This window comes from Hordeum vulgare, chromosome 3H (assembly GCF_904849725.1).
Source record: "Hordeum vulgare subsp. vulgare chromosome 3H, MorexV3_pseudomolecules_assembly, whole genome shotgun sequence".
NCBI lineage: Eukaryota > Viridiplantae > Streptophyta > Magnoliopsida > Poales > Poaceae > Hordeum > Hordeum vulgare.
Genome location: NC_058520.1, coordinates 259,922,082 through 259,994,170, shown reverse-complemented (window position 1 = coordinate 259,994,170; position 72,089 = coordinate 259,922,082).

The window sequence follows — 72,089 nt, the reverse complement described above, 5'->3', positions numbered from 1 at the left end:
ATGGACTCTGAGCACTACTGGAATCCAGAAATTTGCCGTCAGCCAGTTCTTTACCGTCTGCTGGCTGACGGCAAAGAACCTCTTTGCCATCAGTTGACACAATACAGACGGCAAAGAACTGACACATGGCAAAAATACTATTTGCCATGTGTGGGTCCTTTGCCGTCTCCCAGCAGACGACAAAGAGCCCCAGGGCAGACGGCAAAGGGGACGCGTGGGTCCCATGCCTGCCGTGTCCGAAATCCGGGGCCTTTGCCGTCCGCGGGCCTTTTCCGTCTGCCATACGGCCCTTTGCCGTCTGCCATACGACCCTTTGCCATCGGGGGGCGGACGGCCCTATAACGGCCGTTACCCCCCCCCCTCGCTCACTGTCTCTCTCTCTCTCACCCCGACCACTCTCTCTCTCCACGGCGGCGACCCCCTCCCCGCGAGATCCCCTCCCCGCGGCGAGCCCACCCCCCCCCCGGCGAGCCCACCCCCCCGGCGACCCCCTCCCCGTGGGATCCCCTCCCCGAGAGGGCACCTCCCCTGCGGCGCGCCCCCTGCCGCCGCCGCCCCCTGCCGCCGCCCCCTGCCGCCGCCGCCCTCTGCCGCGCGCCCGCGCCACCTGCATTGCGCCCCCTGCCGTCGCCGCCCCCTGCTGCGCGCCACCTGCATTGCGCCCCCTGCCGTCGCCGCCCCCTGCCGCCGACGCCCCTGCGGCGAGCCCCCAGCCGCGCGCCCCCTGCCGCCGCCGCCCCCTGCCGCCGCCCCCTGCCGGTGAGTTTTTCCTGTTTTTCTTTTTAAAAAAGTTAATTACTTTAGTTAGTTTATTAGGTTAGTTTTTTAATTATATATAGGGTAATTTAGTTAGTTTATTTGGTTAGATTATTAGGCTAATTAGGTTAGTTAGTTAGGTTAGAAGAAAAAAAGCAGAAGGAAAAAAAGCAGGAGAAGAAGAAGAAGAAGAAGAAGAAGAAGAGGAGGAGGAGGAGGAGAAAAAAGAAGAAGAAGAAGAAGAAGAAGAAGAAGAAGAAGAAGAAGAAGAAGAAGAAGAAGAAGAAGAAGAAGAAGAGAAGAGGAGGAGGAGGAGAAAGAAGAAGAAGAAGAAGAAGAAGAAGAAGAAGAAGAAGAAGAAGAAAAAGAATAGAAGGAGAAAAAGAGGAGGGGGAGTAGGAGGAGAAAAAAGAAGAAGAAGAAGAAGAAGAAGAAGAAGAAGAAAAAGAGGAGAGAGGAGAAGAAGAAAGAAGAGGAAAAGGGAACCCCGGCACCCCGAAACTGACCCTCGACCCCCGACCCCTGACGCCCGACGCCACTGACCCCCGACCATCGACCTCCGACGCCACTGACCCCCGACCCCCGACCCCCGACGCCACTAACCCTCGACCCCCGACGCCACTGCCCCCGACCCAGACCCTCGGCCCACGACTCCTGACCCCCGACGCTCGACACCACCAACCCCCGACCCCCGACGCCACTGACACCCGACGTCACTGACCTTGGACCCCCGACGCCACTGACCCTGGACCCCCGACGCCACTGACCCCCCACAACCGACGCCACTAACCCCCCGACCCCCGATGCCACCGACCCTCGACGGCACTGACTCCCGACGCCACTAAGCCCCGACCCCCGACACCTCTTCTGCCTTCTTTTGAACGAGAAGGTGCTTTTCGGCCTTCCAGAGGCCCACGGGGTCATAGTTTTGTAAATTATGAGTTAGGTCACATATTTTCCGATCATGTTAATTATAAAAACATCGTATTTGTGTTGATCGGGTGAATTTCAATGTGCAGTTGTTCGACGACCTCCACGTGCGTTGGACGAGCTCCGCCCTTGCGTTTGTTGGTGAGCACAAATGACTTCTCCTCCTACCCCCTTAATTTGCTCTGTCCCGGTCTTCGTGCCGATGAAACTTGCTAGCTATAGGTTTCTTCAATTAGGTGTATGCGTGACCAGTATGCGTCTCCCGTTCGAAAGGGCGACATCTATAAATATGCATTTCTTTGCATATTTATAACCGCCATCCTTTCGAATTGTCCAACATTATCCATGGACAGCCCGAGTATGTGTAGATTGGGTTTGTTTTCCCGTATGCTGTGCTCCGGATCCGATGTGGAATTTCGTCAGTGCCTCCCCTGTTGTTCTCCGGGTACACATCCTCTCTGCTTATTGCCGAGACGTGTATCAGGAGAACAGCGGGGAGGTGCTGCCGAAATTCTGCGTCGCATCTGGAGCAGAGCATGGGAAAACGAACCCAGTCTACACATACTCGGGTGGGATTAGGACCTATCTTTACCTATTAGCGTGTAGGTTGCCTGGACGTAATAAAACTGACAAACTTGATTAGCGTACGAATATAGATGATGAATTATGTATTTATTTCTTGTGCCCCAATAGGTAGCTAGGCAACATGAGTGATCGTGCTTGGATGTACACTGGTCACCCTAGTCAGAAAGACATGACCCATGAATGGTTAACAAAAACCAGGGGGTTTGTGAGAGCCGCATTTGCAAATGGCCAGCAAAAAACATGGTGCCCCTGTCCCAACTGCGACAACTGGAAAAAGCAGACAGAGTTTGAAATGGGTAAACACTTGCAGAAGTGGGGTTTTACGCCTAATTATACGGTGTGGACTTTTCATGGTGAGTCTGACCAACGTGCCAGAGCTGAGGTGATTCGTCGTCGCACCGACGAGCATGGTACCGGGATTGAAGACATGGTGCAAGACTTTGATGATGCTCGGGATTCGGACGATGAGATGGAGGAATCTGCAAAGGCCTTCTATGAAATGCTGGAGTCTTCAAAACGTCCTCTCCACGAGCAGACTGAGCTTTGTCAGCTGGATGCCATCGCGCAAGTAATGGCTCTGAAGGCTCAATTCAACCTAGGCAGAGAATGCTACGACGCGATGATGACGATATTTGGACGCTTTCTACCCAAAGGCCATGTACTGCCTGCAAACCTGTACCAGTCAGAGAAAATCCTCCGTGTACTTAAGATGCCCTATGAGAAGATACATGCCTGTGAGAATGGATGTGCCTTATTTAGGCTTGAGTATGCGGCCTTGAACTATTGCCCCATTTGCAATTCTTCCAGGTATATTGTGGTAGACAACGGCATGGGTGAGAAGAATCAGACCAAAATCCCCATTAGTGTTCTTCGATATCTGCCAATCGTACCAAGACTTCAACGTCTTTTCATGGTCGAAGAGATGGCCAGACAGATGACATGGCACAAATTGGGCAAAAGAACCGAACTAGATGCGGATGGGAACAAGATGCTGGTACACACTTCAGATGGTTTTGCGTGGAGGCACTTCGATGCATTACATAAGGATAAATCGGAAGATCCAAGGCAACCTAGAGTTGCCATCAGCACGGATGGGTTCAATGTGTATGGTATGACGGCAGCACAATACAGTTGTTGGCCTGTATTTGTCATTCCACTAAATTTGCCACCCGGAGAGATTATGAAAAGAAAGAACATTTTCTTGACGTTGATAATTCCAGGGCCCAACTATCCGGGGAAGAATATGAATGTGTACATGCAGCCGCTTAAGGATGAGTTGCAAGAAGCCTGGGATAATGGGATTAAGACCTACGACGCGGCTACCAAAACAAATTTCAAAATGCATGTGTGGTACATGTACTCGACGCATGATTATCCGGCGTTTGCGCTATTCGCTGGCTGGTGTGTGCATGGAAGGTTCCCGTGCACCACATGCAAGGCAGCTCTTCAGTTCCGTTGGCTGCAGGCTGGTCGCAAGTATTCTTGCTTCGACATAATTAGCTTAGTTAGCTCCAAAATGGCCTATTTAATAAAAAATGACCTATACTTAGCTAATTATCCTCGAAATGACATAATTAGCTCCATAAAGGCATTCTTAGCCAATTTAGCCCGAAGAAGGGGACAAGAAGAGAAAAAGAGGAAAAATGAAAGGAGGGAAGAGGAAAAATGAGGAGAAGAAGGAGGAGAGGGAGGAGGAGAAGAAGAAGGAGAAGAAGGAGAAGAAGGAGGAGAAGGAGAAGGAGCTCCTCCTACTCCTTCTTCTTCCTCCTTCTCCTTCTCCTTCTTCTTCTCCTTCTCCTTCTTCTTTTCTTCTTCTTCTCCTCTTCCTTCTTCTTCTCCTCCTCCTCCTCCTCCTCCTTATTTTACTTCTTCTTCTCTATCTCTTCTTCTACGTAGCTTAGACTCATCCAAGAAAGGCTAAATTAGCCAATTGTCCTACGAAATGACATAATTAGCTTAGTTAGCTCCAAAATTTCCTATTTAATAAAAAATGACCTATACTTAGCTAATTATCCTCGAAATTACATAATTAGCTCCAAAAAGGCATTCTTAGCCAATTTAGCCCGAAGAAGGGGACCAGAAGAGAAAAAGAGGAAAAATGAAAGGAAGGAAGAGGAAAAATGAGGAGAAGAAGGAGGAGAGGGAGGAGGAGAAGAAGAAGGAGAAGAAGGAGGAGAAGAAGGAGGAGAAGGAGAAGGAGCTCCTCCTTCCCCTTCTTCTTCCTCCTTCCTCCTTCTCCTTCTCCTTCTTCTTCTCCTTCTCCTTCTTCTTTTCTTCTTCTTCTCCTCTTCCTTCTTCTTCTCCTCCTCCTCCTCCTTATTTTACTTCTTCTTCTCTATCTCTTCTTCTACGTAGCTTAGACTTATCCAAGAAAGGCTAAATTGGCTAATTATCCTACGAAATGACATAATTAGCTTAGTTAGCTCCAAAATGGCCTATTTAATAAAAAATGACCTATACTTAGCTAATTATCCTCGAAATGACATAATTAGCTCCAAAAAGGCATTCTTAGCCAATTTAGCCCGAAGAAGGGGACCAGAAGAGAAAAAGAGGAAAATGAAAGGAAGGAAGAGGAAAAAGGAGAAGGAGGAGAGGGAGGAGGAGAAGAAGAAGGAGAAGAAGGAGGAGAAGGAGAAGGACCTCCTCCTTCCCCTTCTTCTTCCTCCTTCCTCCTTCTCCTTCTCCTTCTTCTTCTCCTTCTCCTTCTTCTTTTCTTCTTCTTCTCCTCTTCCTTCTTCTTCTCCTCCTCCTCCTCCTCCTCCTCCTTATTTTACTTCTTCTTCTCTATCTCCTCTTCTAAGTAGCTTAGACTTATCCAAGAAAGGCTAAATTGGCTAATTATCCTACGAAATGACATAATTAGCTTAGTTAGCTCCAAAATGTCCTATTTAACAAAAAAATGACCTATACTTAGCTAATTATCCTCGAAATGACATAATTAGCTCCAAAAAGGCATACTTAGCCAATTTAGCCCGAAGAAGGGGACAAGAAGAGAAAAAGAGGAAAATGAAAGGAAGGAAGAGGAAAAAGGAGAAGAAGAAGGAGGAGAGGGAGGAGGAGAAGAAGAAGGAGAAGAAGCAGGAGAAGGAGAAGGAGCTCCTCCTTCCCCTTCTTCTTCCTCCTTCTTCCTCCTTCTCCTTCTCCTTCTTCTTCTCCTTCTCCTTCTTCTTCTCCTTCTCCTTCTTCTTCTCCTTCTCCTTCTTCTTTTCTTCTTCTTCTCCTCTTCCTTCTTCTTCTCCTCCTCCTCATCCTCCTTATTTTACTTCTTCTTCTCTATCTCTTCTTCTACGTAGCTTAGACTTATCCAAGAAAGGCTAAATTGGCTAATTATCCTACGAAATGACATAATTAGCTTAGTTAGCTCCAAAATGTCCTATTTAATAAAAAATGACCTATACTTAGCTAATTATCCTCGAAATGACATAATTAGCTCCAAAAAGGCATTCTTAGCCAATTTAGCCCGAAGAAGGGGACAAGAAGAGAAAAAGAGGAAAATGAAAGGAAGGAAGAGGAAAAAGGAGAAGAAGAAGGAGGAGAGGGAGGAGGAGAAGAAGAAGGAGAAGAAGGAGGAGAAGGAGAAGGAGCTCCTCCTTCCCCTTCTTCTTCCTCCTTCTTCCTCCTTCTCCTTCTCCTTCTTCTTCTCCTTCTCCTTCTTCTTTTCTTCTTCTTCTCCTCTTCCTTCTTCTTCTTCTCCTCCTCCTCCTCCTCCTCCTCCTCCTTATTTTACTTCTTCTTCTCTATCTCTTCTTCTACGTAGCTTAGACTTATCCAAGAAAGGCTAAATTGGCTAATTATCCTACGAAATGACATAATTAGCTTAGTTAGCTCCAAAATGTCCTATTTAATAAAAAATGACCTATACTGAGCTAATTATCCTCGAAATGATATAATTAGCTCCAAAAAGGCATTCTTAGCCAATTTAGCCCGAAGAAGGGGACAAGAAGAGAAAAAGAGGAAAATGAAAGGAAGGAAGAGGAAAAAGGAGAAGAAGAAGGAGGAGAGGGAGGAGGAGAAGAAGAAGGAGAAGAAGGAGGAGAAGGAGAAGGAGCTCCTCCTTCCCCTTCTTCTTCCTCCTTCTTCCTCCTTCTCCTTCTCCTTCTCCTTCTTCTTCTCCTTCTTCTTTTCTTCTTCTTCTCCTCTTCCTTCTTCTTCTCCTCCTCCTCCTCCTCCTCCTCCTCCTTATTTTACATCTTCTTGTCTATCTCTTCTTGTACGTAGCTTAGACTTATCCAAGAAAGGCTAAATTGGCTAATTATACTACGAAATGACATAATTAGCTTAGTTAGCTCCAAAATGTCCTATTTAATAAAAAATGACCTATACTTAGCTAATTATCCTCGAAATGACATAACTAGCTCCAAAAAGGCATTCTTAGCCAATTTAGCCCGAAGAAGGGGACAAGAAGAGAAAAAGAGGAAAATGAAAGGAAGGAAGAGGAAAAAGGAGAAGAAGAAGCAGGAGAGGGAGGAGGAGAAGAAGAAGGAGAAGAAGGAGGAGAAGGAGAAGGAGCTCCTCCTTCCCCTTCTTCTTCCTCCTTCTTCCTCCTTCTCCTTCTCCTTCTTCTTCTCCTTCTCCTTCTTCTTTTCTTCTTCTTCTCCTCTTCCTTCTTCTCCTCCTCCTCCTCCTTCTTCTCCTCCTCCTCCTCCTCCTCCTCCTTATTTTACTTCTTCTTCTCTATCTCTTCTTGTACGTAGCTTAGACTTATCCAAGAAAGGCTAAATTGGCTAATTATCCTACGAAATGACATAATTAGCTTAGTTAGCTCCAAAATGGCCTATTTAATAAAAAATGACCTATACTTAGCTAATTATCCTCGAAATGAAATAATTAGCTCCAAAAAGGCATTCTTAGCCAATTTAGCCCGAAGAAGGGGACCAGAAGAGAAAAAGAGGAAGATGAAAGGAAGGAAGAGGAAAAAGGAGAAGAAGAAGGAGGAGAGGGAGGAGGAGAAGAAGAATGAGAAGAAGGAGGAGAAGGAGAAGGAGCTCCTCCTTCCCCTTCTTCTTCCTCCTTCTTCCTCCTTCTCCTTCTCCTTCTTCTTCTCCTTCTCCTTCTTCTTTTCTTCTTCTTCTCCTCTTCCTTCTTCTTCTCCTCCTCCTCCTCCTTATTTTACTTCTTCTTCTCTATCTCTTCTTCTACGTAGCTTAGACTTATCCAAGAAAGGCTAAATTGGCTAATTATCCTACGAAATGACATAATTAGCTTAGTTAGGTCCAAAATGTCCTATTTAATAAAAAATGACCTATACTTAGCTAATTATCCTCGAAATGACATAATTAGCTCCAAAAAGGCATTCTTAGCCAATTTAGCCCGAAGAAGGGGACAAGAAGAGAAAAAGAGGAAAATGAAAGGAAGGAAGAGGAAAAAGGAGAAGAAGAAGGAGGAGAGGGAGGAGCAGAAGAAGAAGGAGAAGAAGGAGGAGAAGGAGAAGGAGCTCCTCCTTCCCCTTCTTCTTCCTCCTTCTTCCTCCTTCTCCTTCTCCTTCTTCTTCTCCCTCCTTCTCCTTCTCCTTCTTCTTCTCCTTCTCCTTCTTCTTCTCCTTCTCCTTCTTCTTTTCTTCTTCTTCTCCTCTTCCTTCTTCTTCTCCTCCTCCTCCTCCTCCTCCTCCTTATTTTACTTCTTCTTCTCTATCTCTTCTTCTACGTAGCTTAGACTTATCCAAGAAAGGCTAAATTGGCTAATTATCCTACGAAATGACATAATTAGCTTAGTTAGCTCCAAAATGTCCTATTTAATAAAAAATGACCTATACTTAGCTAATTATCCTCGAAATGACATAATTAGCTCCAAAAAGGCATTCTTAGCCAATTTAGCCCGAAGAAGGGGACAAGAAGAGAAAAAGAGGAAAATGAAAGGAAGGAAGAGGAAAAAGGAGAAGAAGAAGGAGGAGAGGGAGGAGGAGAAGAAGAAGGAGAAGAAGGAGGAGAAGGAGAAGGAGCTCCTCCTTCCCCTTCTTCTTCCTCCTTCTTCCTCCTTCTCCTTCTCCTTCTTCTTCCCCTTCTCCTTCTTCTTCTCCTTCTCCTTCTTCTTTTCTTCTTCTTCTCCTCTTCCTTCTTCTTCTCCTCCTCCTCCTCCTCCTCCTCCTTATTTTACTTCTTCTTCTCTATCTCTTCTTCTACGTAGCTTAGACTTATCCAAGAAAGGCTAAATTGGCTAATTATCCTACGAAATGACATAATTAGCTTAGTTAGCTCCAAAATGTCCTATTTAATAAAAAATGACCTATACTTAGCTAACTATCCTCGAAATGACATAATTAGCTCCAAAAAGGCATTCTTAGCCAATTTAGCCCGAAGAAGGGGACAAGAAGAGAAAAAGAGGAAAATGAAAGGAAGGAAGAGGAAAAAGGAGAAGAAGAAGGAGGAGAGGGAGGAGGAGAAGAAGAAGGAGAAGAAGGAGGAGAAGGAGAAGGAGCTCCTCCTTCCCCTTCTTCTTCATCCTTCTTCCTCCTTCTCCTTCTCCTTCTTCTTCTCCTTCTCCTTCTTCTTTTCTTCTTCTTCTCCTCTTCCTTCTTCTTCTCCTCCTCCTCCTCCTCCTCCTCCTTATTTTACTTATTCTTCTCTATCTCTTATTGTACGTAGCTTAGACTTATCCAAGAAAGGCTAAATTGGCTAATTATCCTTCGAAATGACATAATTAGCTTAGTTAGCTCCAAAATGGCCTATTTAATAAAAAATGACCTATACTTAGCTAATTATCCTCGAAATGACATAATTAGCTCCAAAAAGGCATTCTTAGCCAATTTAGCCCGAAGAAGGGGACCAGAAGAGAAAAAGAGGAAAATGAAAGGAAGGAAGAGGAAAAAGGAGAAGAAGAAGGAGGAGAGGGAGGAGGAGAAGAAGAAGGAGAAGGAGCTCCTCCTTCCCCTTCTTCTTCCTCCTTCTTCCTCCTTCTCCTTCTCCTTCTTCTTCTCCTTCTCCTTCTTCTTTTCTTCTTCTTCTCCTCTTCCTTCTTCTTCTCCTCCTCCTCCTCCTCCTCCTCCTTATTTTACTTCTTCTTCTCTATCTCTTCTTGTACGTAGCTTAGACTTATCCAAGAAAGGCTAAATTGGCTAATTATCCTACGAAATGACATAATTAGCTTAGTTAGCTCCAAAATGGCCTATTTAATAAAAAATGACCTATACTTAGCTAATTATCCTCGAAATGAAATAAATTAGCTCCAAAAAGGCATTCTTAGCAAATTTAGCCCGAAGAAGGGGACCAGAAGAGAAAAAGAGGAAAATGAAAGGAAGGAAGAGGAAAAAGGAGAAGAAGAAGGAGGAGAGGGAGGAGGAGAAGAAGAAGGAGAAGAAGGAGGAGAAGGAGTAGGAGCTCCTCCTTCCCCTTCTTCTTCCTCCTTCTTCCTCCTTCTCCTTCTCCTTCTTCTTCTCCTTCTCCTTCTTCTTTTATTCTTCTTCTCCTCTTCCTTCTTCTTCTCCTCCTCCTCCTCCTCCTCCTCCTTATTTTACTTCTTCTTCTCTATCTCTTCTTCTACGTAGCTTAGACTTATCCAAGAAAGGCTAAATTGGCTAATTATCCTACGAAATGACATAATTAGCTTAGTTAGCTCCAAAATGTCCTATTTAATAAAAAATGACCTATACTTAGCTAATTATCCTCGAAATGACATAATTAGCTCCAAAAAGGCATTCTTAGCCAATTTAGCCCGAAGAAGGGGACAAGAAGAGAAAAAGAGGAAAATGAAAGGAAGGAAGAGGAAAAAGGAGAAGAAGGAGGAGAGGGAGGAGGAGAAGAAGAAGGAGAAGAAGGAGGAGAAGGAGAAGGAGCTCCTCCTTCCCCTTCTTCTTCCTCCTTCTTCCTCCTTCTCCTTCTCCTTCTCCTTCTTCTTCTCCTTCTTCTTTTCTTCTTCTTCTCCTCTTCCTTCTTCTTCTCCTCCTCCTCCTCCTCCTCCTCCTTATTTTACTTCTTCTTGTCTATCTCTTCTTGTACGTAGCTTAGACTTATCCAAGAAAGGCTAAATTGGCTAATTATCCTACGAAATGACATAATTAGCTTAGTTAGCTCCAAAATGGCCTATTTAATAAAAAATGACCTATACTTAGCTAATTATCCTCGAAATGACATAATTAGCTCCAAAAAGGCATTCTTAGCCAATTTAGCCCGAAGAAGGGGACCAGAAGAGAAAAAGAGGAAAATGAAAGGAAGGAAGAGGAAAAAGGAGAAGAAGGAGGAGAGGGAGGAGGAGAAGAAGAAGGAGAAGGAGCTCCTCCTTCCCCTTCTTCTTCCTCCTTCTTCCTCCTTCTCCTTCTCCTTCTTCTTCTCCTTCTCCTGCTTCTTTTCTTCTTCTTCTCCTCTTCCTTCTTCTTCTCCTCCTCCTCCTCCTCCTCCTCCTTATTTTACTTCTTCTTCTCTATCTCTTCTTGGACGTAGCTTAGACTTATCCAAGAAAGGCTAAATTGGCTAATTATCCTACGAAATGACATAATTAGCTTAGTTAGCTCCAAAATGGCCTATTTAATAAAAAATGACCTATACTTAGCTAATTATCCTCGAAATGAAATAATTAGCTCCAAAAAGGCATTCTTAGCCAATTTAGCCCGAAGAAGGGGACCAGAAGAGAAAAAGAGGAAAATGATAGGAAGGAAGAGGAAAAAGGAGAAGAAGAAGGAGGAGAGGGAGGAGGAGAAGAAGAATGAGAAGAAGGAGGAGAAGGAGAAGGAGCTCCTCCTTCCCCTTCTTCTTCCTCCTTCTTCCTCCTTCTCCTTCTCCTTCTTATTCTCCTTCTCCTTCTTATTTTCTTCTTCTTCTCCTCTTCCTTCTTCTTCTCCTCCTCCTCCTCCTCCTCCTTATTTTACTTCTTCTTCTCTATCTCTTCTTCTACGTAGCTTAGACTTATCCAAGAAAGGCTAAATTGGCTAATTATCCTACGAAATGACATAATTAGCTTAGTTAGCTCCAAAATGTCCTATTTAATAAAAAATGACCTATACTTAGCTAATTATCCTCGAAATGACATAATTAGCTCCAAAAAGGCATTCTTAGCCAATTTAGCCCGAAGAAGGGGACAAGAAGAGAAAAAGAGGAAAATGAAAGGAAGGAAGAGGAAAAAGGAGAAGAAGAAGGAGGAGAGGGAGGAGGAGAAGAAGAAGGAGAAGAAGGAGGAGAAGGAGAAGGAGCTCCTCCTTCCCCTTCTTCTTCCTCCTTCTTCCTCCTTCTCCTTCTCCTTCTTCTTCTCCTTCTCCTTCTTCTTTTCTTCTTCTTCTCCTCTTCCTTATTCTTCTCTTCCTCCTCCTCCTCCTCCTCCTCCTTATTTTACTTATTCTTCTCTATCTCTTCTTGTACGTAGCTTAGACTTATCCAAGAAAGGCTAAATTGGCTAATTATCCTACGAAATGACATAATTAGCTTAGTTAGCTCCAAAATGGCCTATTTAATAAAAAATGACCTATACTTAGCTAATTATCCTCGAAATGACATAATGAGCTCCAAAAAGGCATTCTTAGCCAATTTAGCCCGAAGAAGGGGACCAGAAGAGAAAAAGAGGAAAATGAAAGGAAGGAAGAGGAAAAAGGAGAAGAAGAAGGAGGAGAGGGAGGAGGAGAAGAAGAAGGAGAAGGAGCTCCTCCTTCCCCTTCTTCTTCCTCCTTCTTCCTCCTTCTCCTTCTCCTTCTTCTTCTCCTTCTCCTTCTTCTTTTCTTCTTCTTCTCCTCTTCCTTCTTCTTCTCCTCCTCCTCCTCCTCCTCCTCCTTATTTTACTTCTTCTTCTCTATCTCTTCTTGTACGTAGCTTAGACTTATCCAAGAAAGGCTAAATTGGCTAATTATCCTACGAAATGACATAATTAGCTTAGTTAGCTCCAAAATGGCCTATTTAATAAAAAATGACCTATACTTACCTAATTATCCTCGAAATGAAATAATTAGCTCCAAAAAGGCATTCTTAGCCAATTTAGCCCGAAGAAGGGGACCAGAAGAGAAAAAGAGGAAAATGAAAGGAAGGAAGATGAAAAAGGAGAAGAAGAAGGAGGAGTGGGAGGAGGAGAAGAAGAAGGAGAAGAAGGAGGAGAAGGAGAAGGAGCTCCTCCTTCCCCTTCTTCTTCCTCCTTCCTCCTTCTCCTTCTCCTTCTTCTTCTCCTTCTCCTTCTTCTTTTCTTCTTCTTCTCCTCTTCCTTCTTCTTCTCCTCCTCCTCCTCCTCCTCCTTATTTTACTTCTTCTTCTCTACCTCTTCTTCTACGTAGCTTAGACTTATCCAAGAAAGGCTAAATTGGCTAATTATCCTACAAAATGACATAATTAGCTTAGTTAGCTCCAAAATGGCCTATTTAATAAAAAATGACCTATACTTAGCTAATTATCCTCGAAATGACATAATTAGCTCCAAAAAGGCATTCTTAGCCGATTTAGCCCGAAGAAGGGGACCAGAAGAGAAAAAGAGGAAAATGAAAGGAAGGAAGAGGAAAAAGGAGAAGAAGAAGGAGGAGAGGGAGGAGGAGAAGAACAAGGAGAAGAAGGAGAAGGAGAAGGAGCTCCTCCTTCCCCTTCTTCTTCCTCCTTCTTCCTCCTTCTCCTTCTCCTTCTTCTTCTCCTTCTCCTTCTTCTTTTCTTCTTCTTCTCCTCTTCCTTCTTCTTCTCCTCCTCCTCCTCCTCCTCCTCCTTATTTTACTTCTTCTTCTCTATCTCTTCTTCTACGTAGCTTAGACTTATCCAAGAAATGCTAAATTGGCTAATTATCCTACGAAATGACATAATTAGCTTAGTTAGCTCCAAAATGGCCTATTTAATAAAAAATGACCTATACTTAGCTAATTATCCTCGAAATGACATAATTAGCTCCAAAAAGGCATTCTTAGCCAATTTAGCCCGAAGAAGGGGACCAGAAGAGAAAAACAGGAAAATGAAAGGAAGGAAGAGGAAAAAGGAGAAGAACAAGGAGGAGAGGGAGGAGGAGAAGAAGAAGGAGAAGAAGGAGGAGAAGGAGAAGGAGCTCCTCCTTCCCCTTCTTCTTCCTCCTTCTTCCTCCTTCTCCTTCTCCTTCTTCTTCTCCTTCTCCTTCTTCTTTTCTTCTTCTTCTCCTCTTCCTTCTTCTTCTCCTCCTCCTCCTCCTCCTCCTCCTTATTTTACTTCTTCTTCTCTATCTCTTCTTCTACGTAGCTTAGACTTATCCAAGAAAGGCTAAATTGGCTAATTATCCTACGAAATGACATAATTAGCTTAGTTAGCTCCAAAATGTCCTATTTAATAAAAAATGACCTATACTTAGCTAATTATCCTCGAAATGACATAATTAGCTCCAAAAAGGCATTCTTAGCCAATTTAGCCCGAAGAAGGGGACAAGAAGAGAAAAAGAGGAAAATGAAAGGAAGGAAGAGGAAAAAGGAGAAGAAGAAGGAGGAGAGGGAGGAGGAGAAGAAGAAGGAGAAGAAGGAGGAGAAGGAGAAGGAGCTCCTCCTTCCCCTTCTTCTTCATCCTTCTTCCTCCTTCTCCTTCTCCTTCTTCTTCTCCTTCTCCTTCTTCTTTTCTTCTTCTTCTCCTCTTCCTTCTTCTTCTCCTCCTCCTCCTCCTCCTCTTTATTTTACTTCTTCTTCTCTATCTCTTCTTCTACGTAGCTTAGACTTATCCAAGAAAGGCTAAATTGGCTAATTATCCTACGAAATGACATAATTAGCTTAGTTAGCTCCAAAATGGCCTATTTAATAAAAAATGACCTATACTTAGCTAATTATCCTCGAAATGACATAATTAGCTCCAAAAAGGCATTCTTAGCCAATTTAGCCCGAAGAAGGGGACCAGAAGAGAAAAAGAAGAAAATGAAAGGAAGGAAGAGGAAAAAGGAGAAGAAGAAGGAGGAGAGGGAGGAGGAGAAGAAGAAGGAGAAGAAGGAGGAGAAGGAGAAGGAGCTCCTCCTTCCCCTTCTTCTTCCTCCTTCTTCCTCCTTCTCCTTCTCCTTCTTCGTCTCCTTCTCCTTCTTCTTTTCTTCTTCTTCTCCTCTTCCTTCTTCTTCTCCTCCTCCTCCTCCTCCTCCTCCTTATTTTACTTCTTCTTCTCCATCTCTTCTTCTACGTAGCTTAGACTTATCCAAGAGAGGCTAAATTGGCTAATTATCCTACGAAATGACATAATTAGCTTAGTTAGCTCCAAAATGTCCTATTTAATAAAAAATGACCTATACTTAGCTAATTATCCTCGAAATGACATAATTAGCTCCAAAAAGGCATTCTTAGCCAATTTAGCCCGAAGAAGGGGACCAGAAGAGAAAAAGAGGAAAATGAAAGGAAGGAAGAGGAAAAAGGAGAAGAACAAGGAGGAGAGGGAGGAGGAGAAGAAGAAGGAGAAGAAGGAGGAGAAGGAGAAGGAGCTCCTCCTTCCCCTTCTTCTTCCTCCTTCTTCCTCCTTCTCCTTCTCCTTCTTCTTCTCCTTCTCCTTCTTCTTTTCTTCTTCTTCTCCTCTTCCTTCTTCTTCTCCTCCTCCTCCTCCTCCTCCTCCTTATTTTACTTCTTCTTCTCTATCTCTTCTTGGACGTAGCTTAGACTTATCCAAGAAAGGCTAAATTGGCTAATTATCCTACGAAATGACATAATTAGCTTAGTTAGCTCCAAAATGGCCTATTTAATAAAAAATGACCTATACTTAGCTAATTATCCTCGAAATGAAATAATTAGCTCCAAAAAGGCATTCTTAGCCAATTTAGCCCGAAGAAGGGGACCAGAAGAGAAAAAGAGGAAAATGATAGGAAGGAAGAGGAAAAAGGAGAAGAAGAAGGAGGAGAGGGAGGAGGAGAAGAAGAATGAGAAGAAGGAGGAGAAGGAGAAGGAGCTCCTCCTTCCCCTTCTTCTTCCTCCTTCTTCCTCCTTCTCCTTCTCCTTCTTCTTCTCCTTCTCCTTCTTATTTTCTTCTTCTTCTCCTCTTCCTTCTTCTTCTCCTCCTCCTCCTCCTCCTCCTCCTTATTTTACTTCTTCTTCTCTATCTCTTCTTCTACGTAGCTTAGACTTATCCAAGAAAGGCTAAATTGGCTAATTATCCTACGAAATGACATAATTAGCTTAGTTAGCTCCAAAATGTCCTATTTAATAAAAAATGACCTATACTTAGCTAATTATCCTCGAAATGACATAATTAGCTCCAAAAAGGCATTCTTAGCCAATTTAGCCCGAAGAAGGGGACAAGAAGAGAAAAAGAGGAAAATGAAAGGAAGGAAGAGGAAAAAGGAGAAGAAGAAGGAGGAGAGGGAGGAGGAGAAGAAGAAGGAGAAGAAGGAGGAGAAGGAGAAGGAGCTCCTCCTTCCCCTTCTTCTTCCTCCTTCTTCCTCCTTCTCCTTCTCCTTCTTCTTCTCCTTCTCCTTCTTCTTTTCTTCTTCTTCTCCTCTTCCTTCTTCTTCTCCTCCTCCTCCTCCTCCTCCTCCTCCTTATTTTACTTATTCTTCTCTATCTCTTCTTGTACGTAGCTTAGACTTATCCAAGAAAGGCTAAATTGGCTAATTATCCTACGAAATGACATAATTAGCTTAGTTAGCTCCAAAATGGCCTATTTAATAAAAAATGACCTATACTTAGCTAATTATCCTCGAAATGACATAATGAGCTCCAAAAAGGCATTCTTAGCCAATTTAGCCCGAAGAAGGGGACCAGAAGAGAAAAAGAGGAAAATGAAAGGAAGGAAGAGGAAAAAGGAGAAGAAGAAGGAGGAGAGGGAGGAGGAGAAGAAGAAGGAGAAGGAGCTCCTCCTTCCCCTTCTTCTTCCTCCTTCTTCCTCCTTCTCCTTCTCCTTCTTCTTCTCCTTCTCCTTCTTCTTTTCTTCTTCTTCTCCTCTTCCTTCTTCTTCTCCTCCTCCTCCTCCTCCTTATTTTACTTCTTCTTCTCTATCTCTTCTTGTACGTAGCTTAGACTTATCCAAGAAAGGCTAAATTGGCTAATTATCCTACGAAATGACATAATTAGCTTAGTTAGCTCCAAAATGGCCTATTTAATAAAAAATGACCTATACTTACCTAATTATCCTCGAAATGAAATAATTAGCTCCAAAAAGGCATTCTTAGCCAATTTAGCCCGAAGAAGGGGACCAGAAGAGAAAAAGAGGAAAATGAAAGGAAGGAAGATGAAAAAGGAGAAGAAGAAGGAGGAGTGGGAGGAGGAGAAGAAGAAGGAGAAGAAGGAGGAGAAGGAGAAGGAGCTCCTCCTTCCCCTTCTTCTTCCTCCTTCCTCCTTCTCCTTCTCCTTCTTCTTCTCCTTCTCCTTCTTCTTTTCTTCTTCTTCTCCTCTTCCTTCTTCTTCTCCTCCTCCTCCTCCTCCTCCTTATTTTACTTCTTCTTCTCTACCTCTTCTTCGACGTAGCTTAGACTTATCCAAGAAAGGCTAAATTGGCTAATTATCCTACGAAATGACATAATTAGCTTAGTTAGCTCCAAAATGGCCTATTTAATAAAAAATGACCTATACTTAGCTAATTATCCTCAAAATGACATAATTAGCTCCAAAAAGGCATTCTTAGCCGATTTAGCCCGAAGAAGGGGACCAGAAGAGAAAAAGAGGAAAATGAAAGGAAGGAAGAGGAAAAAGGAGAAGAAGAAGGAGGAGAGGGAGGAGGAGAAGAACAAGGAGAAGAAGAAGGAGAAGGAGCTCCTCCTTCCCCTTCTTCTTCCTCCTTCCTCCTTCTCCTTCTCCTTCTTCTTCTCCTTCTCCTTCTTCTTTTCTTCTTCTTCTCCTCTTCCTTCTTCTTCTCCTCCTCCTCCTCCTCCTCCTTATTTTACTTCTTCTTCTCTACCTCTTCTTCTACGTAGCTTAGACTTATCCAAGAAAGGCTAAATTGGCTAATTATCCTACGAAATGACATAATTAGCTTAGTTAGCTCCAAAATGGCCTATTTAATAAAAAATGACCTATACTTAGCTAATTATCCTCGAAATGACATAATTAGCTCCAAAAAGGCATTCTTAGCCGATTTAGCCCGAAGAAGGGGACCAGAAGAGAAAAAGAGGAAAATGAAAGGAAGGAAGAGGAAAAAGGAGAAGAAGAAGGAGGAGAGGGAGGAGGAGAAGAACAAGGAGAAGAAGGAGAAGGAGAAGGAGCTCCTCCTTCCCCTTCTTCTTCCTCCTTCTACCTCCTTCTCCTTCTCCTTCTTCTTCTCCTTCTCCTTCTTCTTTTCTTCTTCTTCTCCTCTTCCTTCTTCTTCTCCTCCTCCTCCTCCTCCTCCTCCTTATTTTACTTCTTCTTCTCTATCTCTTCTTCTACGTAGCTTAGACTTATCCAAGAAATGCTAAATTGGCTAATTATCCTACGAAATGACATAATTAGCTTAGTTAGCTCCAAAATGGCCTATTTAATAAAAACTGACCTATACTTAGCTAATTATCCTCGAAATGACATAATTAGCTCCAAAAAGGCATTCTTAGCCAATTTAGCCCGAAGAAGGGGACCAGAAGAGAAAAAGAGGAAAATGATAGGAAGGAAGAGGAAAAAGGAGAAGAAGAAGGAGGAGTGGGAGGAGGAGAAGAAGAAGGAGAAGAAGGAGGAGAAGGAGAAGGAGCTCCTCCTTCCCCTTCTTCTTCCTCCTTCCTCCTTCTCCTTCTCCTTCTTCTTCTCCTTCTCCTTCTTCTTTTCTTCTTCTTCTCCTCTTCCTTCTTCTTCTCCTCCTCCTCCTCCTCCTCCTTATTTTACTTCTTCTTCTCTACCTCTTCTTCTACGTAGCTTAGACTTATCCAAGAAAGGCTAAATTGGCTAATTATCCTACGAAATGACATAATTAGCTTAGTTAGCTCCAAAATGGCCTATTTAATAAAAAATGACCTATACTTAGCTAATTATCCTCGAAATGACATAATTAGCTCCAAAAAGGCATTCTTAGCCGATTTAGCCCGAAGAAGGGGACCAGAAGAGAAAAAGAGGAAAATGAAAGGAAGGAAGAGGAAAAAGGAGAAGAAGAAGGAGGAGAGGGAGGAGGAGAAGAAGAAGGAGAAGAAGGAGGAGAAGGAGAAGGAGCTCCTCCTTCCCCTTCTTCTTCCTCCTTCTTCCTCCTTCTCCTTCTCCTTCTTCTTCTCCTTCTCCTTCTTCTTTTCTTCTTCTTCTCCTCTTCCTTCTTCTTCTCCTCCTCCTCCTCCTCCTCCTCCTTATTTTACTTATTCTTCTCTATCTCTTCTTGTACGTAGCTTAGACTTATCCAAGAAAGGCTAAATTGGCTAATTATCCTATGAAATGACATAATTAGCTTAGTTAGCTCCAAAATGGCCTATTTAATAAAAAATGACCTATACTTAGCTAATTATCCTCGAAATGACATAATGAGCTCCAAAAAGGCATTCTTAGCCAATTTAGCCCGAAGAAGGGGACCAGAAGAGAAAAAGAGGAAAATGAAAGGAAGGAAGAGGAAAAAGGAGAAGAAGAAGGAGGAGAGGGAGGAGGAGAAGAAGAAGGAGAAGGAGCTCCTCCTTCCCCTTCTTCTTCCTCCTTCTTCCTCCTTCTCCTTCTCCTTCTTCTTCTCCTTCTCCTTCTTCTTTTCTTCTTCTTCTCCTCTTCCTTCTTCTTCTCCTCCTCCTCCTCCTCCTTATTTTACTTCTTCTTCTCTCTCTCTTCTTGTACGTAGCTTAGACTTATCCAAGAAAGGCTAAATTGGCTAATTATCCTACGAAATGACATAATTAGCTTAGTTAGCTCCAAAATGGCCTATTTAATAAAAAATGACCTATACTTACCTAATTATCCTCGAAATGAAATAATTAGCTCCAAAAAGGCATTCTTAGCCAATTTAGCCCGAAGAAGGGGACCAGAAGAGAAAAAGAGGAAAATGAAAGGAAGGAAGATGAAAAAGGAGAAGAAGAAGGAGGAGTGGGAGGAGGAGAAGAAGAAGGAGAAGAAGGAGGAGAAGGAGAAGGAGCTCCTCCTTCCCCTTCTTCTTCCTCCTTCCTCCTTCTCCTTCTCCTTCTTCTTCTCCTTCTCCTTCTTCTTTTCTTCTTCTTCTCCTCTTCCTTCTTCTTCTCCTCCTCCTCCTCCTCCTCCTTATTTTACTTCTTCTTCTCTACCTCTTCTTCTACGTAGCTTAGACTTATCCAAGAAAGGCTAAATTGGCTAATTATCCTACGAAATGACATAATTAGCTTAGTTAGCTCCAAAATGGCCTATTTAATAAAAAATGACCTATACTTAGCTAACTATCCTCGAAATGACATAATTAGCTCCAAAAAGGCATTCTTAGCCGATTTAGCCCGAAGAAGGGGACCAGAAGAGAAAAAGAGGAAAATGAAAGGAAGGAAGAGGAAAAAGGAGAAGAAGAAGGAGGAGAGGGAGGAGGAGAAGAACAAGGAGAAGAAGAAGGAGAAGGAGCTCCTCCTTCCCCTTCTTCTTCCTCCTTCTTCCTCCTTCTCCTTCTCCTTCTTCTTCTCCTTCTCCTTCTTCTTTTCTTCTTCTTCTCCTCTTCCTTCTTCTTCTCCTCCTCCTCCTCCTCCTCCTCCTTATTTTACTTCTTCTTCTCTATCTCTTCTTCTACGTAGCTTAGACTTATCCAAGAAATGCTAAATTGGCTAATTATCCTACGAAATGACATAATTAGCTTAGTTAGCTCCAAAATGGCCTATTTAATAAAAAATGACCTATACTTAGCTAATTATCCTCGAAATGACATAATGAGCTCCAAAAAGGCATTCTTAGCCAATTTAGCCCGAAGAAGGGGACCAGAAGAGAAAAAGAGGAAAATGAAAGGAAGGAAGAGGAAAAAGGAGAAGAAGAAGGAGGAGAGGGAGGAGGAGAAGAAGAAGGAGAAGGAGCTCCTCCTTCCCCTTCTTCTTCCTCCTTCTTCCTCCTTCTCCTTCTCCTTCTTCTTCTCCTTCTCCTTCTTCTTTTCTTCTTCTTCTCCTCTTCCTTCTTCTTCTCCTCCTCCTCCTCCTCCTTATTTTACTTCTTCTTCTCTCTCTCTTCTTGTACGTAGCTTAGACTTATCCAAGAAAGGCTAAATTGGCTAATTATCCTACGAAATGACATAATTAGCTTAGTTAGCTCCAAAATGGCCTATTTAATAAAAAATGACCTATACTTACCTAATTATCCTCGAAATGAAATAATTAGCTCCAAAAAGGCATTCTTAGCCAATTTAGCCCGAAGAAGGGGACCAGAAGAGAAAAAGAGGAAAATGAAAGGAAGGAAGATGAAAAAGGAGAAGAAGAAGGAGGAGTGGGAGGAGGAGAAGAAGAAGGAGAAGAAGGAGGAGAAGGAGAAGGAGCTCCTCCTTCCCCTTCTTCTTCCTCCTTCCTCCTTCTCCTTCTCCTTCTTCTTCTCCTTCTCCTTCTTCTTTTCTTCTTCTTCTCCTCTTCCTTCTTCTTCTCCTCCTCCTCCTCCTCCTCCTTATTTTACTTCTTCTTCTCTACCTCTTCTTCTACGTAGCTTAGACTTATCCAAGAAAGGCTAAATTGGCTAATTATCCTACGAAATGACATAATTAGCTTAGTTAGCTCCAAAATGGCCTATTTAATAAAAAATGACCTATACTTAGCTAATTATCCTCGAAATGACATAATTAGCTCCAAAAAGGCATTCTTAGCCGATTTAGCCCGAAGAAGGGGACCAGAAGAGAAAAAGAGGAAAATGAAAGGAAGGAAGAGGAAAAAGGAGAAGAAGAAGGAGGAGAGGGAGGAGGAGAAGAACAAGGAGAAGAAGAAGGAGAAGGAGCTCCTCCTTCCCCTTCTTCTTCCTCCTTCTTCCTCCTTCTCCTTCTCCTTCTTCTTCTCCTTCTCCTTCTTCTTTTCTTCTTCTTCTCCTCTTCCTTCTTCTTCTCCTCCTCCTCCTCCTTATTTTACTTCTTCTTCTCTATCTCTTCTTCTACGTAGCTTAGACTTATCCAAGAAATGCTAAATTGGCTAATTATCCTACGAAATGACATAATTAGCTTAGTTAGCTCCAAAATGGCCTATTTAATAAAAAATGACCTATACTTAGCTAATTATCCTCGAAATGACATAATTAGCTCCAAAAAGGCATTCTTAGCCAATTTAGCCCGAAGAAGGGGACCAGAAGAGAAAAAGAGGAAAATGAAAGGAAGGAAGAGGAAAAAGGAGAAGAACAAGGAGGAGAGGGAGGAGGAGAAGAAGAAGGAGAAAAGGAGGAGAAGGAGAAGGAGCTCCTCCTTCCCCTTCTTCTTCCTCCTTCTTCCTCCTTCTCCTTCTCCTTCTTCTTCTCCTTCTCCTTCTTCTTTTCTTCTTCTTCTCCTCTTCCTTCTTATTCTCCTCCTCCTCCTCCTCCTCCTTATTTTACTTCTTCTTCTCTATCTCTTCTTCTACGTAGCTTAGACTTATCCAAGAAAGGCTAAATTGGCTAATTATCCTACGAAATGACATAATTAGCTTAGTTAGCTCCAAAATGTCCTATTTAATAAAAAATGACCTATACTTAGCTAATTATCCTCGAAATGACATAATTAGCTCCAAAAAGGCATTCTTAGCCAATTTAGCCCGAAGAAGGGGACAAGAAGAGAAAAAGAGGAAAATGAAAGGAAGGAAGAGGAAAAAGGAGAAGAAGAAGGAGGAGAGGGAGGAGGAGAAGAAGAAGGAGAAGGAGGAGGAGAAGGAGAAGGAGCTCCTCCTTCCCCTTCTTCTTCCTCCTTCTTCCTCCTTCTCCTTCTCCTTCTTCTTCTCCTTCTCCTTCTTCTTTTCTTCTTCTTCTCCTCTTCCTTCTTCTTCTCCTCCTCCTCCTCCTCCTCCTCTTTATTTTACTTCTTCTTCTCTATCTCTTCTTCTACGTAGCTTAGACTTATCCAAGAAAGGCTAAATTGGCTAATTATCCTACAAAATGACATAATTAGCTTAGTTAGCTCCAAAATGGCCTATTTAATAAAAAATGACCTATACTTAGCTAATTATCCTCGAAATGACATAATTAGCTCCAAAAAGGCATTCTTAGCCAATTTAGCCCGAAGAAGGGGACCAGAAGAGAAAAAGAGGAAAATGAAAGGAAGGAAGAGGAAAAAGGAGAAGAAGAAGGAGGAGAGGGAGGAGGAGAAGAAGAAGGAGAAGAAGGAGGAGAAGGAGAAGGAGCTCCTCCTTCCCCTTCTTCTTCCTCCTTCTTCCTCCTTCTCCTTCTCCTTCTTCTTCTCCTTCTCCTTCTTCTTTTCTTCTTCTTCTCCTCTTCCTTCTTCTTCTCCTCCTCCTCCTCCTCCTCCTCCTTATTTTACTTCTTCTTCTCCATCTCTTCTTCTATGTAGCTTAGACTTATCCAAGAGAGGCTAAATTGGCTAATTATCCTACGAAATGACATAATTAGCTTAGTTAGCTCCAAAATGTCCTATTTAATAAAAAATGACCTATACTTAGCTAATTATCCTCGAAATGACATAATTAGCTCCAAAAAGGCATTCTTAGCCAATTTAGCCCGAAGAAGGGGACAAGAAGAGAAAAAGAGGAAAATGAAAGGAAGGAAGAGGAAAAAGGAGAAGAAGAAGGAGGAGAGAGAGGAGGAGAAGAAGAAGGGGACAAAAGGATAAGAAGAAGAAGGAGAAGAAGAAGGAGCCTCTTCCTTCTCCTTCTCCTCCTCCTCCTCCTCCTTTTTCTTCTTCTTCTCCTCTTCCTTCTCCTTCTCCTCCTCCTCCTCCTTCTTTTACTTCTTCTTCTCTTTCTCTTCTCCTATAGTTAGCTAGGGTTCCACCTAAATGACATAATTAGCTTAGTTAGCTCCTAAATGGTCTATACTTAGCTAATTTCTCTCCGAAATAACCTATATATACACTACTTCATCTAGTATTATTTTTCTAACTTTCTTATTTGTCATTTTGCAGATTACCTTCACTTCACGGGAAGCTTGGTTGATGGAATGCTTGAAGATGATTTCTTGTACCATGGGTTGTATTGAAACTATTGTAGTATATGAATATATGAAACTTTGTATGCACATGGATGAAACTGGTGTAATATATGGTTTGGTACGGATGTAACTTATGGATGAGAGTTATTTTAATATGGTTATGAGTACGGAAAGAAATTTATTTATGTCAAATATATATATATATCCTGATTATTGTTAAAAATGCTGGATATAACAAAAAATAAATAAAAAAGGGGCTGGTTCCCCTCTTTGCCGTCTACCAACACATGGCAAAGGGGTGGAGGCAGACGGCAAAGGGGGAATCTGCCCCCTCTCTCTCCCCTCTTTGCCGTCTGCCCCCACATGGCAAAGGGGGGAGGCAGACGGCAAAGGGGGAATCTGCCCCCTCTCTCTCCCCTCTTTGTCGTCTGCCCCCACATGGCAAAGGGGGGGAGGCAGACGACAAAGCGAGAATCTGCCCCCTCTCTCTCCCCTCTTTGTCGTCTGCCCCCACATGGCAAAGGGGGGAGGCAGACGGCAAAGAGAGAATCTGCCCCCTCTCTCTCCCCTCTTTGCCGTCTGCCCCCACATGGCAAAGGGGGGGAGGCAGACGGCAAAGAGAGGAAGCCTGCCGTTAACACTTAACGGGGACGTTGCAATATATGCCGTCCCACTTATTTTGCCGTCTGCCCCCTCATGGCAAAGATTCTTTGCCGTCCGCTTTGTGAAAGCAGACGGCAAAGAGCCTCTTCACCGGATTTTTTTTTACCGTCTACTTTGCCATGAGGGGGCAGACGGCAAAGCCTTTGCCGTCCGTGGTTGCCCCCTTTGCCGTCCGCCTTGGCAGACGGCAAATTTCTGAATTTCAGTAGTGGAGGCAGAATCAGAGGAATGTGATGAAGAAGAGGGTTCTGATGAAGACTCAGAATCCGGAAAGGCTAGTCTTGCACTGGCAACCACTTTCGTCAGCAAGTCAATCTTCAATCTTGAAGAAGATGATAACACCATCCACACTGATGACTATGCTGATGACTTCGCTCCAACCTATTGCTTCATGACAAAAGGTTCAAAGGTACCAAATGATGCCTCCTCCTCTGATTCAAGTGACTGTGAACCTGATGATTATAAAAAAACCCAGTTACAGTAAACTTGTTATCATTGCCACTAAACAACAAACTACCCTGGAAAAGCTTCAGAAACTGCTAGATAGAAGTGATGATCTATTGAATGATGAAATGAACCTTACCCAAATCCTCAATGAAGATGTGAAAAGTCTTCAGTCTATATTTGATAATCTTCAAGATCGTTATGATACACTCCTCGCTGATCATGAGAAGCTTTCCTATGAATTTCTTCAAAGGAAGCTTGATCTAGAGAAGCTGAGGATGTCTCATGATGATCTTCGTATGGAAAATGATTCATTACTAGCTCAACAGATCAGTGCTGCTCAAGCTGAATTCATTCCTCCATGTCTTAAATGCATTGAACGCGAAACTGCTAATTCTTCACCAGAATCATCAAATGCTTCTATTGCTACAAATTCTTCAACTGCACGTGTAGTGGCTATTTCCTCACTTGAGGAAAACACAAATGTAACTGAAGAAAATGCAGGGTTGAAGGAATTGTATGTGACAGGCATATACAAAAGCTTCAAAGGACATCAAACCCTTTGTGATGTGCTCAAAAAGCAGATCTTGAACAGGAACCCGAGGAAAGAAGGAATTCCCTTTGAGAGGAAATTAAATGCTGATGGATCTTGTTGGAAACCTGAGCAGTATTCCAAAACCTCATGGGTTGCTGCTACTGGGCCTCCTTTTGATCCATCTAATCTAACTGGCTTTTCATGTGAATTATCCTATTCCTCAGATGAGTCATTTGACTCCAACTATAAACTGTTCAAAAATCAATCTGGTGAAGTATTTGCTCAATCTGTTGGAACTAACTGCAGGAATGGCCCTCCCTTGAGGAAAATCTAGATTCCCAAAAGATGTATTGAAAATCTTCAGGTGAATGTCCTCATGACACCACCACTGAAGAATCTGAACCCCAGATCAAATTCCTCAGGAGGACCAAAGTCTTCAAGAGGATCAAAATCCTCAACTAGTCAAAATTATGCTCGTACCCGTGCTAATGCTTCTAACATGCAGGGAAACTCCAAGGAATATGAATATGAGCGTTACTCTTCAAATCATTATGTTCATAAATCCTCAAACCAGTTCTCTGCATATTCATATGAGTACTTTAACCCCCCTACTGTTAAGAGAATTGCATTAGCTTCAATGCCACCTTTCTCGTATGGTGCTCGCAGAATGATGAATGCTTTACCACCCCTTCAGATGTGGGTGGTGAGGAAATCGAACTAATCACTTCTGCAGGACAGGTCTCCAGATGAAAATCATAATCTGAAGAATTTGCTGGAGACCTGAGGAAATGCTTGATAGGACGCAAGCTAATATTGATGAAATAGAAATATTTCACACGTCCTTATAATTCGGTTATGATGAAATTCTTGTCTGATGAAATTGACATCATATTCTTCAAACTTGAAGCATATGAGATGGTAAGCTGTACTAATTCATCTTCAGGATGATAAACCCAAGAATACTGAGTGGGTTCTTGATAGTGGCTGCACACATCACATGACTGGTGATAAAAGCTTGCTGATGAATATGACACTAACTCCATCACCTGTGAAGAAAATTACAAATGCTGACAAAGGTAAAAGCAAGGTATTGGGACTTGGCAAAGTGGCTATTTCCAAGGATAGGCATATGGACAAAGTGATGCTTGTTGAATCCCTTGGTTTTAACCTCATGTCAGTCTTGATGCTTTGTGATCTTGATATGATTGTTATCTTTGGTAGATATAGATGTGTAGTCATCATGGAATCTGACAGATCCAAAGTCTTCGAAGGTGTAAGAAGAGGGGATTTGTACATTGTTGATTTCTCTACAGGTCCTCAACCAGCCACTTGCTTACTAGCAAAAACCTCAGAAGGATGGATGTGGCACCGAAGACTAGGTCATGCAGGCATGAGTAATTTGCACACGCTTGCGAAGAAGAAGCATGTCATCGGCATCGAATAAGTCAAATTCCTCAAAGATCATCTCTGCGGTGCATGTGAATCTGGGAAAATGACCAGATCCAAGCATCCCTTGAAGACTATCATGACCACTACACGTCCATTCGGATTGCTTCATATGGATCTATTTGGACCTACTCACTATGCCACACTAACCAATGCAACATCTTTATATGGCTTCGTAATAGTTGATGATTATTCCAGATATACATGGGTGCATATCATAGTGTATAAAACTGAAGTGCAGGAAATCTTCAAAAGATTTTCTTCAAGGGCCTCAACGAACTTTGGCATCAAGATCAAACATATCAGGAGTGATAATGGAACAGAGTTCAAAAACACCGGTCTTGATGATTATCTTGATGCACTTGGTATTACTCACGAATTATCTGCTCCTTATACTCCTCAGCAGAATGGTGTCGTTGAAAGGAAGAATAGGCCCCTGGTTGAGATGGCAAGAACTATGCTTGAAGAATATCAGACTCGTCATCGCTTTTGGCCTGAAGCAATCAACACTGCATGCCACATCATCAACAGGGTATATCTTCACAAATTCCTCAAGAAAACCTCATATGAACTCCTCACCGATAAGAAACCCAATGTAAGTTATTTCAAAGTCTTCGGTGCAAGATGTTGGATTAGAGATCCTCACCACAACTCAAAATTTGCACCTAAGGCACATGAAGGTTTTATGCTCGGTTATGGAAAGGACTCGCACACCTACAGAGTCTTCAACAACTATCACAACAAAGTTATTGAGACTATAGATGTGCGGTTCGATGAAACTAATGGCTCGCAAAGAAAGCAATTGCCTTCTGATCCAGATAAGCTGTCTCCCGAGGAAGCAATAAATCTCAAACCTACTGAAGACATTGTCCCCACTGCGGAAATTGGTGAAGAAACGATCCCCGTCACTGATGAAAATCAAGAAGATGCTCCTGAGGAAATTGCACCAGAACCACTTCCTCAGCCCAGACGAAATCCTCAACCAGCTCATCCGAGGATTGCAAATGAAGTAGAACTTGACAAAATCCTCAACGACATCAACGCGCCAGGTCCTCTCACTCGCTCAAAAGATTCACACTTAGTTAACTTTTGTGGGCGTTTTTCCTTTGTATCCATCACAGAACCCTCAAAAGTTGCTGAGGCTTTTCTGGAACCGAAGTGGATCCAAGCTATGCAAGATGAACTTCTTCCATTCAAGGTGAATGACGTAAGGGAGCTCGTCAAACGACCAAATCCTCGCAAGCACAACATCATCGGCACCAAGTGGATTTTCCGAAACAAGCAAGATGAGGACGGTCAAGTGGTGAGGAACAAGGCACGACTTGTAGCCCAAGGCTACACCCAGGTTGAGGGAATATATTTCGATGAAACTTTTGCACCTGTTGCTAGACTTGAAGCTATTCGAGTATTACTAGCTTATGCCAATCATCATAACATCATCTTATATCAAATGGATGTCAAAAGTGCATTCCTCAATGGTAAGCTTGAGGAAGAAGTATATGTTGCTCAGCCCCCAGGTTTTGAGGATCCAAAGAATCCAGACAAAGTATTCAGACTCAAAAAGGCTCTTTATGGTCTCAAGCAAGCCCCTCGGGCATGGTATGATACATTGAAGGAATTCCTCATGAAGAAATGCTTCAAACCTGGTTCACTCGATCCAACTCTTTTCACTAAATCCTATGATAATGAGCTATTTGTGTGTCAAATATATGTCGATGATATCATATTTGGCTGTACTGACAAATGATACAGTGATGAATTTGCTTACATGATGAGCGAAGAATATCAGATGTCTATGATGGGGGAGCTGAAATTCTTCTTAGGTTTTCAAATTCATCAACAACGCAATGGAATCTTCATATCACAGGAGAAATACCTCAAGGATGTTCTGAGGAAATTCGACATGCATGAATGCAAAGGTGCCAAGACTCCAATGCCTACCAACGGCCACCTCGACACTGATGAAAATGGTAAAGATATCGATCAGCAGGTATATTGCTCTATGATTGGCTCTTTATTGTATCTATGTGCATCTAGGCCAGATATAATGCTTAGTGTTTGCATGTGTGCACGTTATCAAGCAAAACCGAAGGAATCACACCATAAGGCTGTGAAGCATATTCTTCGATACTTAGCTCACACACCAACACTAGGATTATGGTATCCCAAGGGCTCAAATCTTCATCAGGTTGGGTATTCTGATTCTAACTATGATGGTGACCCTTTGGATCGCAAGTCAACTTCTGGCCATGCCATTTCCTCGGAAGATCACTAGTGTGCTGGTCCTCAAAGAAGCAGAACTACGTATCACTCTCCACTGCCGAAGCTAAGTACATTGCTGCTGGTTCATGCTGTGCTCAATTACTATGGATGAAGAAAACCCTCAAGGACTACCGCATCAACATGAAGAATGTGCATCTCTACTACGACAATGAGAGTGCAATCAAGATTGCATACAACCCAGTACAACATTCGAAGACCAAGCACATCCAGATGCGTCATCATTTTCTTCGGGACCATGTCCTCAAGGGCAATATCCTCATCGACCATGTGAAGACTGATGATCAACTGGCAGATATCTTCACTAAGCCCTTGGATGAGAAAAGGTTTTGCAAGTTGCGGTGTGAGCTAAATATTTTAGAATCTTCAAATGTTTTGTAAAAACATGCACACATCCTAACACTTATGCAAAATTGATGACTTAGATGTGCAACACATGATGAATCGATTTTCTTCAACTCATGAAGAATATCACTCTGAATGTGAAGAAATCAACGAAGAAATTGATTTTCAGGGCCCTACGACAATTGTATGCGGCGTTTGTAATCAACATTCTTATATGGTGGGTCGCGCCACCGCCCAACATGAAATTCCTCAAGTTGATTTTCTTCAAATGATTCCATTGCCTCAAAATGTGTTTTTCTTCAAAACAGTTGTTCTTCATTATGACGATTTATCACAAAATCCTCAAGTTACTCAAATCTTCAAAAACACTCGATGACTTTCGTTTGACTAGATAGACTGTGATTTCAATGTCCTCGACAGCATTCACTTATAGCTATTTCTTCAAGTTGATATTTCTTCTAAGTGAATGTGATCGGACCGTACTTTCCCTCTATGCTATTCTCATCCAGTCTATTCGATTCTTCATATGCGTTCTACTTGAAACTTTGTTCAAAATCCTCACTGCGTCCTTGTCAGCTGATGATTTTGTAACAGAAATCCTCAAATCTTCAAAAATTGTTTCTTTAATGCACAGTAAGTGAACCCCACTTCCCTCGTTCGGATAACCACGATCTCCACTATGTCCACCGCCTTGCGCGGGAACTACACGTGTCCTGCGGACACGTAGAGGCAGGGGCTATTTGGTCCGAATTCTTCGCGCCAACAGTTATTGTGTGGCTATAAATATGTCCTTATCCCACTCGGCAAACACTTCTTCGCCCCATAGTTCTCCTCCTACATAAAAAAGCACCGAACCCTAGCACCACCACTCGAAGTCTCGTCGCCGGTGAGGAAGAGCTTCACTGCCTCGACTTCTCCGTCGCCGGAACCACGCCGGAGTCGGACCATCTTCGTCCGCCGCCGCCGTAGACGTCCTCTGCCGCCAGGTTAGGGCGCATTGGATACTCAACCGAAGAGCCTCCCTACACAACTTTTATGTGTTCTTCGTGCGCACCTTCAAGGGTAAATAAAATCCCATTTTTACAGCAAGTTAGATCTACTATTTTACATCTCCTATGTGAAATCTGTTTCTCCTCAAGAATCGATATGCACCTCATTCCTCAAACACTATCTATCACCACACCATTGATGAACTTCACTAAGCATCTAAGATTTTCACGAGATTCCTCAATTGTGCGAATTTTCGGATCTGTACAACTCTGGAACCCAAGAACAGTATGCTTAGGCAAATTCCTCAACCACTGGTTAAATTCCTCAACTGTCAAACTTTTTCATTTTCTTCAAATCTGAGAACGCATATGAGCTCTCCAAATTCCTCACAACTATACTCTGTTCACAGGTACACACATGTCAGCTGACGAATCTCTCGGTTCTCATTACATTAACTCATTTGTAGCTTTTCTTGAAGAAAATCTTCAAGTCTCATCAGAATCCTCAAGAGTTCAATCTCATCAGCAAAATCCTCAGCTGAAGAAAATGTAGGATGACAGAAAGCAGAAGGGAGGAAAGAAACTTGAGCAGAACACAACTTTGGATATCCCTGAGGATATTTACTTGGACTATTGCACACCTGATGAATGTGAAACAATGACCGAGAGAAAGATTCGGCTGAAGAAGATAGAACGCCGATAGGCTAAGCAATGGAAGGAATACAGGTTTGTAACTGCCAAGTATGCGAAGAAATTCGCCCTGAAGCCTCCTGGCAAACGGGCCCCACTTGAGGCTCATCAAGTAGCACATCCCTCAAGCCTCAAGACCATTGTTGACTATCTAGATGAGAAGGAAAAACATCTGGCTAAGCTCAAGAAGCACGCAAATGCTGCAGTGAGGAAATTCAATGAATCCTCAGCTGCTGCCTCAACTGCAACTACTTCCTCTACCGCTGAGACCTCTGGTTCAGCAATTCCTCAACCACAGTCTGTGCCGTCAAAACCAAGGGCTCAAGAGCCTCAAGAGAAGTCTGCTCAGGCATAAATTACAAAACCCTCAGCTCCAAAATCCTCAAGAGCACCACCAAAGCCTCAAGAGATACCTGTACTGAAGCCGTTCATGAAGCTACTGACCGCCACCTCCAGCTCCTCACTCCCGGCTACAACCAGCTCGGAGACAAAGTCTTCACCACCTCCGGTGAAGACTCATGTGTCTGCTGAAAGAACAACTCTGCCAAGCCCCAGCAAAATCATCACAGTCTCGTCTGCATCAGAGGGCAGTGATGAATATGATGATCAAACCCTACAAGCGATAATCCGAAATAAGCAGGAAAGGGTAGCTCAAGCATCAGGAAGCGCCATTCCTCTGGCCATGGACCCCAAGGTCCTCCTAGACTACACAAACATCTGGTATGAGGTCCCAAACACTCCGCTTGATGATTTGAAACTTCCCCTGGCATCAGCCACATGGTGGCCACTTTCATCAATGAAGCCAAGTGGAAAGAACAGCAAGCCAAGCAGGCCAAGGTTGTGAAGCTTAAAAAGGAGAAATTCCTCAAGCAGAATCTCCTGAGCTTGACGCCTGATGCACTGGTGTCAACGCATGCTGAGTTCAAGAATTTGGCTGATAAGTACTCCAAGCTGTCAGATTGTCAGAGTCTCAAGAGCAATTTCATCAAGCTGGCCACTAAAGCTGTTGATGATTACAACAAGAAGGTTGCACCTCCAGCACCAACTCCCCAGCCCTTGATTGAAGAGCCGACTGATTAATCTCCTCAAGCTGAGGAAACTCCTCAAGCTGAGGAAATACACCAAGAAAGCCGTGTGGATGTACCGGCTATTCAAGAAATCACCATAGATATTCCAGCTGATGAACCTGCCGTAGCTGGTGAGACTACCCCTGACCCAGCTGCTTCACCAAAGCAAGCTGATGACTCTGCTCCAGCTGGTTCCTCAAAGCCAGATGAAGAATCTGTCGAGAGAACCCCTTCACCAAAATCTTCAAAGGTGAAGAAGATGACTCCGTCTGCATCAGACTTGAAGAAAACCAGGGCTGCAGAGAAGGAAGCCAAAAAAAGAAAGGCCTCCTGAGTAGAAGAAGAAACAGAGGCCAAATGCCTCAAAGCGCTTGAAGATACTGCTCCACTGGAACTTGTGCCCCTAAATGTCGCTCCATCTTATGAAATGGTCATCCTTGATGACCAAGCGAAAGGGACAGATGAGGAAATGAAGGATGCCGCCTCTGAGGAACACACTGACGAAGAAATTCGTATTGACGACAGTCATTATCCCTCCATTCCTCAGAAAGACACTACACAAGGATCAACTGCACCAGCTGATGAAACTGCCTCTGTCACCAAGCCAGCTGAGGAAAAACAAAGTGAAATTCCTCAAGCTGATAAAATTCAAAGTTCTGAGAAAAATCCTCAAGATGAGGAACAGGCTGACCCAACTCCTCCACTTGAGCAAGATGATCCTATACCTCAGCCTGATGCTCAGCCAGGGCTAGCCCCTCAGCCTGATGCCCAGCCAGAGCAAGCTCCTCAGCCTGATGCCCCAGCTGTTGAAATTCCTCACCCTGAGGACAATGCTGAGGAAAATGCACCTAGTCAAGACAATGCCTTCATCGTGCTCAACCCCGAGACTGCAATTGTTGTCTCCCCTCCTGTTCCTCAGCAAAATCTTCAGCCAGTTCAGCGTCAGCCATTCTCCAAGCGACCACAGTTTCAAAAGGAGAATTTCTTTGAAGAGCGCATGTACTTCATTGGAGAGAATCCCTATGACAAGCCTCAAATGAGGCATCTGAAGTTTTGGACAAGGACATAGCTGAAATACTATGCCTCTGTGTTGTGTGGAAGAAACAAGATATTCCAGCACATGCATATTCCTCATGTCGAACTTGAAGCAATACCGTGCCTAGCTCCAGTCCTCAATGTACTCCATGACGCTGGTCTGCTGCCAATGTGCTCCAACATCTTTGATTGGAACAGTGAGCTCATTCTTCAGTTTTATGCCACCCTTCACATATCTGGCAACCCTGAAGTATTAACACCTGGGTGTTTGACTGGATGACACAAAACACTCACTTCAAGGCTCCTACTACTGAGCTCCTCCGTGAACTGCCTGTACCAATTTCCTCAGAGGAGGCTGTGAAGCTTTACGGTGAGCGTGAGCTGCCCAACGGGATGATGGATGTCCTCATGAAGCATTTGGCTGAAGGACAATCACCGAGAAAAACCTTCCTCGTCCACGAGCTGAAATATACACCAAGGTTTGTCTACATAATCCTCTATAGTGTGCTCGCGCCGATCAAAGGCCATGATGATGAAGAAGATGTCGTAGGCATCATGAAGAATATTCTCTTCAACATCATCCATGGTATTCCTATCAACATCCATGATTTCTTGTTGAGGACTTTGGCCGGCAATGCTATGTGTCCATTTGATCACAAGATATATGCCCCATGGATCATGTGATTCATTAGGACACGGACAGACATCGACTTCCACGCTGATTTCCAAAACCATGTTCGTTATATGCCTCCTATCCGGGTCAACAAGAAGACTTTCGAGCCCATTGAAGGAAAAGGCAAGTCAGTGATTGATGAAGGCAGTAGGCCCCTTGATGGCCAGTTCAGAGAGCCAGAAGGTTATTCTTCATGGGTGATACTGAGACTCGCTCGGAAAGCCTTGTTCCTCCTCGCGTGATGAATACAAGAGAGCTCCTCCTCAGTCTTCACCAGAAGGTGGATCGCAATCACAAGTGGGTCAAACGCCAGTTTGGCGCCATTGTGAAAACCCTCACTGAAACACAGAACTCTGTGAAGCTTAACCATCACTATCTGCATGAGGTTTTTGATCGCACCTGGGCTACACTTGCTCATCTGAAGACTCAGACAAGGCTTGAAGAAATGGACTTTCAGCGAGACTTTGACTCGTCATGGCCTCCCAAGAAGAAGTTCAGGCCCATTCCAGTTCTAGACATTGAAGACAGTTCCTTTTCTTCATTCTGCACTGCTGAAACTGATGAAGAACATCTCGACATTGCTACCGGTCCAAGGAAGAAGACTACTCCCAAGAAGCATCACGCCTCTTCATCAACCGCCAAGAACTGAAGTCTTCACGGGCCTTAGTCCTCAGTTTGTCCCTTTTTGTCACTTGATGACAAAGGGGGAGAAACTTGAGAGTTAGTCTTCAAGTGGGATATTTTGGGGCTTATGAACTATATTTAAGTTACAAACTCTTGGCTCTTCTGAATTTTTTATGTGATGAGTTGTAACTTAAGCCCGATGGTACTCTGACGCTTTTGAACGTTTTTCTTCGCATGCTTATTCCTCAAGTTTTAATGCACGCATGCTGGAATTCGTCAGATACCATTTGTCATCATGCATCTTCATTTTCTTCATACGATATGTTACATGTATGCATGATTTACAAGACTCAGGGGGAGATCTTCATGATATATATCATCAATGTGCATTTTTTGTGAAAAGCAAAATCCTCAAGATATGCACATCTTCAGGGGAAGTCTCTCCGAATCTTGATTTCAAATTCCTCAAATGAGTATTTACATTTCATATTTTTGATCCCTGTTGAAGGCTTAACCTAATTGTCATCAACCACCAAAAAAGGGGAGATTGTAAGTGCATCTAGTGCCCCTTAGTGATTTTGGTGGTTTGAAGACTTATAGGTTAAGTATCTAATGGGTTTATGAGTGTACACAGGATCTATAAGTCACTGAGGAGTTTGAGATATTTGATGAATATCGACCCCTAAAAATGTATATCTTCGGTTGAAGAAATTGGTCTGAAGCTGAAGAATTGAATCGCGAAGAATCTGTGATGAAATTGATATTCCTCATGAAGATACTGAAATTGAGGAATTTGGTGTGTCCTGAAGAAAATCATTTTGAAGACTTTGAAGCACGAAGATTTACTCTTTCTGTTTTATTTTCTTCACATTTGAGTAATAGGAACACCGTACTGTTAAAGGGGGTCGAAGTTACACTTTGGAATGAATTTCCTCATGATGCTCAACCCAAGCCTAATCCTACCAAAAGCCTCAAGTGAGGAATACGAGTGACATGAGGACTCTCACAGTTGAGGGTTCCGACCGTTTCGATAGCCATGCCAAGTCATTGGTCTTATCCACACCAACGTTCATATTATTTAAGGGCATTAGTGTCAAATCATGTCGGGATGCTCCCAGGCTATAAATAGCCGCCCCCCACAACCATTAGCTGGTTGGCTGCTCCACTAGGAACTGACACTTGTCATAAGAGCAACCCAAATTCCTCAGAGTCTTCGAGAGTAATTCATCAGTGAGGAAATACCCCAGACACCGAAACCACAAACCAAACCTAGTGATTGAGCATCACTGAAGAAGTTTTTCCTGTGTGGGACTGAAGCCTTTTACCTTTGAGGAATGTGCATCCTCCAGACAGTTAGGCGTCATGGTCTAGAGCTTTCTAGAGTCAATTGTGGATCGCCGGGTGACCAAGATTGTGAGGGTTTGGAAGTCTGCCATGAAGACTTACCACGAGTGTTGGGCGAGGACTGTGTGTTCTTAGCCCAAGGAGAACACGGTAGGGACTGTGTGTCCTTTGGTTTCAATACCAAGCCCCTCCAAACCAGATGTACGACTGTCACAGCAGTTGGAATTGGGTCATCAACTACTATCTTCACTATGAAACAGGTTCTAATTCCTCAACTCCTTACTTTCCTCAGATTATGTGTTGATGACTTTCACTGCTACTGTTTGAAGAATTTGCTGAAGACTTTCTATGAAATTACTCAACCCCAAATTCTTCACCCTAGCTAATCCTCATATGTTTTCTGCGTGCCTGCTCACTGTGCAATCTGTTTTCACATTCTTCACTCTGAAAAACTGTTGTTGTGAAACTTTGCACTTCTGATCCTTTACTGTTTCCGCTGTAAGTTAGTCATCAGTGAGGAATTTCCTCAAAAGGAATTTCCTCAGTGATGAAATTCTAAAAATCTCCTATTCACCCCCCTCTAGTCGATATAACGCACTTTCACAAGTTCGACGGGAGGTGACGCTCTTCGTCAAGATCTTCGATGTTGAGGGCGATTGTCTGGGTTGCTGTTCAGAGGACACAGGTCGTGGCGGTCCCGCGGATGAGCCTGTCTCTGGTGATGGGCGCCACACCTCGAGCAACGGTGATACATTCTTCGGGAGGAGCCCGAGCAACAGCTGCGACAGTAGCTACGACGAGCCACCTCGCTGTCGTGCCCGAGCCTCTAGGGGAAGCCCCCAAGCACGGCGCCACGCATCTACTCCTGCGGCGCCTGTGAAGGAGGAGGAGGACACGGATTGAGCATCGGTGTGCAAGTGTCGGTCCCTCCTTCGGGATCTCCATCGTTAGTTGTCTTCTATTTGCTCTTGACCTTGCATTAAAAGGAACAGGGGCAGACTCTTCGGGCATGTAATGGATTTCGGCGGCCGCCCCCTTTTGTTAGTGATGTTGTTTCTCTGCTCGTTTGGATACTTAGCTTGGTACACTTGCGGGGGACTCCTTTGTCTTGATGCATGATTGTGGTGTTGGGGGGGGGCTCGTTGGTTGGTTGGTCTTTCCCATGTTGTAGGTGAAGTGGGTTGATGATCTATGTCAGCTGGCCCTGGTCCCGCACATTTCCCTGCCGCCATGGAGCATGCCCCGTTACCAAGTTCGTTCCTCACGAGGCAAAGCCTTGGCACAGGAGTGCCAAGTGGCTTTCTGACCGGTAAGGCTCCTGAGGAATTGTGCTCAGGAGCCCACTTAGACATTCAAGTGTCCCTCGCGAGTTCTATTTTTGGAGGTCCCTCATCTGCATTCAGGAAGCTCTGCGTCGATAAGTCCTAGTCCCACACATTTCCCCGCCGTCGTGAGGCACAACCCGTTACCAAGGTGGTTCCTCACGGGGCCGGGCCCTAGCACTGGGGTGCCAGGTGGCTTTTTGACCGGTAAAGCTCCTAAGGCGCTCAAACTGTCCCAAGATAAATAGCTGTTGTGAGGAAAAACCAAATGTTGTTCCCTCTCTATGGCGGTGCACCGAGCCGCGATTAGGTCTCGTGAGCGAGTGCTAGGTGGCATGAGTCTGCCAACTCGTCAGTGAGTATCACACGAGTATTCGGGCGCCAAGGCCTTGGTGAGGTGCCGGCACCGTGCCCCCAGCCCCTGCGCGTGGGGTATGAGCGGAGGAGGGCAGACGGACGCACGACTTAGAAGAAAGGAGCATGCTGCAAAGAATGTGGGGAAAATAAGTTTTTGCAGAAAGCTTCATTTGGAAAGGCCCCAAGTTTTAAATTCGTAAATATCATCAAATCCAACCCAGAAAAAGCAAATGAGAGTTGCTTCTGTCAACTAATCTATTATGCGCCACTACAAGAAATATGCTAATACACGACACTATACTTTCGTCGCTACATCATCACGGTTTTGAATTTATGACGATCTTACAATGAAAAACCAAGCGTAAAAAATGAAGCGTCAAAAACATACAACAACGACGTTTTGATCGAAATCGACATAACTTTTACGACGATTCCTAGATCGTCGTAACCTTTACAACGATCCTAAATCGTCGGTGGCAATCTAACCCAGTCCTACGTGGCAGTCCTAGGTGGCAAAATTACGACGAAATCAAAACATCATGGTTGAAATCAGCCCAACCCATTTCAATTGATCACATGGGCTGGTTTTATTTTTTTGGGATTTTTCTTATTGGGCTCCTTTTTAGGCGTTATCCTATTTACAACTACTTCTAGTATTTTGTTCGAATTTTTTTGTATCATTACAATTTAGGCCCTGGCCTTTTAGTGCCCAAATAAATTTGGTCCAGTTTCAGTTTTGGCGTTTTTCATTTTTGAATTCAGCAACTTTTTGTTCCAGAACTTGGTTTCATTTCTATTTGTTGGGCCTTTTCAACCCAATTATTTGTCCAATATTAAATCCAACACTATTTCATATTCAAATCAAGAAAACACCAAGTCGAATTAAAATCATCCATCATATAACATCACATAATACATCTTCCAGGTTTACATAACACAATAACTCATCTCATGAATACATTTCCTTACACAGGAATATAGCAAGAATAGACAGAATTGCACAATAGAAAAATTGCACATATGCTACTATCCCAACAGTACAATGGACTTCATTCCACTCTCCTATGAGATATGCACAAGATGCGACAACTTGTCATCCTACAAGAACATTACACTGCACATGAATCAATGAGAAGGAAATAAATATAAAAAATATTGGAAATAAAAAGATTTGTGTTAATCTTGAAGACGATGTTAAAGGAAATGCGAACAAAAGTGAGAGAGAGATGCACTTAGTTTTTTTGTTAGAGGAAGTTGTGCGCGCATAGACACGGTACCACACCATTCAAGATAATCAACAGAAACTGGGCATAAACATAGGCCAAGTGCAAATCAAAATATGTAACTTTGAAGCCAAATCAAACAAACAAATATGTTTAGCCAATCAAGCAGGAGAGCACTAACCAAACAATGCTTACTAGCTAGCTAGTACACTAGAATGTGACCATCCAACATGCATACCCGCATCATGCAGGAACATATATGAACATTTTTCTGTAAGGGGGACATCACAACCTTGTTTTGGAAGAACTAAATAGCTCTTGAACGAGTTCTAGTCATCAATTATATAAATCAAGCAATGCTCCACTTCTAATTTATTCCAGTATTTTTGCTTCTAATTTATTCCAATATTTTTTGACATGTGTGATGCTACTGTTTTCTGGAAACATGGAGTACAAGTATTTTTGAAAACATGAAAGAACATGATTTATTATCTTGGAGACTAGACAAGAGTTTCTCTAAGCATTGTTACTCGATCGAAGAGGATGACTAAAAGCGTTCAATGGTTGAGAATATACCAACAGCTTCAAACTCTCGTAACGAAAGATTCAAGTGTTGGAAACCTAGAAGAGGGATAGATTATACAGTTACCTGAGTGGAGTAAGGGACTGTTTCCAATATAGGAATTTCAAACGAATCAGTCCATTTCCTGCATGAACATAAATTAAAGTTAGTGTTCAAAACTTAGCAAGTTTGTGTTAAGAACTTGAGCTCCTTACTGAAAATATAATGTACAACAGTTTGACCATAGGTTTGAGATCACATGAATATTTTGACACTTTGCACAACAAGTCATTTTAGATGCAGTGGTAATTTGACACTATGGTTTTGGTGAAGGGCTCCGTGTGGGTGAGGGCCCTGTAAACATCACACCCCCCTCCTTGTCACGTGTTCATGGGCCAATGAGCTGTAGAGTATTGTGGCTTGTAGCTTAATATTAATATTGCACAATCCGCAAACTGTAGAGTATTGTGGCTTGTTTCAGTATAATCATGTTTTCCCAATACATGAAATTCTTTTTATCTATAGTGGGATTTCATAGTTGTTTCCTTCCTCCCCTTGTTTTGTAGCTGTATTTCAAAAAATACTACTACTGTTTTCTGTAGACCAAGAGTGACATCTCTTTCTACGGACTACACTGATTGGTAGTAAATAGAATCCTTGGCTTCTTTACTTTGATTTTGTTTGGGTTGGTAGAATCTCATGGGTTGTTATACACGACCTACAATATTACTACCTATTTTGCAATATTCGAACATACCAGTATGTCACTGGCACAGTTCTACGAAGAAAATATGTTTGCTGAAGTTTGCACCATTTCAATGGCCAACACTGGATGTAACATACTGAACAAGCATTTAATTTGATGGTCTTTTAACTTTTTCCAGGTGTTTGTGTAGGCACTAGATTTTTCTCACTCACGGCGTATCATGCATCGAGATGTCAAGCCCCACAATATCATGATTGATCATGAGAAACACCAGCTTCGTCTTATTGATTGGGGTCTCGCTGAGTTCTATCACCCAGAATGGAATATAATGTTAGAGTTGCTTCAAGGTTAGTAACACAATCTGTGAAAGTTGGATGCCATTAGGCTTATTCAGCTTCTTAGTAAGGGTATTATGTTCTAGTATTTCTCACTGGCATTTTAATCTTACACTCTATATGAAATGACATCTTTAATTACAACCTGTTTGAACTGTAAATTAATCAAATACTAGCAGAGTACCCGTGCTGCTGCAGACCTTAGATAAAGAAACTATGGATGCACACTTTTCTTTTGCACTTCCCTATGTCTCGACATCAACTATGTTATACACAGTCACATACTCCCTCCGTTTACTCTTGTTCGAATGCGCTCAAGAGATGGTTGTTCAACACAGCAAATTGTCACCGCCATTTGCCCGGGATTCCGTATCTACTATTAAATCATCCCCAAGCACCCCCAATATTTTAACAGTTTGAAACTTTAAAACATCTTTTTATACTGACAACTATGGGACTCGAACTAGTACAGTGGTTCACGAGTGTTCTAGTGGAGTAATACTAGTCTTTGATGAAACAAAATTGCAACCTACAATTTTTTCACTTGCAGCAAAAGTGCAAAATATGCCACCGCATACCAAATAGAGTAGTAAAGTACAAGACTCAATTAGCACAAGCCTGGACACCTAAATCTTGAACAATATCGAATAATCACAACAAGGTCCTTATCTGGCTCTAAATATGATAAAGCACCACAAGAAGAACTCGTTCTTGATATCAATAACATCATAGAGATAGCAAAAGTGCCTAAGGAGAACATTCACAGCAGAGACTAGTATCCCTTTGTACCAGTAAGCTGCCGACACACAGAGGAGTGGAAGTAACTTACACAGAGTATATAAGAGGCGTTTGGTTGAATGTTGGAGGAGAGACAACCATCCAGCTCTAGCAAGACATATTCTTGTTCTTCCTCGTCCTGTTCTCCGATTTGCTTGTCTCTCTCATGTCCCTTTGCCATCTTCCAACTTGAATGTGCACTCACACTATCACGCAACAGTAAAAGTATAGAAGCAGCAGTTCATCAACCTTGCCTGCAGAGTCCAAACGCATGGGATGAGTGATTACGTTAGCTAAATAGACAACCTAGCATATTCCCTGTTTATAAGATGTTTAAAACAGGGGACTAGTCGACCCATGCTCCCGGTCTAGAAGCAGACACCACGATGAAATCGCCATTGCTGTCGCCGCCGCCTGCATAGGACAACGGCCGGCGACGAGAAAACCGATCAAAAGCAAGGCAGAAGAACCCATCGAACGTACCTCGCGCACGCTGTCGAGGTGCCGCACGACGGCCTCCACGGTGCGGAAGCTCCTGGCGACGTTGTCATGTGTCCTGTGCGCGCTCCACGTCCTCGCCTGCAGACCACAAAGACAACGGTGAGCCAGGTGATCGACGGAGCGGCGTGTACGACGAGGCGAGAGTGGAGGGGATCATCGGCTAGCTGGCTATAAGTAACTCGGAACCTTGGCGGGGCGCAGGGCCTTGTTAACGGCCGCCATGCGGCGGTTGATGGAGGCGACCGCGGAGGCCGAGCCGTCGCGCACAGCCTCGCTCGTGCACCTCGAGTTGCGCAGCAAGCTTGCCTTCTCGCGCAGCAGCGCCGCCTCCGTCGCGACTGAGCGCCGTACTGTACCAGCACGCCCGGGATACCACAGCAAGCAAGAAGACCAGATTCATGTCTCCGCCGCCACGGGGTCGCTCCAAGTCACCCGCGTCTTGCTATCGCTCACCGCGCAGCTCAACTCTCCTCCGCTCGCCGTGGTCGATGTGGCGGCGTGGTCGAGGGAGGGGGTGGAGGATCTGGGGCCGGCGGCGGTAGCGTCCCCTTTCCGTTCCGGTCGACCCATCGGCGCCGCCTCCGGCCTGCACGCAGCGGGGTCGCTCGAGGTGGAGGGGGGTCGCGCGGGGAGGTGGAAACACAGGAGCGGCGGGGACAGTTTCTGGGGCCGGCGGCGCGTCGGGAGCGAGAGGCGGTGGCGGTGGTGGCTGAGCAAGAGGTGTCGGGCGGCTTGGAGAGGCTCGGCTTCTTTGGATCTAGGAGGAGGAGGAGGGGAGAGCCTGCGGCGGCGTCGGATCTGGGAGAAGATTGGGGTGGCGGCTCCGGATCGGAGGTGGGGGGAGCCGGTGGCTCTAGCCGAGGGGAGACGACTGGATCTGGAGGAAGGTTGCGATGGGGAGTGTGAGCTAGGGTTTGGGATGCGGGTGGGGTATCTTTTTTTTCTGTAGATAGATGGATGGATGGATGTTAGTTGGAGATATGGATGGATGGATGGATGGAAGCCATGTCATCGATCTGTGGGAAGACTTCTCACTGGTTCAGAAAATCAATGATTTAAAATAATTTTCAAGTACTAAAAATAGAGGAAATTTGTGAAGCATCTAGCAAAAATATTTTGCAAAAGGGCACCACCCAAATTTTCACTAGAGTTAGACCATATTTTTTGGATGAGGACCAATTTGTATGCATTTCCGATCTTTCTAGCTTTTTAAATCATTTTCCGAGTGGCAAAAATGGATTTTTAGTGAACAACCTATGAAATATTTGTTGTAAAATTGGACTACATCAATTTTCTAAAATACTAGTCCATATTAATATACAATTTACCAACTGGTTGGGTGTCAAAAAATTTTATCCACCTCTCGTGAATAAGACAAATTTATGCCAATTCAGCAGGAAGCCGGTAAAATTTGAACTAGAGGTACCTCATAGTTTTCTCATGTTTTTTCCAAAAATCATTTTTAGGTAAATAAGTATCTATTTAATGAGAGATCCAACAAATTTTTGGCAAGATTCAACCCCTAGCTATGAACGGTCATGCCCGTCGTTTCGACCACTTTTTGAAACGGGCATAACAAATTGAAAAAAAAATCAAAAAATTGCAAAACCTTCACGTTGTATCATAATATGTGACCAAGATACCAGGAAAAATAATAAACTTGTAATATGGCAATTATTTTTAAAAAGTGTTCTCAGAAATGAGCTATCTTGTGTGAAGATTCATGGCTTTCAAGCCTAATGATGAATCTTATGGCCACATTCATGGCATAGTTTGTTCAAATGATCTCATACTCTGCACAAGGGTGCATATTGGAGTGGCAAGGAATGTTGTCTAAGGAAGTTTTCATTTTCTTTGGACGGAAAATTCATTTTCCATTTTTTGAGGATGAGTTTTTTTGTGAAGGACCAACCATATATTTGTTTTAAAATTGGACCAAATCATTTTTCTAAAATACTAGGCCATATTTAATGTACAATTGACCAAATTTTTGGGTGACAAAAGCTTTGATACACCTCTCGTGAAAAAGAAATTTTTTTGCCGATTCTCATGGAAGCGGGGCAAATTTAAACTGCAGCTACATTATAGTTTGCTCTTTATTTTTCCCAAAAATCATTTCTAGGTACACAAGTATCTATTTAATCAGAGAAACACCAAAAAAAATTTAAGATTCAACCACTACGTAGGAACGGTCATACCCGCTGTTTTGACCGCATTTTAAGATGCCATGAAAATAAAAAAAGATAAAAAAAATGGAAAACCTTTGCATTGTATCATTATATGTGACAAAGTTACCAGGAAAAATAATAAACTTGTAATACGACAATTGTTTTTAAAAAGTGTTCTTACAAATGTGCTATTTGTGTGAAGATTCATGGCTATCAAGCCAAATGATCAATATTATGGCCACATTCATGACATAGTTTGTTGACATGATATAATATTATGTACAAGGGTGCACATTGGAATGGTAAACAATGTTGATTAAGGAAGTTTTCATTTTCCTTGTATGTAAAAACCGTTTTCCATTTTTCAAGTGCCCAAAATGATTTTTTTGTGAAGGACCTACCATATTTTTGTTTCAAAATTGGACCAAATCATTTTTCTAAAATGCTATGCCATATTTAATGTACAATTGACAAAACGGTTGGCTGTTAAAAGCTTTTGTCCATCCCTCGTAAAAAATACAAATTTATGTCGATTCAGCTTGAAGCAGGTTAAAATAGAACTACACCTGCATTATAGTTTGCTCTTTATTTTTCGCAAAAATAAATTATAGGTACATAAGTATCTATTTAATCAAAAATACATGGTGTGGTGGCTTGACGTCGAGGTTTGGATGGTGGTCGAGGGCCCCAACAATAAACTTGCATGCGAGCCGCATGGTCACCTGTCGGGACCCCGATCCTAAACCATAGGGATCTAGCCTGTAACACATCGCATCCCTTTGCGGTCTCACGCACGGTTAACTCCCCGGCTGCAGCCTTACCTTAGCCGGGACCGTTTGCGTCTTTTGACTCACGTATGCAATAGTGTCGCTAGCATTCCAATGTCAAAGAACCCGGATCAACATGTCTAGTCATAAACCAAAGTGGTAGTTCCGCACAAGGACAGGCATACATGACCCAACGAAGCAAGTGTCGGTCACCAGCGAATGTAGACGAGTCGTAGCAAGCTACAAGGACTCCATTACATCGCGTGACATTTCCCCAAAGAGGACAGACACAGCAGCTAAGAAGGACACACGCCGGTCAACCAATGTGTCCGGAGCAGTAGCGAACTACCAAGGCTCATTGGATCACAAAGGGGCATTTCCTTGTAAGGAGTGCTACTAAAGTTCACGACTAGGTAATCGAACCCCATACATATCAAGTACGACACACGTACGCATGGCATACCGATATGTATAGATACATCGATGGCATCACAACATAACCATAAACGTACAACCTTTATTTAAGAGGCTCGGAAGAGCCACACTCATATTATTACACATTAAGGGTCTCACGACCCATAATAGCAGTCATACAATTACAAGCCAGCGGAAGAGTTTTAAACTGTCTGAGTACAGACAGGGCAACTAGAAGGCACATGGCCTGACTATACTACAGAGCCGACGTAGGGCCAAATCGTAGCTGGGACACCAGCGACTCGTCGTCGTCGATGTCTACGAAGAACCCTCCATTAGGGTCATTAGCAACCTTTGCAACATTTATTAAGCAAACATGAGTACGAAGGTACTCAGCAAGACTTTAGGATAACTAACTACTCATGCAAGGTATCAAAAGGGTATTATGGGGTTTCATGCGGAAAGCCAGCATTTGACTCGTGGCTAGACAACTTGCATTTTTTTAAATAATTTTGACAACTTGATTTCTCGCACACGAGTCCACTAACACCACAACAATACACTATCGTGGAATCATTCTGTCTCCGTACGGAAATGCCGTCCACGACACTCACGCTTATCTTGGCAATTTTATGAGTAGCCATTTAAGTTATCAATGAACAACATATGTCTCCAAGTAGAGCATATCCGCGGACGCGGCTATTCGAATAGATCATAACCCTGCAGGGGTGTACTTCGTCACACACGCTCTCGCCACTTATCGCCATGTGCACGTCATGCACCTCGGCAACCTTCAAGCGGAAGCCCAACGAGGGAGTCGGCCACGACCGTTAACCACACTAGTACCTAGTCCAGGTTTATCGCCTATCTGAGAGTAACCCGTACGGAAGTCCGGCCGAGGTTTCCGTCACGGCCTCAAACGATGTGCGCAGGGTTCCCAAGCCCACCACCCGGGTGCCACTTGGTACACCGTGCCACTGCCTACCGCATCACGGTCCACCTCTCAGGTCAGCACCATGCACGGCCTCCAGCATTACTATAAACACCAGAAACTACTTGCAACTCCTGGACCGAGTACTACGGGATTAATAGGCCGAGCGGGGTCATATTTCAGGGGCCAGCATGTGGTAGTATCTAGTCTTGGATTACATACACGGAACTCAGTTCCTAAGGACGGTTCCAATGAAACAACCCGCCATGAACTCCTACACAGCCTTTCACCGGTACCTTTACCAAATCAAGTTCAACACACAACCTTTGCTCACCGAACACATTCCACATTTCTGTTCATCTCCCAGATGACAGACCATACACAACTCTAAGCATAGCATGCATAGCAGGATAAGGCACATCATAGCTCAAGCAACTATCAGGTATGCTAAGTTGGAAGGTTCGGCTATTTACTGTGACAAGGTTAGGTCATGCAAAGGAAGTGGGTTCAACTAACGTGGCAAAAGCAGTTGAACCATTTGATCCTAATGCAATAAATAAGTGCAGGAGCAAGAATAGGAGATTTATCGGGATGATCAAAAGGGTTGCTTGCCTTGTTGCTCGGAGGAGGGACGATATCCGTCAGACGGATATTTGGTGGAATCCGAGGGTGCGGAGCCTACCGAAATGAATGGCAACATTCAATAACAATCATATGCAATCAAAATGATGCATGAGCATGGCATGAGAATGCAAGGTGATAATTTATTATTTTCAACATGTATTAGGTTTAGAGTTGATTTGAATCACATTCGAATATCAATTCAAACGGGGTATTCTTGGATACCGGTTTAATTGATTCGACCTGATGCTCAGATCAACTTGATATTAGCTTGCATGAGATGTCATGTTATGGTACGGAATTGTATCTAGAACAGTGTGTGATCATGGCAATCATGATGAAATTTGAATATTTTTTCAAATTCCATTTTAAAAGTAAGTATGAGAACTGAATTATTCCTTATTCCACAATTTAGGGTTCTGTAACTTTTTCAAACATAGTTGAAAATAGCATAGTCAGAATCCTTGAATTTTTCTGATACTTTTTCATATATAAATTATTTTCATTGGAGTTACAGATTAATTTCTGTGACTTTTACAAGTTTTAGCAATTTACTCGAATTATTTCTATACTGGAAATTATATTTATTGCATCAGACTGACGTCAGCAGGTCAGCCGACCTGTTCAGGTCAAACCTGACAGGGGGGGCCCACTGGTCAACCTCTCTGGGACTAATCCCGTGCTGACCAGTCCTAATTGAGGTTTGACTTGCCCTTGGGCCCACTTGTCAGCGAGTGATTAAGTCCTAAGCTGTTGGGTTAGCTTTGCCACGTCGATCCCCACCGGAGGGTGGTCGCCGGCGACCAGGCCCGCGGTGGAGGGCTCGTCGGAGGCGACCTAAACGGCGCTACACAGCACCAAAACGAACGCGGTTTGCAGCTACGACACGCTAGCGAAGTGGCCGATCTGGCAGGGCCATCAGGGGAGGCTAGGGTCGCCGGGAGAGGCGCCGGTGACGAGCCGGAGCGGCGGCCGAAGCTCGGCCTTCTAAGAGAGATGGCTCTAGGGCACGGGGAGGGCAGCTGAGGGGCTCATCACGCTCCTGGAGGCTCCAGGAGCTCGAATCCTAGCTCGAGCGCGTGCATCGGACACCACAGCGACGGCGACGACATGGCCGGCGGCGAGAAGCTCTCGGCCTTGGTGGGGAACTAGGCTACGATGCACGGGAGAGCGTGGGGCGAGAGGGGAAACGACGATGAGCTCATGGCGGTTCCGATGGTGCTGTTGAGGGGCTCGGGGATGCGCCGGAAGGAGCGAATCGACGGGAGAGGTCCGGCGGCCGGAGGTGGAAGACGACGGCGTTGGGGGCGATGCAGAGCTCGGGGAAGCTTCGGCTTCTGCAGAGATGACCAGGGCGACGAGGCGGAGCTAACAGGATACTCGGAGGAGGGTTCCCATGGCTAGAGGTGCTGCGGCTCGAGCTCGAGCTCGGCTCCAATGGCGGGAGCAGGAGGGGGGCTAGATCCGAGAGGAGAGGAAGAACGGTGCTGGGGAATGGATAGAGGAGACCCTGGGAGCTTATCCCTGGCCTTGCCATTGCGAGGCGGCGGCCAGGAAGGCGCACAGGTGCGTGGCCGCGTCGGAGGAGGCGGCGGCCACCTCCTGCTCCTACTGGCGCGAGGGAGGGGACGAGCGAGGGAGATGGGCCGGGCCAGGCTAGGCGACAGGTAAGGGTTTCCCATTTTTTTTCTGTTTTTGTTTTTCTGTTTTGCTAACTATTGTTTTGCTATTTATTTCAGCTCCAAAACAAAAATTAAAAACTATTTTGGACCTCCTGAAATATTGTTATAATATTCCCATCCATTTCCAAAGTTTTCAACATCTTTGAAAATTTATAGTTTCTGATTTCAAATTTAAAGTTTGAAACTAGTGGCTTTTGCATTAATTTAAAATGCTTAAAATGTCTAGAAAATAGTTTTCTCCAATGCTCATTTACTTTCATGATTTATCAGAAAGTTTGAACATTTCTTGAGGCCATTTTGGGTTCATTGATTTTACCTAGTTTGAGAATTTCTTTATTTAAAGTAGTGGCTAGGGTTTTGAGTTTTTCCTTTGCCACTTTCTTGTTCTTGTTGAAAATTCTTAGGTGCAAATGCAAAGAAGACATGAGCAAAAGACTAACTTGCTTAAGGGTTAGGGATGTGACAACTCACCCCCACTCAAAAGAATCTCGTCCCGAGATTTAGAAGTCGTCGAGAATAACGCAGGATATTCATGTCCGAGACGATCCTCTCTTTCCCAAGTTGCCTCCTTTTCAGAATGATTTGACCATTGAACTTTAAGAAACTTGAGGTTTCGACGTCGAGTGGTACGCTCAGCTTGATCAAGAATAGGCACGGGGTATTCTCGGTATGAAAGGTTATCTTGTAGATCAAGCGTTTCGTGGTCCACTTCACGGATAGGATCCGAAAAGCAACGCCTGAGTTGCGAGACGTGGAAAACATCATGAACCTTGGAAAGATGCGGAGGAAGTTCCAACTGGTAGGCAACTTCTCCTCGTTTGGCAAGAATGCGAAAAGGACCAATGTAACGAGGATCCAACTTGCCCTTGATACCGAAACGATGGGTACCCTTCATAGGTGTAAGCCGAAGATAAGCCTTCTCGTCAACTTCAAAGGTCACAGCCTTATGATGACGATCATATTGGCTCTTTTGACGAGACTGGGCTGTTTTCAACTTTACACGAATAATGCGAACCTGCTCTTCTACATCCTGAATCATATCCGGGCCAAAGAGTTGCCTCTCTCCGGTTTCTGACCAATTAAGAGGTGTTCGACATCTTCGTCCATAGAGAACTTCAAAAGGGGCTTTGCCCAAACTTGATTGGTAACTATTGTTATAAGCGAATTCGGCGAATGGAAGACACTTCTCCCAATTCATACCGAATGATATAACACAAGCTCGGAGCATATCTTGTAGAATTTGATTCACTCTTTCTACTTGACCACTTGACTGGGGATGGAAAGCAGTGCTAAAAGATAAGTGAGTCCCCATGGCATTCAGAAAACTTTCCCAGAAGTGAGAAGTAAAGATACTCCCATGGTCCGAGTTAATCTCCAGGGGAACACCATGAAGAGACACTATCCGAGAGATATATAACTCTGCTAGCTGGCTAGTTGTTATACTCTCACGAACGGGAAGAAAATGAGCCACTTTGGAAAGACGGTCAATGACCACAAAGATAGCATTATTTCCTTTCTTGGTCTTGGGAAATCCGGTAATGAAATCCATACTAACTTTATCCCATTTCCACTCAGGAATAGCTAGAGGCTGAAGGGTGCCAGTAGGCCTTTGATGTTCTTCCTTAACTCGACGACAAACATCGCAGTTAGCAACGAACTCAGCAATTTCTCTCTTCATCCTAGTCCACCAGAACCTCTGGCGTAGGTCCTGATACATCTTAGTACTACCGGGATGAATGGTGAGAGGAGAATCATGAGCCTCCTTAAGGATTAACTGCCTTAGATGTGGGTTCTTAGGAACCACTAAACGATTCTGGAAGAACACAACACCTTGATCATTCATGGAAAATTCTTTAGCGTTTCCGCTAAAAATATTCTCCTGGATCCGTGATATACCCTTGTCATGCTTTTGGCCAGCTATAATTTGATCCTTAAGAGTAGGCTTCGCCACCAGGGTAGAAAGGAATCCTTGAGGAACAATATGAAGATTCAACTTCCGAAAGTCCTCATGGAGATGTGGTTGACCTTGTTGTAGCATCAAATTGTTACAATAAGATTTACGACTTAGTGCATCGGCCATAACATTAGCCTTCCCCGGGGTGTAAGTTATCCCTAAGTTGTAATCCGAGATCAACTCAACCCACCGTCTTTGCCTGAGGTTCAAATCCGGCTGGGTGAAGATATATTTCAGACTTTGGTGATCAGTGAATATTTCGCAACGATTACCCAGAAGGTAATGTCGCCAGGTTTTTAGTGCATGGACCACAGCTGCAAGCTCAAGGTCATGTGTGGGATAATTATCCTCATGTGGACGCAACTGTCGAGATGCGTATGCGATCACATGACGATCTTGCATGAGAATGCAACCTAATCCTTGTCGCGAGGCGTCGCAATAGATAACAAAGTCCTTAGAAAAATCTGGTGGTAGCAACACAGGTGCAGAAGTCAGGCGTCTTTTCAGTTCCTGAAAACTATGCTCACACTGTGGTGTCCACTCGAACTTTTTATCCTTCTTGAGGAGTTCAGTTAGAGGCTTTGCAACCTTGGAGAAATTCTCGACGAAGCGGCGACAATAGCTCGCTAGACCAAGAAAACTCCTAACTTGCTTAACCGATTCAGGTTGACCCCAATCAAGGACAGCTTGAACTCTATCGGGATTGACAGCAATACCCTTACCAGAGATTACGTGGCCTAGATAGGTCACTTCTGGTAACCAGAATTCACATTTTGAAAATTTGGCATAAAGGCGATGCTCTCGAAGTTTCATCAGTACCAGCCTTAGATGCTTGGCATGTTCTTGTTCGTTCTTCGAGTAGATTAGAATATCATCGAGGTATACTACGACGAATTTATCCAAATACTCCATGAAGATTGAATTCATCAGCCGAGAGAAGGTGGCTGGGGCATTGGTTAAACCGAAGCACATAACGGTGTACTCATATTGGCCATAACGAGTAACAAAATCCGTTTTTGGAATGTCCCCGTTCTTAATCCTGATTTGATGGTATCCCAACCTCAAATCCATTTTGGAGAACACTGAGGATCCAGCGAGCTGATCGTACAGATCGTTGATCCTGGGGAGCGGATACTTGTTCTTAATGGTGACCAGATTAACTGGTCGGTAATCTACAACCATCCGATCCGTTCCGTCTTTCTTCTTGACGAAGAGGACGGGACAAGCCCAAGGAGAAGAGCTAGGACGAATGAAACCTTTGTTCAAGGCCTCATCTAGTTGCTTCTTAAGTTCGGCTAGCTCCAGGGGTGCCATCTTATAAGGTCTTCTGGCTATTGGGACAGTTCCCGGAACAAGATCTATCACAAACTCTACATCTGTGTCAGGTGGAATTCCTGGCAGTTCTTGTGGAAAAACATCCGGGAAGTCACGGACTACCGGAATGTCTTCAAGTTCCGAAAGAGGGTTGGCATTTAGGGAATGGAGTTGGTATTTGGCAACTCGAGTAGAGACATTTACTATCTCACCCGAGGGATGGGTAAGTTGGACATTTCTAGAATGAGTATCAATCTTGGCATAGTGAGCTGACATCCAGTCCATGCCCAAGATGATATTAATATCCGAAGATTTCAAGGCTATCAATGAGGCTAGAAAAACTAGCCTATCTACTAGAATTTCATTGTCATAGGTTATCCTAGAGGTTTGCCATTTACTACCAGGGGTTTGGACAACCAATGGGATTGGCATATCACAAAAAGACATGTTATGCAACTGTGCATAACTTTCTGAAATGAAGGAATGAGAAGACCCAGTGTCAAAGAGAACGGACGCTGGGTGATGATTAACAAGAAGCGTACCCAGCATGACGTCGGGATCCTCTGCAGCTTCTTCTGCTGACACATAGTTCACACGGCCACGTGCAGGAGTTGGCTTCACATAGTACGCTTTGCCCGACTTGGCCTGCCCGACGGACTTTCCGGGTTGCTTGGCACCCACATTCTGAGGACACTCATGGGAATAGCGCCCTGGTTCTCCACACTTGTAGCATATCACCTGGATGGTACGTGGTGCAGCATTGCTAGCTGGACCACCATAAGCTTTTGCTGGAGGGTTGGCCTGATTCGTCTGAGGCGCCACGTAGGATGTCCTCGGAGTGTATCTTGGCGGCAGAGAACTGTTTGGAACCCACAACCTGCGTTTTGGAAACGCGGAACCAGAAGACGAGCCAAAGTCACGGGAGTGCTTCCTTGTGGCTTCGAAGTCAGTATGACCAGTCTCGGCACTGATCGCTTTGTTGACTAGGGCTTGAAAACTTGCACACTCATGGAGGCGCAGATCACGATGGAGCTCAGGGCTCAGACCCTTACGGAATCTTGCTTGCTTCTTGGCGTCAGTAGACACCTCCTCTGTTGCATAGCGGGCGAGGTTACCGAACTCGCGGCTATAGGCATCCACAGACAACTTGCCCTGAGTGAAGGCACATAACTCCTCTCTCTTTCTGTCCATCAGGCCCTCTGGAATATGGTGCAGACGAAAAGCTGCACTGAAGTCTGCCCATGTGGCCACTGGTTCAGCGGGACGCATACTTTAAAATTCTCCCACCACAGATTGGCGGGTCCTTCCAGGAAATACGCCGCAAAGGTCACCTTGTCGGCCTCAGACACATTCGCAGAGCGAATCTTGCGTGAGATGCTGCACAGCCACTTATCAGTGTCGAGGGGATCGACGGAATGGTGAAATTTTGGAGGATTCAGCTTCACAAAGTCATTGAGGGACACTACAGCATTCCTAGATTGTCGAGCCGTATTCTACTCAATACGCTCTAGCAGTCGGTTGGTCTCCCTTTTATTTCTTTCTTCCTCAAGCATCACTTCTACCAGAGAAGGTGGGTGAGGCACGTCTTCCTGCGACGCTTGACTACCTTCACCTTGCTCGTGAGCAGGGGCACGGTTCAACCTGGTGAACACCATCCTGACAAACAAACTCATAGCTTATACCAACATCATATCAATACTAGCTATGGATTAAGAATGTACTGAACACACGGGATGCGGAAATGAATATCCGAACAGCATGGTAACAAGCAACTGCTATATATACACCATGGTTCATACACACCCTTACATAGTTCAGTACAACTTTAACCGAAGAGCAAACTACTGAAATTATGAAACTACTCATCCGAGGCTTACAAGCTTCCTATACATTATTTATCTAGGCCTCCGGAATTCATTTCACATTACATGCATACTTCACAAGTCATGCAGGACTGTGAACGTACGGCTACTACCATACTATCCTTCCGCTCAGAGCTCAGGAATCCGCATAAAACATCTCATAGAGATTACCTCCATGACCTGGAAGCTCAACCTGCGGATCAGGAAACACTCTAGCCTGAGATCCCTGGAATCCATAAGGACACGGATATGGCCTTGGTCCCCTGACTGGTGGTAAGAGGGGTCCCCGAAGAGGTGTAACTCCTCCTATAGCTGGCCAGTCAACGTGGGCCGGAAGATGGGTCCTAACAGGGTTCAGCATCTCCATCTCTCCATACCCTGTCTGGACTACCGGTGCCAGCTGCGTCAAAGCTGTCCACAGACGGGCACGGGTAGCATAAAGCTCCATACGGAGAGCACGAGCATCCCTGTCTCTGTTCTCTAGCATCTCAACAGTGGACTGCAGTAGTGGATCCTCCATAGAAGAATCAAAATAGACTCCACTAAGGTATCCCTCTTCACCAGGCTGAGAGGCCGGAACATAGCAGAACTCTGAGTTCTGTAGCAGTGCATGTCTCGCTCTCATAATGGTCAGCATTGAGTAGGCAGCATCCTGTACTGCCATATCAACAGTGACCCCCAACCCATAGGACCAATGGATTGGCTCCTCAGCTCCAGGGTAGTCTGGAAATACCCTAATAGTGCAGATGTACTGGCTCTGGTTGAAGTCTCGGTACTGTTCCTCCACTGTGTACTCGGGGTACCAGCGGTAACCGCACACCGACATCACCCTGACCAGCATGGCTGTATGACCCGGCACATCAATGCACCTGGTCAGACGTACCACCTGACGAGAAGGACGGCCAGGCATCTGTAAATAGAGAGTAATGCAAAAGCATTAGAGCTCTGAATGCAAAATTGGGCAGCATAACGGCTGTAAATGCTCAAAAACTAATTTTGAGACAACCCAAAAATGGAATAGCGTAACCACTCAACTATCAAGTTCCACTCTCTGATCATCAAAACTTACTTCCTGCTTCCTAGGAATAAAAGAAACCCAATATCTCTCGACCCGTAGTCCTATAAGCTACCGATCGGAAACACGAGCCTAGGAGAAGATGAGTAACCTAGTCCTTAATTCCCGTAGAAAAGACGAGGATGACCAGAATAGAATAACTTGAGAAGAGAACAAGAATCTTACGTTCCCTTCCACAAACAATTCCCTTATATATAACTAAAGAAATTCTAGACTCAACTTCGACCAGTTTGGCTTAGTAATCCTATAGTTAGTCAGGCTCTGATACCAACGCTGTCGGGACCCCGATCCTAAGCCATAGGGATCTAGCCTGTAACACAACGCATCCCTTTGCGGTCTCACGCACGGTTAACTCCCCGGCTGCAGCCTTACCTTAGCCGGGACCGTTTGCATCTTTTGACTCACGTATGCAATAGTGTCGCTAGCATTCCAATGTCAAAGAACCCGGATCGACATGTCTAGTCATAAACCAAAGTGGTAGTTCCGCACAAGGACAGGCATACATGACCCAACAAAGCAGGTGTCGGTCACCAGCGAATGTAGACGAGTCGTAGGAAGCTACAAGGACTCCATTACATCGCGTGACATTTCCCCAAAGAGGACAGACGCAGCAGCTAAGAAGGACACATGCCGGTCAACCAATGTGTCCGGAGCAGTAGCGAACTACCAAGGCTCATTGGATCACAGAGGGGCATTTCCTTGTAAGGAGTGCTACTAAAGTTCACGACTAGGTAATCGAACCCCATACATATCAAGTACGACACATGTACGCATGGCATACCGATATGTATAGATACGTCGATGGCATCACAACATAACCATAAACATACAACCTTTATTTAAGAGGCTCGGAAGAGCCACACTCATAATATTACACATTAAGGGTCTCACGACCCATAATAGCAGTCATACAATTACAAGCCAGCGGAAGAGTTTTAAACTGTCTGAGTACAGACAGGGCAACTAGAAGGCACATGGCCTGACTATACTATAGAGCCGACGTAGGGCCAGATCGTAGCTGGGACACCAGCTACTCGTCGTCGTCGATGTCTACGAAGAACCCTCCATTAGGGTCATTAGCAACCTCTGCAACATTTATTAAGCAAACATGAGTACGAAGGTACTCAGCAAGACTTTAGGATAACTAACTACTCATGCAAGGTATCAAAAGGGTATTGTGGGGTTTCATGCGGAAAGCCAGCATTTGACTCATGGCTAGACAACTTGCATTTTTTTAAATAATTTTGACAACTTGATTTCTCGCACACGAGTCCACTAACACCACAACAATACACTATCATGGAATCATTCTGTCTCCGTACGGAAATGCCGTCCACGACACTCACGCTTATCTTGGCAATTTTATGAGTAGCCATTTAAGTTATCTATGAATAACATATGTCTCCAAGTAGTCCATATCCGCGGACGCGGCTATTCGAATAGATCATAACCCTGCAGGGGTGTACTTTGTCACACACGCTCTCGCCACTTATCGCCATGTGCACGTCATGCACCTCGGCAACCTTCAAGTGGAAGCCCAGCGAGGGAGTCGGCCACGACCGTTAACCACACTAGTACCTAGTCCAGGTTTATCGCCTATCTGAGAGTAACCCGTACGGAAGTCCGGCCGAGGTTTCCGTCATGGCCTCAAACGATGTGCGCAGCATTCCCAAGCCCACCATCCGGGTGCCACTTGGTACACCGTGCCACTTCCTACCGCATCACGGTCCACCTCTCAGGTCAGCACCATGCACGGCCTCCAGCATTAGTATAAACACCAGAAACTACTTGCAACTCCTGGACCGAGTACTACGCGATTAATAGGCCGAGCGGGGTCATATTTCAGGGCCCAACATGTGGTAGTATCTAGTCTTGGATTACATACATGGAACTCAGTTCCTAAGGATGGTTCCAATGAAACAACCCGCCATGTACTCCTATACAGCCTTTCACCGGTACCTTTACCAAATCAAGTTCAACACACAACCTTTGCTCACCGAACACATTCCACATTTCTGTTCATCTCCCAGATGACATACCATACACAACTCTAAGCATAGCATGCATAGCAGGATAAGGCACATCATAGCTCAAGCAACTATCAGGTATGCTAGGTTGCAAGGTTCGGCTTTTTACTTTGACAAGGTTAGGTCATGCAAAGGAAGTGGGTTCAACTAACGTGGCAAAAGCAGTTGAAGCATTTGATCCTAATGCAATAAATAAGTGCAGGAGCAAGAACAGGGGATTTATCGGGATGATCAAAAGGGTTGCTTGCCTTGTTGCTCAGAGGAGGAACGATATCCGTCAGACGGATATTTGGTGGAATCCGAGGGTGCGTAGCCTACCGAAATGAATGGCAACATTCAATAACAATCATATGCAATCAAAATGATGCATGAGCATGGCATGAGAATGCAAGGTGATAAGTTATTATTTTCAACATGTATTAGGTTTAGAGTTGATTTGAATCACATTCGAATATCAATTCAAACATGGTATTCTTGGATACCGGTTTAATTGATTCGACCTGATGCTCAGATCAACTTGATGTTAGCTTGCATGAGATGTCATGTTATGGTACTGAATTGTATCTAGAACAGTGTGTGATCATGGCAATCATGATCAAATTTGAATATTTTTCCAAATTCCATTTTAAAAGTAATTATGAGAATTGTATTATTCCTTATTCCACAATTTAGGGTTCTGTAACATTTTCAAACATAGTTGAAAATAGCATAATCAGAATCCTTGAATTTTTCTGATACTTTTTCATATATAAATTATTTTCATTGGAGTTACAGATTAATTTATATGATTTTTACAAGTTTTAGCAATTTATTGGAATTATTTCTATACTGGAAATTCTATTTATTCCATCAGACAGACGTCAGCAGGTCAGCCGACCTGTTCAGGTCAAACCTGACAGGGGGGACCCACTGGTCAGCCTCTCTGGGACTAATCCCGCCTGACCAGTCCTAATTGAGGTTTGACTTGGCCTTGGGCCCACTTTTCAGCGAGTGATTAAGTCCTGAGCTGCTGGGTTAGCTTTGCCACGTCGATCCCCACCGGAGGGTGGTCGCCGGTGACCAGGCCCGCGGCGGAGGGCTCGCCGGAGGCGACCTAAACAGCGCTGCACAGCACCAAAACGAATGCGGTTTGCAGCTACGGCACGCTGGCGAAGTGGCCGATCTGGCAGGGCCATCAGGGGAGGCTAGGGTCGCTGGGAGAGGCGCCGGCGACGAGCCGGAGCGGCGGCCGAAGCTCGGCCTTCTAAGAGAGACGGCTCTAGGGCATGGGGAGGGCAGCTGAGGGGCTCATCATGCTCCTGGAGGCTCCAGGAGCTCGAATCCTAGCTCGAGCGCATGGATCGGACACCAAAGTGACGGCGACGACATGGCCGGCGGCGAGAAGCTCTCGGCCTTGGTGGGGAACTAGGCTACGATGCACGGGAGAGCGTGGGGCGAGAGGGGAAACGACAGCGAGCTCACGGCGGTTCCGATGGTGCTGTTGAGGTCCGGCGGCCGGAGGTGGAAGACGACGGCGTTGGGGGCGATGCAGAGCTCGGGGAAGCTTTGGCTTCTGCAGAGATGACCAGGGCGACGAGGCGGAGCTAACAGGCTACTCGGAGGAGGGTTCCCATGGCTAGAGGTGCTGCGGCTCGAGCTCGAGCTCGGCTCCAATGGCGGCAACAGGAGGGGGGCTAGATCCGAGAGGTGAGGAAGAACGGTGCTGGGGAATGGAAAGAGGAGACCCTGGGGAGCTTATGACTGGCCTTGCCAGCGCGAGGCGGCGGCCAGGCAGGCGCACAGGTGCGTGGCCGCGCCGGAGGAGGCGGCGGCCACATCCTGCTCCTACTGGCGCGAGGGAGGGGACGAGCGAGGGAGATGGGCCGGGCCAGGCTAGGCGACAGGTAAGGGTTTCCCATTTTTTTTCTGTTTTTGTTTTTCTGTTTTGCTAACTATTGTTTTGCTATTTATTTCAGCTCCAAAACAAAAATTAAAATCTATTTTGGACCTCCTGAAATATTGTTATAATATTCCCATCCATTTCCAAAGTTTTCAACATCTTTGAAAATTTATAGTTTCTGATTTCAAATTTAAAGTTTGAAACTAGTGGCTTTTGCATTAATTTAAAATTCTTAAAATGTCTAGAAAATAGTTTTCTCCAATGCTCATTTACTTTCATGATTTATCAGAAAGTTTGAACATTTCTTGAGGCCGTTTTGGGTTCATTGATTTTACCTAGTTTGAGAATTTCTTTATTTAAAGTAGTGGCTAGGGTTTTGAGTTTTTCCTTTGCCACTTTCTTGTTCTTGTTGAAAATTCTTAGGTGCAAATGCAAAGAAGACATGAGCACAAGACTAACTTGCTTAAGGGTTAGGGATGTGACATCACCGCCTGACCATTGCGTTGCCACGCGTTATAGGTGGAATAGGCATGTCTCTTGGGTTGGTCAATCCCTCGTTAGGTGTTAGGAAGAATAATACAATAGAAGAATCTCACGAGGAGACTGAACTAAGCTCAAACATGAATTAGCAGCCAAGTGTTTGATTAGCGGTGCGGGTAACGAACATAGACAATGGGCCTAAATTTTGGCTGAGGATGATCATCTCCTAAGGAGACTCTGTTGGCAAATTTTTAGCTCAAATGGATGAATCTAGGTGGCACTTGCTTTGCAAAGTAACACAGTGTGCAGAAATATGGATGTTGAAGTTGTGATCAAATGAATGAATGTATTGAGATGAAATTTGGTGTATGATGTTAATTTGGGCATATGAAGGCACTGTAAAACAATATACTATTTGGACATGCCAAAGTGACACTTCCTTCACAATGTGCCAATCTGGACAGAAATGGTAATTGAAACTGGGCTCACATAGATGATTGGATTGAGCTAAAATTTGGAGGAGGGTGATAGTTTGGACACATTAAGACACTGTAAAAATTTCATAAAATTTGGATAAATAAAAATTGTACTTCCTTCACAATGCTCTGTACTGAACAGAATATTGGGAAAAATAATGAGGGAAACCGGCTGAATTAAATGAGTTAAAATTTGGTGGAGTGAGGTTATATGGTCAGTTTCATCCCGTGGTAAATTTTCATCAACTATAAAGCAATATAAAATGTAGTTGCTTCGCAAAATGAAAATATTACCAGTAACAAAGATTGGATGACGAGCTCACATGGATTGTTAGATGGGGCTAAAAATTTGTGGAGAGCTATATTTTGGGCACATAGAAGATGTGGAAAAATCAACTCATCAGGATATTCCTACCTATTACTTCCTTCACAAAGCTATTAGCTGAACATAAACTTTGGAAATTTGTTGAGAAAGATTTACTAGGCGTATCGTTACGGATGTTTTCAAGAGGCAATGATTTGGATAGGAAAGAGTGCCCAAAAAATATGAAGGTAATCAAATAAATAGAAATAACACTTCCTTCACAAAGTGCTATTCTGAAGAGAACAGGAAAATGAATATTGCTGATTTATTTTTGAACTATGCAACTAAGGGTTTCCACATATTTGAGGAATATACGATCCAAAGTATTTATGAGAATTTTTCGAGGATTTTTGGAATGACAGAATAGTAAGTTGCTTCACAAACTATGATGAGGTGGGATAGAATGGACCCACGAATGACATATCAACATAGTTAGAACATGTTACGACATTTTTATAATCATCATAAAAGTTATGACGATCTCATATTATACAGTTATGACATTTTTAACACACATCGTCATAATTTATATGTAGATTTGATCCCCTCAAATGGCTTACGACAATCTTGGATGAAATCGTCATAGATTTATGATGAATTAATCAGCGACATCTTAAAGAACATCATGTATGAGCATATTTCTTGTACTGCGCCTCCGTCGCCGCCCAGCGTGGAGCTAAGGTCTTCCACTAGGCATGGGGTGGACCCCTTCCGCATCCTCGGGGGGCCCTGGACGTATACAACCTCGGCTCGTTATTACGTGAGAGTGTCACGGGATGAAGTAGGTTCTGAAAGGATTGAAGGACGATGCAGGGTCGATGCAGGGGCGGCATGGAGGCAGTGCAGGGGCAGTGCAGAGTCATCATGGGTAGAACTTGCGGAGTGCTGGATGTTCCATAAAATGTGGATGGGGACTCCATCTTGAGTCTCCAGACGCATGGAGCTAGGCCTGGAGATGTGGACGACCTTGAAAGGGCCTTCCCACATGGGCAAAAGCTTATACAAGCATTCCCTGGATTGGACCCGACTCAGGACGAGGTCGCCGATTTCGAGGGTCCTCAAGCGGATTTTGCGGTAGTGGCAGCAGCATAAAGCTTGCTAGTACCTTGCGGCCCGGAGAGAGGCCCGGCGGCGCACCTACTATCCGTGTACGAGGTCCGTCCCCCGTGCAGCTTCCTGACGCTCCTCATCGAACGCCAGGACCCGTGGGGAGCGGTGCTTGATTTCGTGGGGAAGAACTGCCTCCGCTTCGTGGTCGAGGAAGAATGGGGTCTCGTCGGTGGGCTTGGTTGCAGTGGTGCGGATGACCATAGTACCGACGGAAGCTCATCGACCCAACCTCGGCCGCAAGCTTGGAGCTTCTCCTTGAAACTCCTCACTTTGAGGCCCCGCAGGACCTTCGCATTGGCATGCTCCGCCAGGCCATTGCTCCGCGGATGGGCCACCGATGCGTAGCATATCTGTGTACCGAGGTTAGCAAATTAAATTTTGAAGAGCTGACTGGTGAACTGCGAACCGTCATCGGTGATGATGCGGTTGGGGACGCCGAAGCGGCTCACGAGGCCCTTGACAAACTTGATGGCAGACCCAGACGGGATGGTGCGCACGGGCTCCACCTCCTCCCACTTAGTAAATTTTTCGATGGCGACGTACAGGTAGCTGATACATCGCCAACGTATCTATAATTTTTGATGGTTCCATGCTATTATCTTGTCAACTTTGGATGTTTTGTATGCATGAATATGTTATTTATATCTTTTTGGGACTAACCTATTAACTCAGTGCCAAGTTCTAGTTCCAGTTTTTCCGTGTTTTTGACCTTTTTCAGAGGAGAATATTAAACGGAGACCAAACGGAATAAAACCTGTGGAATGATTTTTTCCATAACAGAAGACACACAGGAAACTTGAGAACCAAGGCAGGGGACCTCGGAGGTGGTACAAGCCACCTAGGCCCGGCCTACGGGGGTCGGTCCTAGCAGGCTTGTGGGCCCCCTGTGGCTCCCCTGCCCTACTACTTCTGCTTATAAATTCCCTAAAAATCTGAAACCAAGGAAGAGAGCCATGAAAATACTTTTTCGCCGCCGCAAGCTTGTGTCTCCACAAGATCCCATCTGGGGCACGTTCTGGTGCCCTACCGGAGGGGGGATTCAGACACAGAGGGTTTCTTCATCAACACCATTGCCTCTTCGATGATGTGTGAGTAGTTCACCACAGACCTTCGGGTCCATAGCTAGTAGCTAGATGGCTTCTTCTCTCTCTTGGATCTTCAATACAAAGTTCTCCATGATCTTCATCGAGACCTATCCAATGTAATCTTCTTTTGCGGTGTGTTTGTCGAGATCCGATGAATTGTAGATTTATGATCAGATTATCTATGAATATTATTTGAGTTTCCTCTGATCTCTCTTATGCATGATTTCGTATCCTTGTAATCCTCTTCGAGTTGTGGGTTTCGTTTGGACAACTTGATGTATAACTCTTGCAATGGGAGAAGTGCTTGGTTTTGGGTTCATACCGTGTGGTGTCCTCACCCAGTGATAGAAGGGGTAGCAAGACACACATCGTGTTGTTGCCATCAAGGGTAAAAAGATGGGGTTTATATCTATTGCATGAATTTATCCCTCTACATCATGTCATCTTGCTTAAGGCGTTACTCTGTTTGTTATGAACTCAATACACTAGATGCATGCTCGATAGCGGTCGATGTCTAGAGTAATAGTAGTAGATGCAGAAAGTATCGATCTACGTGTCTCGGACGTGATGACTATATGTATGATCATTGCCTTAGATATCATCATGACTTTGCGCGGTTCTATCAATTGCTCGACAGTAATTCGTTCACCCACCGTAATACTTGCTATCATGAGAGAAGCCTCTAGTGAACACTATGCCCCCCGGGTCTACTTCACATCATATTTTGAGCTCTACACTTTCACTTTGTTGCAGTTACCGCCGTCAGATCTCACATTGCAATCAATCGTGAAGGGATTGACAACCCCTTTTTAGCGTTGGGTGCAAGTTTGCTTGTTTTTGCGCAGGTACTTTGGAGACTTGCCTTGATAGTCCTACTGGATTGATACCTTGGTTCTCAAACTGAGGGAAATACTTACTGCTACTATGTTGCATCACCCTTTCCACTTCAAGGGAAAAAACAACGCAATCTGGCGCCGTTGCCGGGGAGTATCATGTCAAGAATAGTCTTCCTCCAACGTGTCAATTTGTGGCACCAGGACTATTCTTAGTGAAGCTTATCCAAGTAACTGTCGCAAACTCATCTCTTGCATTTACTTTTTTGCCTCTCATTTTCCTCTCCCCCACTTTTGAAAAACAAAAATTACAAAAATATTTTCCTTTTTCGTTTGCCTTTCCTTTGCTTGTATGCTATGTTCCTTCAATATGCTTGCATCTTCGCTTGCTGAAAATCTATTGATATGGATCCTCATCCACTTGCTAATCTCTTTAAGAGATCCAATTATGTTGAACCAATTGCTAGTGAGTTGAGTGCACTTGACTATTTTTATGGAGTTTTGCTTGAGATGCGTGAATCTGAAAATCGTGATGAAGAAATTTATGAAGTGATTCACGAGAGATCCTTGAAAGAAAAGCATGATTGTAATGATTTCATTATAAATTCTATTAATGACAATAGCACTTGTTGGGAGGCAACCCAATGAATTCATCTCTGCTTTTTGCTTTCTGTTTTGTTGTGTCCACACCATCATAATTCTGTTATGATTGTGGTTTTTGTGTTTCTATTTGTGTTTGTGCCAAGTAAAACCTTTATGACTAGTTTTGGTGATGGTTGTTTGATCTTGCTGAAAAAGACAGAAACTTTGCGCTCACGAAATTATTTTTAATTCCTATCAAGAAAGAGCTTTTGAGTTGATTCTTTTTGCGGCTGGTTGATATGCCAATTGCCCTCATTTTCATAATTTTTGATATACCATAAGTATATGAAGTATACAGATTGCTACAGACTGGTCTGTTTTTGACAGATTCTGTTTTTGTTGTGTTGATTGCTTATTTTGATGAAACTATGGATAGTATTGGGGGTACTAGCCATGGAAAAGTGAGAATACAGTAATCTAACACCAATATAAATAGAAATCAAATTTTCCACAATACCTAAAGAGTGCTGGTTTGTTTTCTTGTGCTAGTGATATCACGAGTTTCCGTTTAAGTTTTATGGTGTGAAGTTTTCAAGTTTTGGGTGATGTTCTCATGGACAATGGGATAAAGTGTGGAAAGAGCTCAAGCTTGGGGATGACCAAGGCATCCCAAGCCAAATTCAAGGACACCAAAAAGCCTAAGGTTGGGGATGCCCCGGGAAGGCATCCCCTCTTTCGTCTTCAATCCATCGGTAACGTTACTTGGAGCTATATTTTTATTCACCACATGATATGTGTTTTGCTTGGAGCATAGTGTATTATAGGAGTATTTTCTTTTTGTTGTGTCACAATCATCTTTGCTGCACACCTTCTTGAGAGAGACATGCACTCATCGTGATTTTGCTAGAATACTCTTTGAGCTTCGCTTATATCTTTTGTGTTAGGCAATTTAGCTCGCATGTGCTTCACTTATATCTTTTGAGCTAGATAACTTTGCTCTAGTGCTTCACTTAAATCTTTGTAGAGCACAGCGGTGTCATATTTTTGAGAAAGAAGAACTCTCGACCTTCACTTGTATCTTTTTGAGAGTGCTCTCTCTGAGCAACTTGGTAATTGGCTTGTACTATGAAAGTAGTCCAAAAGATGATATGCATCCAAAGAGGATATAATAAAAACTTCCATATTCATGTACATTGATTATAAAGAGAAGTTTGATTCCTCTCCATTCGTTTTGAGACATGGATTTGGTAATATTAGAGTTATGTTAGTAGGGTGTTGTGAATATAGAAATACTTGTGTTGAAGTTATTGATTCCCGTAGCATGCACGTATGGTGAACCGCTATGTTAGGAAGTCGGAGCATAATTGATTTATTCATTGTCATCCTTTGTGTGGCGGTCGGGATCACGGGATGGTTAACACCTACCAACCCTTCCCCTAGGAGTATGCGTTTAGCACTTTGTTTCGATTACTAATAAAACTTTCACAAAAAGTATATGAGTTCTTCATGACTAATGTGAGTCCATGGTATAGATGCACTTTCACCAGCCACCATTGCTATCTTCTCTAGTGCCGCGCAACTTTCGCCGGTGCACAAACCCACCATATACCTTCCTCAAAACAGCCACCATACCTACCTATTATGGCATTTTCATAGCCATTCCGAGATATATTGCCATGCAACTACCACCGTTCCGTCCCATGACTTGTGCCTTTACTTTCGTATTGCCACTGCATGATCGTAAGATAGCTAGCGAGATGTTTTAATGTCATACGCTAAGCTAGATCATTGCACATCCCGGTACACTGCCGGAGGCATTTCCTATAGATTCATCATTGCTCTAAGTGTTGAGTTGTGAGAAAATAAAAGTGTGATGATCATCATTATTAGAGCATTGTCCCATGTGAGGAAAAGTAAAAAGTAAAAAGAGGCCAAAGATGCCCACACAAAAAAATGAAAAGAGGCCAAAGAGACCAAACAAAAAAATGAGAGAAAAAGAGAGAAGGGACAATACTACTATCTTTTTCCACACTTGTGCTTCAAAATAGCACTATGTTCTTCATGATAGAGAGTCTCTTGTTTTGACACTTCCATATACTAGTGGGAATCTTCATTATATAACTTGGCTTGTATATTCCAAAGATGGGCTTCCTCAAAATTGCCCTAGGTCTTCGTGAGCAAGCAAGTTGGGTGCACACCCACTAGTTCTTCTTTTGATCTGTCACACACTTATAGCTCCCGTGCATACGTTGTATGGTAATCCCTACTCATTCACATTGATATCTATTGACGGACATCTCCATACCATCTCCTCCCTTTTTCCTCACAACCTCCACCACACTCTATTCCACCTATAGTGCTATATCCATGGCGCACGCTCTTGTATTGCGTGAGAGTTGAAAAAGTTTGAGAAAGTAAGAGTGCGAAAACAATCACTTGCCCAATACCGGGGTTGTGCATGATTTAAATTCGTTGTGTGGGGATGATGGAGCATAGCCAGACTATATGATTTTGTAGGGATAACTTTCTTTGGCCTTGTTATTTCAAAAGTTCATGATTACATTGCTAGTTTGCTTGAAGTATTATTGTTTTCATGATAATAACAAACTATTGTTTTGAATCATACGGATCTGAACATTCATGTGACATGAGAGAAGTTACAAAGGACAAATATCTTAGGTAGCATTCCACATCAAAAATTCAGTCTTTATCACTTCCCTACTCGAGGACGGGCAGGAGTTAAGCTTGGGGATGCTTGATACGTCTCCAACGTATCTATAATTTTTGATGGTTCCATGCTATTATCTTGTCAACTTTGGAAGTTTTGTATGCATGAATATGTTATTTTATATCTTTTTTGGGACTAACCTATTAACTCAGTGCCAAGTGCCAGTTCCTGTTTTTTCCGTGTTTTTTGAACTTTTTCAGAGGAGAATATTAAACGGAGCCCAAACGGAATAAAACCTGCGGAATGATTTTTTCCATCACAAAAGACACGCAGGAAACTTGAGAATCAAGGCAGGGGACCTTAGAGGAGGTCACAAGCCACCCAGGCCCGGCCTAGGGTGGGCGGGTGTAGCAGGCTTGTGGGCTCCCTGTGGCTCCCCTGCCCTACTCCTTCCGCCTATAAAGTCCCTAAAAATCTAAAACCACAGAAGAGACCACGAAAATACTTTTCCGCCGCCGCAAGCTTCTGTCTCCCCAAGATCCCATCTGGGGCACGTTCTCGTGCCCTGCCAAAAGGGGATTCTGTCACGGAGGGCTTCTTCATCAACACCATTACCTCTCCGATGATGCGTGAGTAGTTCACCACAGACCTACGGGTCCATAGCTAGTAGCTACATGGCTTCTTCTCTCTCTGGGATCTTCAATACAAAGTTCTCCATGATCTTCATGGAGATCTATCCGATGTAATCTTATTTTGCGGTGTGTTTGTCGAGATCCAATGAATTGTGGATTTATGATCAGATTATGTATGAATATTATTTGAGATTCCTCTTATCTCTCTTATGCATCATTTCGTATCCTTGTAATTCTCTTCGAGTTGTGGGTTTCATTTGGCCAACTTGATCTATAACTCTTGCAATGGGAAAAGTCTTGGTTTTGGGTTCATACCGTGCGGTGTCCTCACCCAGTGACAGAAGGGGTAGTGAGGCACGCATTGTGTTGTTGCCATCAAGGGTAAAAAGATGGGGTTTATATCTATTGCATGAATTTATCCCTCTACATCATGTCATCTTGCTTAAGGCATTACTCTGTTTGTTATGAACTCAATACACTAGATGCATGCTGGATAGCGGTCGAAGTGTGGAGTAATAGTAGTAGATGCAGAAATTATCGGTCTACTTGTCTCGGACGTGATGCCTATATGTATGATCATTGCCTTAGATATCATCATGACTTTGCATGGTTCTATCAATTGCTCGACAGTAATTCGTTCACCCACTGTAATACCTGCTATCATGAGAGAAGCCTCTAGTGAACACTATGGCCCTCTGGTCTACTTCACATCATATTTTTAGCTCTACACTTTCACTTTGTTGCACTTTCCGCCTTCAGATCTCACATGGCAATCAATCGTGAAGGGATTGACAACCCCTTTGTAGCGTTGGGTGTAAGTTTGCTTGTTTTTGCGCAGGTACTTTGGAGACTTGCCTTGATACTCCTACTGGATTGATACCTTGGTTCTCAAACTGAGGGAAATACTTACTGCTACTATGTTGCATCACCCTTTCCTCTTCATGGGAAAAACCAACGCAAGCTCAAGAGGTAACAGTAGCGGAAGCCCCCGGAGGCCCGTGGGAAAGGCCCCAAAATGTCCGCGAAGGGCCAGGTGAGCGGGATGGTCTGGAGGTCATGCACAGGCTGGTGGATCTGCTTGGCATGGAACTGGCAGGCCTCGCAAGACTTGACCAACTCGGTAGTGTCATCCAAGGCTGTGGGCCTGTAAAAACCTGACATGAACGCGTTTCGCGCGAGCGTCCGCGAGGAAGAGTGATGTCCGCAGTCACCTCCATGGATGTCGACCAGTAGCTCGTGCCCCTGCTCCCTGGAAATGCACCGTAGCGCGATGTCATTTGGGTGCCTACGGTAGAAGGCACCGTCTCGCATGCAGTAAGTCCAGGCTTGTCGTACTACATGTTCCGCATCTTCCTCCTTCTCCGGCAGTACACCACGGATCAGATATGCCCCGAGTTCCTACATCCAGTCGTCGTCTTGAGCTTCCAGGGCCAGGAGCAGTCGAGCCGCCGAGGCTTGACCACAGTCCGGAGCTCCTGAGAGTGGTGTAGGGGGCAAGTCCTTTCCACTCGGTGCCGGGTCTTTGGGTGACAGCCTCACGGAAGGCTTGAAGAGACGCTCCTCAAAGACGCCTGGCTCCTGAGCCTCGCGACACGAAGCTCTTTTGGCGATATCGTCCACCTCCTTGTTTTCGCCTCGCGGGACGTGCTGCAACTCAAGGCCTTGAAAATGTTTATCGATCTTACACACCTCTTGAAGGTATGCCTCCATATGCTCATCTTTGGGCGTGTATTCCTTGTTGGAGAAGTTGACGAGGAGCTGAGAGTCGCCCATCACGGTGAGGCGCTGGACCCCCAAAGCCGTCGCCGCCATGAGGCCAGTGATGACGCACTCATACTCCACTATGTTGTTGGAGACCTTCTCCCCCTTGTGGAAGCAGAGTTGCATGGCATAGAGAAGCTTGTCTCCCATCAGGGAAGTGAGGAGGATGCCAGCCCGTGCCCCCATTCACGCGAAGGCTCCGTCGAAGTGCATTGTCCATCCCTCGGGCACATCCGCTCCGGGGGCAAGGGATTGGTCCCATTCCAGCCCCTGGTCAGGCACATCCGTCCATTCAGCCACGAAGTCGACCAAGGCGGCTCCTTTGATGACCATGGTCGTGCTGAATTCGATGTTGAAGGCCTGAAGCTCGATGTTCCACTCAGCAACCCTTCATGCCTCATTTGGGTTGGGCAAGATCTTCTCCAAGGGGTAAGCAGAGATGACCTTGATCGGGTGACCTTGGAAGTAGTGACGTAGCTTGCGTGAGGCGACAAGGAGGGCCAGAAGGAAATTTTGCTGCATGGGGTAGCGCGAGCGAGCGTCCCGCAGCACCGTGTTGACGAAGTACACGGGGTGCTCGACGAGAACACAACCGCTCGGGACGTCGTGATCTTTGGTAACTTCACGAGGTTGGAAGGTTTTGTCGTCCGGAGGGATGGTCGGGGCCTCCGAAGGACATGGCTCTTCTGGGCATGCTTCGCCGGTCTGGACCTCGGGTCTCTCCACTTGTGGGGGAGTTGGAGGTGGCGGGTTGCACAAGCCCTCTGGAGCATCGGGTGAGGGGCCGCTGTGGCCTCCCAAAGTAGCGCCTTTCCCGGCCCGCTCCTCCCTTACTACCACCAAAGCAGCACTGGCGGAGTGTGGGGTGGCAGCGAGGTACAGAAGCAGGGGCTCCCGAGGGCTAGGTGCAACCATGACCGGTGGGCTCGTGAGATAACACTTGAGTCCTTCGAAGGTAGCGTCGGCTTCTCGAGTCCAATAGAAGGGCCCTTTCCTTTTCATGATCTTGAAGAAGGGCAGTGCCCGCTCGCCGTGCTAGGATATGAAACGGCCCGGGGAAGTGACACACCCCGCCAGCTTGTGCATTTCCTTAAGGGTTGTGGACGCGCTCATCTTGTCTATGGCGTTTACCTTAACTGGGTTAGCCTCGATTGCCCGGTGTGACACCAGGAAACCAAGCAGCTTCCCTGACGGGACTCCTGAGACACACTTCTCGGGATTGAGCTTCAGGTTCACCTCCCGCAGGCTGGCGAAGGTCTCTTCCAGATCCTCCACCAGGGTTTTGACTTGCATTGACTTGACCATGACGTCTTCGGCATAGGCTTCCGCGTTCCTCTCGAGCTGCGGCCCCAAGGCGATGTGCATAAACCGCTGGAAGGTTGCTCCGGTGTTCCGCAGCCAGAAAGGCATACATTCGTAGCAGTACACCCCGCACGGAGAGAGGAAGGCCGTCTTCTCAACGTCCTCCACCCCCATTTTGATGTGGTGGTAGCCAGAGAAAGCATACAAAAAGCACAGAAGGTCGCATTCCGCGGTGGAGTCCACGATCTCGTCGATACGCGGTATCGGGAACGGGTCTTGAAGGCAGACCTTGTTGAGTTTCATGAAGTCAACGCACATGCGCTCCTTCCCGCACTTCTTCGGTACAACCATCGGGTTTGCCACCCACTCCGGGTAGCGCACCCCCCTGATGACCTTTGCTTCCTTTAGCTTCTGCACCTCCTCAGCTATGAAGGCATGCTTCTCCGGAACCTACCTCCTTGCCTTCTGCTTCACCGGACGCGTGTTCGGTCATACCTTGAGGTGGTGTTCGATAACGTCCCTCGGGAACCCCAGAAGGTCGGAGGCACTCTAGGCGAACGCTCTCTTGTTCGCCCTGAGGAAGTCCATCAGTGCCTTCCCTTGGTCTTGGGGAAGATTCGAGCCGATGGTGAAGGCGGGAGTCAGGCTCCCTTCGTCCACCGACACTTGCTTCGTTTCCGCCAGGTCCTGGGAAAACAACTGCTTATTCTTCACGGGCGCGATGCCGAGGGTGTCTCCTAGGTCCCCTGTGGCGCGCACCTTGCCCTTGGAGTCAGCATGCACAGCGGTCGCGACCTTACGTGTTAGCCCAAGCACCCAGTAAGCGTCCTTGAAGTCCCCCACGGCAGAAATCACGCACCCGCTCCCTGGCATCTTGACGACATTGTAGGTCGGGTGCGTCGCTGCCATGAACTATGTGAGGGCGGGATAGCCAAGTATAGCATTATACGGAAGGTGGATGTGAGCGATGTCGAAGTCGATCCACTCGGTGCGGAAGTTGGAGCGGGTGCCGAACGTAACAGGGAGACGGATCCATCCGACGGGGGTGACAAATCCATCCGACGGGGCTGGCGGATCCCGCCACAACCGCAGAAAAGGGGTTCGAGGGCGCGAGCTGCTCTCGGGGCAACCGCAACATGTTGAAGACATCCACCGAGATGATGTTGAGGCCCGCGCCGCCATCGATGAGGGTCTTGGAGACAGCTATGCAGGAGATGGTCGGCGTGCACAACATGGGAAGCACCCCGGCGGTCGTCGTGGCTTTAGGTTGGTCTTCGGGGCTGAAGGTGATGCCGACCTCTCGCCACAAACGGCATTCCGGGGGCTCGGGCCTTAGGCACGCCGTTCCCCCGCGATGCAGGAAATGCTTGACGTGGCGACCGGAAGGTGGCGCTTGTGATCCGCCGAGGATGCAAGCGACCGTAGGGGCGGCTTCGCCTGCAGGGACGCCGCCCGTCTGTGCCGCGGGCCAGCGGTTGTCGATGGTTGCACTCACCATGGTGCTGCCGAGCCGAGATCTGGTTCTTGTTGCTTGCGTGGAGGCTCCGACACGCGCCCCCTACCTGGCGCGCCAAATGTCGGATTTCGGGTTTCACAAAACCCTAAGGATTCGAACTCAGGGGCACGCGCAGAGACCATGCAGCAGATTCAGGTTAACACACTCGCTACACGCTTGGCAAGGCTAGGAACTCACGTGATGGTGAGGAGAACTCGGGACAGAGTAGTTTACCCAGGTTCGGGCCGCTGTGAAGCGTAAGACCCTACTCCTGCCTTGGTGGATTGCCTGTCAAAGAGGTTGATGAACGAGATAGTACAGTGCTTTTGTTCCTCCGAAGGCCCAGTGGCTTGGTGTGCTGTTCTACGGTTCTGATGATCTCCCCTTCTCTCTGGTATCCTACCCTCTCTATTTATAGTGGAGGCCAGGGTCCTATTCCCTTATCTAGGTGGGAGGGGATCCCACAATGGCCAGTTTCGGTGGGAGACAAAGGAACGTGCTTCCCCTGTCAAAAGTGGTCTTCGTCTGCAAAGTAACTGTCCGTGCTACTCGGAAAACCCTGCTATGATGTCGTCCCTACTGTCGGGCGCCAGCGGCTTGGTTGCACCGGAAGGGAAACCTTTGGAAGATGCCTTTGGGGTTCGCGCAGGCTCCTGCCCTTATTTGCACCAAAGGGGGACTGCACTGCTCTGCCATCTGTGGGTCGCCTGTCCTCCTTTTGCGTCATCCTTGACTCCTCAAGCCGAGCCTTGCCTCGGAATATCCGCCGCTCGGGAAGGGTCCTGAGGGGGCCCCTGCGGGTCTTGATTCCATACCTCCCCGTGAGGCTTGGTCCCTCATGAGGGCCTTGCCGTGCCTGCTGGTGCTTGATCGATGGGGTGGGCCAGCCCTGGGCCGCAGACAGGCAGGTCTGGTTACCCCTGTTCCCTGGACGCCGACAACGCTTCCCAAAAATTCTATGTTGTTTACAATCAGTAATATGGCATCCACATATAATATTACAAACGCTATAGAGCTCCCACTCACTTTCTTGTAAATAGAAGCTTCTCCATAAACTTGTATAAACCCAAACGACTGGATCACCTCATCAAAACGCTAATTACAACTTAGAGATGCTTGGACCAGTTCATAAATGGATTGCTGGAGCTTGCGCACTTTGCTAGCATTCTCTGAATCGACAAAACCTTCCGGTTGCATCATATACAACTCTTCCTTAAGGAAACCAATCAGGAACGTTGTTTTGACATCCATCTTCCTAATTTCATAATCGAAAAATGTAGCTATTGCTAACATGATTCTGACAGACTTAAGCATCACTACTGGTGAGAAAGCTTCATCGTAGTCAGTTCCTTGAACTTGTGAATATCCTTTTTCCACAAGTCGAGCTTTATAGACGATGACATTGCCTCGGCGCCCGTCTTCTTCTTAAAAATCCATTTATTGTGAATGACATTTGGACATTCAGGTTATACTTCCAAAGTCCACACTTTGTTTTCATACATGGATCCTATCTCGGATATCATTGCCTCTAACCATTTGTTGGAATCCAGGCCCACCATCGCTTCTCCATAGCTCGTAGGTTCATCGTTGTCCAACAACTTGATTGACAAGAAAGGGTTGCCGTACCACTCAGGAGTAGTGCGTACCCTTGTCGACTTATGTGGTTCGATAGCAACTTGATCCAAAGCTTCATGATCATCATCAT